We start from the raw sequence: 72,089 nt of genomic DNA, 5'->3' as shown, positions 1-72,089 counted from the left end.
TGAATGCTCTTGATGTTTTATTGTTATTGATGCTGCTATATTGATGATCAACATAGAGGAGCTTATGTATTGTGTATGTATTCCACAATAGTATATGATCAGGATAATCTCTGTTGAATATGTGTTAAATTATTCAAAATTTCTACAGAAAGGACCATACATCATCTATGCTTTCAAAGGAAACAATACATATTTTCTAAAAAAATTGGATGGTATAGAGGAAAAAGAAGGACCAGTCAATGGTCAGATGTTAAAGCATTACTTTGATCCTACATACTAATGTCACCAGGTTGTTTATGTACATATTATATCCTTTGTAATTTCAAAGATTTGATTGGACAATAACCTTTTGAAGTTGAAGCCTGGAGAGAAGGTCGTAAGATCCAAAAGCTTTACAGTCATACATACAATAAAGCAGCAAGCAAAATAAGATTGCAGAGCATAGTCAAAGTCATTCAGAGGCCACTAATCTACTGTTCTTGACTTTTCACCAGGAAAAGCCATCCCCAAGTGGAGCCACTGTTATGCCCCTATACCAATAGGTGTCATATATCATGATTGACTCGATGAGCTATGTAATATGGTCATATCTTTACTTGTTGTAAAGGTTTTCCATATTTTTGAAAAACTCAAGAAATTAAAAAATGTAAAGAGGGTATACCCTAAAAGAAAAATCAAAGGGTAAAAAGAATAAAAGATGGTCAAAAAAATGAAAGAAAATGAACCCCATCAAAAAGAAAAGACCAGGAAAGTGTGCAAGTCTAAATGCCACTATTTTTTTACCTTTTGTATAATAAAAAATTGTGTGCAGCTTGTCACCTATGCCACAATTCATGAATAGTCAAATAGTTTAAGCTTGACTAGTTCATATTTTCAATTTCATGTTTTCGAAGTAGAGAATAAAGATATGACCAAACAGTTTAATCTTGGCAGATAAGTAGATAGGTAGAGTGAAAAAAGGAGCTCAACAGTGTAATCTGAGCTCTTGGATGTAATAAGTGTAGACTTAGATAGGCATTACCATGCAAAAGAAAAGAAATTTTGATAAGGGTTTGCCAGTCTAAGTGCACCCTAATAAAGAAGTAAAAATTCTAGGTTAAGTAGGCAGGGTAGGTAGATGATGGTTGCAGAATAACATATGGTGAATGATAAGTTTAAATGTGTAAATCTTTTACTTTCATCATAAGGCAAATGGCATGTAGCACATGAAAGACATATCAAGCAAGCAAAGTCAAAATAATTAACTCCCCTACTCATTTCCCCTAAATTTTCACTAATTTCCCCTAAGTACCAAGGTATCTATCAAATTAGAGGGGCTCAGAGCATTTCATTTACTTCTGGAGGGACCGGACCCTTGGCCCAATAATGTATAATGCCTAAAGTACTTAAGACCATTCATTAATAATCACACCCCTTCATAAATCATTCATTCCCTTAACAAGTTTTTCCTAAGGGAAATTAAAATACTTTTCATAAAAACCCTCATTTTTCCTTTAGCCTAAGTTTAAATATACACATCAAAATGTTTAGACTTAGCGCTTACTTCACTTGGTCATATTAACTGTTAACTTATATTATTATATAGTTCCACTATATAAATATTTCTTGCTCATGTATTACTTTAACTATGTAAAAACCCCAAATTCTTAATTTATTGCCCCTTCGGTTAAAATATAACCATAATACATTTGTAAATGGGATTAATTAGTTAATCCATAACTAATTAAGAACCCGACCCCCGCCACATTAAAAAAAGGATTAATTAACCCTCATGGTTAACTAATAACTTTCTCGACCAATCCTGTTGCCCCCGATATGATTAAAAAACCTTTAGTTATATCGGGCCTGCTTTCATTAAAACCTCGTCACATTACCTCCCTAATAGTCGTCCGATCAAGCCTCTGAGATCTGACAATTATCGTGCATATCGCACGGCCCTCTACAACCGAAAATTAGCATGCGGTCGTGAAGCGGTTTTGTGAACAGTGCCTCTGCCACGCGTCACTCATTCTATGGAATCGCGCGGATGAGCCCAAATACCACTTACCCTCCATAAGCAGTGCGATAAAAATCGCTTACCACCTCCCACTAAACGAAAAAACATCATATCATCCATCCGTCGACGTCACCCGTCCAAATCCTGAAACCCGCCAAATTCTTGACTTTGTATAAAAAAACAAAACAAATCGTTTCGTCGTTCTATTCTGCGAACTTGTACATCCATGCAAACTTAACAATGAGGTCAACCAGCTTGTGCTCCCAGCCACCAACCAACTTCAAACTTTGCAGTCTGTTAGTGTCAGTCTTCCCAGCCTTCCTCCAGTGATCAAATATGCTCTTACAAAGTGGTCTCAGAGTTTCCAAGTCAAATTTTGTCATTTCAAAGAATTTTCAAGCAAAATTTGGTCACTAGGCATTAGGTCTAGGGTTTGCCTTAACTCCTTCTAAAGTTGTCAAAATGTTGGTCCATGTCACCATTCAGCTGATTCTATCATCATTCATAGGGTTTTCATTGTCATGTCAGTGTCTAATGAGTCATTTTACATCTTGTTCATGCTTCAGTTGTGCCTTGGCAAGGTCATTTCCCTCTCCTAGGGTTTTGAAAGTCAATTTCTCTTGGATGGTCAAATCATCAGCAAAACTTGTTTCCTGATGTTCATACACCTTTCCCTATCCTTAAAGTACCTTATCAAACACTTCCCATCCCTTAGATCCGCCAAATTCCTCATTTTTGCACAAACCCTAGTTTCTAGCTACAACTTGGCAATTTTCTAGGTTGGGCCTGTGTTTTGCCCTTTTGGACCCCTTCCCCTCACTCAATCTCTGAGATTCCACTTTCCCCTGCTTCCTAACATCCCTCCCTACTTCCAAAAATTTCCCCAAGAATTTAGAAGCCCCCTATCCCCTTCATTTCGCTCCATTTCGACAAAATTCCTTGTTTCACACATCGGGACAAGTCGCACTCAAATGATGTTCCAGAGCAATAAAAGATGAATTTTGGAAAACTGAGAGAGATTTTTGTCCACAACATGCCAAAGAAGAAAAACCTCCTTCACTTTTTGCACAGGTGTCATGGTTTTAGAGAAATGTCAAAATTACAATCGCCGGATCCAAGGCGGTTGGCCAAGGCACAAAAAAGGAGAAAGAGGCCAAATCCCCTCCGTATCTTGGCTGAGGCTTCCCTCAAGGATCATGGCACTCATTAGCATCAGCTACAGCACAAAGCCCAAAATTTTTTGAGAATTTTGGGTAATTTTGGTATTTTTGGGAAATTTACAGGTTTTGGCTTCTCAACGGGTCTCACCCCCGGTGAGACCCTTTGTCATGGCAACTCCTTTTCACAAAAACTCAGCATTTCCTGATTTTTTATGCAAATTTACATATTCCCATGGATGGACTTGAGTTTTTATGGAGTTTTGGGCCTCCAAAAGGTCAAAATACAGCCAAATTTTGACTTTCTGCCCCTTTTTTTAGCTGCAGAAGTAGTCTTGGGAGAATTGACTTTTGACTGGGCAAATTACCTCCAAATCTAAACATTCTGGTTGGGTTGGAAAGTAGACTCAGAGACCTTTCCAACGAGCTATCCTGCACCTCCTTCTGACACCGGGAAGGCCTCCAAACAGGGCTCCAAAGTGCGCGACCCGTTGAGGAAGATGTGCGCGACCCGTTGAGGGAACTTTGCCTGATTTGACCAGTTCAGCCCAGAAAACGCAGTTTAGCTCCAGTTTGACTTTCTGAGGTGGATGGTGATCCTCTTGACTATACTTGTGGCAATTTTTGGATATTTTTACTCTTGTTTAACTCTTCTAGAAGATTCTTGCATGTAAAGGGTAAAAATTGAATGTATTAACTGGTTTCCAAGTTTATAGAGGCAAGTTGTTTTGACTGCCTATTTTGTAGTGCTTAGTTTAGAAGTGGTTCAAACAGCTCCTAGGATAGTGAGCTCGACCCATGGAGGCAGGGAAAGAGGTTAGATCATCTATATTATGTACTTTCTTGCTCATTTTCAGGGTTGGACTCTTGAGGGAGAAGCTCCTATTGTATATTTTACTTGTCTCTCTGCAATTTGAGGAAAAGGAAGACCAGGGTTTTGCAGACATCATTGGGATTCTTGTGGACTCTTGTGTTGATGGTGTGTTCTTTTATTGTAATTGTAAGTGTGTTTATGTGTTCCATCTCTTTCTTTACTGCACCTTATTAAACAAATGAAGTGATAAAGTTTGAATTCATGCTTGCCATGCTCAGCTTTCAAATTTGTTTAATGTTTATGTTTTCCACTGTCTAGAGAGGATTCAAAGTCATTGTTTGCCCTCTTTAGCTTTCTCTTTTTTCTTCCTTGATCATCCATCTCAGCTAAAGGCATCAGCACAAACTCCTACCTTGCCCCAAAGACCCACCTGCAAAACCTGAGCTCAATCCCCGCACCCGAAATTGCAGCTCCTCAATTTGCCACCAAAAACCCCAAAAAACCCCAAATCAACCTTTTTAATCAGTTTACTAGCCTAATATCAGTGTTATCTTGTTGGTCATCTCATCCCATTGAAGATTTGCCGAGATTGACCGGAGAGAGCCTTCTCCTGCCCCGTAGGGCTAGCTACGAGGCTAAATGGTTTGATGTAGCCTTGAGGTTTACCTTTCTCAGCCTGAGGTGAAATTTCAAGCGCTAACATACTGGCGACCATATTGGGGAGAAAATCTAATCCTTTGCTCATTGACGTGTTATTTCATAAGTCTTAGACGGAGCCTGAAGTTACGCCAGGTAGCCTTCGAAAACGCTCTTGTTTTACATCAGCGTTAGTAGATAAACGCTGCTTTAGTCAATCTCCGTGAGCTTGTGAATACAACACTTCATTTGCATTTTACCCCAGTACATGTATCAAGTCCAGATCTGATTGTTGATGGTGGACCACGATCAGACACTTGAAAGGCCGAAATCATTCACCTGGCGACTCCTTTCACTGAAGAATCCAGCAACTTGTACTTCATGGTGACTTCACTGCAGAAAGATCAGTAGCTGTGAGATTTTCAAGATGGATTAGATTGCAAGAAGATATGCTCCCTTGAGCCGAGATCACATTCTAGGTTTTCCGAATAAGATGCCCAAGGTAGATTGGTCAAGGAATCTGCCCAAATTTAACGCTGATGGTAAGAAAGATGCTGCTTTACATCTAGTTAGATTTCATATGCATATTCGCAAGTTAAAGATCAATTTTCCTGAGGACTGTTTGATGAAAATGTTTATGGCTACTCTGGAAGATGAAGCCCGATCCTGGTATGAAAGTTTGCCATCTGCTTCAATTTATTGTTTAAGGGATTTTCATACCGTGTTCTTTGAAAAATATAAAGAATCATATCCATCTTTGATTTTAGTTCAGAACTGTTGTAGCCATGTACATAATTTTATTGAAAGTCTTGAGAAATATTATGAAGATGATAATTTTATGGATGTTGAGATCATGGAGGCTTTGTATGAGAATCCATTTCAGCAGCACACCGAAATCTTAGAGGATACTTGCCAAGATCAGCAGGCTGAAGATTTCAATATGGTTGAAAATGAGGAAAGAGCAAATGTTGTTTCAGATCTGCCCACAGAAGACAGCGGTATGCAAGTAAGTCCAGTGTTGATTGCAGAATGTGATAATGTTAGGACAACTACTTCAGAACAACATTTAGATTATGATGACCAGGAATATCTTGTGCTGAAGCCCATCAAAGAGAGCTATGCTGTTGAGATCATAGACAGAGTTTTGGATTCAGATGTTCATGAACAGCAAGGTGAGATCTTTGTGCAAGTAAGTGATGAATCTCCTTTCAATAACTCAATAATAAATGATAGTTTGAATGCCTTGTCATATGAAGATAATTATTGTTTAAGCAAAAGAAACCAAAAGGCATTGTCTCCTTTGTCTGAAGAAGAGATAGATCAGCTCTTGAAAGGTCTTGTTACATCCCAAGCTACAGCAGATTTGCAATGCATACATAGTCAGGAAAGTGTTGGGGAAACTTCTTCCTCTGTTGAAGAAGATGATTGTCTTGTAGATCAGCAAATAGATAATGTTTTCCTTCACAAAGATGATAATCCGGCTGTCATATCATTTGAAGATGACCTACCATATTGTCAAACTACCGAAGCTCATAGCATTCAGGATTCCATTTCAGATTCCTCCTCATATGTCTCATGTGTTGAAATGTTTGTACAAGAAGAGATCTGCCCATCCATTTGTTCAGAGTTTTTTGAAGCCCATGAGCATACTTTCACCGAAGCACATGATGAAGGCATATCAGAATTTGAAGCAAAGGATACCTTGTTCTTTCAGCAGGAGGTGGCAATGTCAAGTCTTCATGTTTTCCAGGATCTAATGGCAGATTTGTTGCAGCCAGCAGTGATAGTGTTTATTGCAGTATTCAGTGATGAAGGAGAATATGGTCAACTATGTTTTTGGATGCCCAGTGATAGGTTTGTATTGTTGACTAGAAGATCTAATCAGGAGAATCAATCAAGAAGGCATCTTCTTGATTGGTTGCATTGGAATTTTGATATAGTTTGATGTATATAGTCTTGTAAGAAACACCGGTGGTTGTCATCATGATTTCACATCTTGCTGGACTGCTGCCCTTCTCTTGTTTTAGTTAAGTCAGTCATGAGTCATTTGTGTTTGGTCTATTGAGTGAGTTTTTTCAAGTTATTTCAGTTTGCCATCGAGTCGGTTTGAGTCAAGCTTCAGTTAAGTTTCAGTCAGTTTTCAGTCAAGTTTTCATTCAATAAATGTGTCAAAGTTTTGTGTCAAAGGTGTAAATAATGACTCCATCGCCCAATGGTTGCAAGCACTGGTCTGCTCTCCCAGATGTCTAAGGTTCTTGGCACCTCCAAGGAGATGCCATCCCCATTGGAGCCAATGTTAGTGTCAGTCTTCCCAGCCTTCCTCCAGTGATCAAATATGCTCTTACAAAGTGGTCTCAGAGTTTCCAAGTCAAATTTTGTCATTTCAAAGAATTTTCAAGCAAAATTTGGTCACTAGGCATTAGGTCTAGGGTTTGCCTTAACTCCTTCTAAAGTTGTCAAAATGTTGGTCCATGTCACCATTCAGCTGATTCTATCATCATTCATAGGGTTTTCATTGTCATGTCAGTGTCTAATGAGTCATTTTACATCTTGTTCATGCTTCAGTTGTGCCTTGGCAAGGTCATTTCCCTCTCCTAGGGTTTTGAAAGCAAATTTCTCTTGGACGGTCAAATCATCGGAAAAACTTGTTTCCTGATGTTCATACACCTTTCCCTATCCTTAAAGTACCTTATCAAACACTTCCCATCCCTTAGATCCGCCAAATTCCTCATTTTTGCACAAACCCTAGTTTCTAGCTACAACTTGGCAATTTTCTAGGTTGGGCCTGTGTTTTGCCCTTTTGGACCCCTTCCCCTCACTCAATCTCTGAGATTCCACTTTCCCCTGCTTCCTAACATCCCTCCCTACTTCCAAAAATTTCCCCAAGAATTTAGAAGCCCCCTATCCCCTTCATTTCGCTCCATTTCGACAAAATTCCTTGTTTCACACATCGGGACAAGTCGCACTCAAATGATGTTCCAGAGCAATAAAAGATGAATTTTGGAAAACTGAGAGAGGTTTTTGTCCAAAACATGCCAAAGAAGAAAAACCTCCTTCACGTTTTGCACAGGTGTCATGGTTTTAGAGAAATGTCAAAATTACAATCGCCGGATCCAAGGCGGTTGGCCAAGGCACAAAAAAGGAGAAAGAGGCCAAATCCCCTCCGTATCTTGGCTGAGGCTTCCCTCAAGGATCATGGCACTCATTAGCATAAGCTACAGCACAAATCCCAAAAAATTTTGAGAATTTTGGGTAATTTTGGTATTTTTGGGAAATTTACAGGTTTTGGCTTCTCAACGGGTCTCACCCCGGTGAGACCCTTTGTCATGGCAACTCCTTTTCACAAAAACTCAGCATTTCCTGATTTTTTATGCAAAGTTACATATGCCCATGGATGGACTTGAGTTTTTATGGAGTTTTGGGCCTCCAAAAGGTCAAAATACAGCCAAATTTTGACTTTCTGCCCCTTTTTTGAGCTGCAGAAGTAGTCTTGGGAGAATTGACTTTTGACTGGGCAAATTACCTCCACATCTAAAAATTCTGGTTGGTTTGGAAAGTAGACTCAGAGACCTTTCCAACGAGCTATCCTGCACCTCATTATGAGACCGGGAAGGCCTCCAAACAGGGCTCCAAAGTGCGCAACCCGTTGAGGAAGATGTGCGCGACCCGTTGAGGGAACTTTGCCTGATTTGACCAGTTCAGCCCAGAAAACGCAGTTTAGCTCCAGTTTGACTTTCTGAGGTGGATGGTGATCCTCTTGACTATACTTGTGGCAATTTTTGGATATTTTTACTCTTGTTTAACTCTTCTAGAAGATTCTTGCATGTAAAGGGTAAAAATTGAATGTATTAACTGGTTTCCAAGTTTATAGAGGCAAGTTGTTTTGACTGCCTATTTTGTAGTGCTTAGTTTAGAAGTGGTTCAAACAGCTCCTAGGATAGTGAGCTCGACCCATGGAGGCAGGGAAAGAGGTTAGATCATCTATATTATGTACTTTCTTGCTCATTTTCAGGGTTGGACTCTTGAGGGAGAAGCTCCTATTGTATATTTTACTTGTCTCTCTGCAATTTGAGGAAAAGGAAGACCAGGGTTTTGCAGACATCATTGGGATTCTTGTGGACTCTTATGTTGATGGTGTGTTCTCTTATTGTAATTGTAAGTGTGTTTATGTGTTCCATCTCTTTCTTTACTGCACCTTATTAAACAAATGAAGTGATAAAGTTTGAATTCATGCTTGCCATGCTCAGCTTTCAAATTTGTTTAATGTTTATGTTTTCCACTATCTAGAGAGGATTCAAAGTCATTGTTTGCCCTCTTTAGCTTTCTCTTTTTTCTTCCTTGATCATCCATCTCAGCTAAAGGCATCAACACAAACTCCTACCTTGCCCCAAAGACCCACCTGCAAAACCTGAGCTCAATCCCCGCACCCGAAATTGCAGCTCCTCAATTTGCCACCAAAAACCCCAAAAAACCCCAAATCAACCTTTTTAATCAGTTTACTAGCCTAATATCAGTGTTACCTTGTTGGTCATCTCATCCCATTGAAGATCTGCCGAGATTGACCGGAGAGAGCCTTCTCCTGCCCCGTAGGGCTAGCTACGAGGCTAAATGGTTTGATGTAGCCTTGAGGTTTACCTTTCTCAGCCTGAGGTGAAATTTCAAGCGCTAACACAGTCGATGCTACCCAGAGCCATCCAGTCACACCTAGTGTACCTGCATTCTATTGTGCATCCCTAAAAGTAGGTATTTACCAATTTCCCATCAGGAAACCCTCTGAATACTTGCTTTCACTACAAATTTAATTGAAAAGAATCCCAATTCACCATAATTCAGTCACTATACTTGAAATTCAAGTTCCCAGACCTGCCATTTCATCATTTTCACTTAAAAAACCTCAGTTTCCTTTCTGAATCCACAAGAACCAATATGGAAACTCCAGTAGCCCTAAATATTGCACCCATTACCACCCCTCACTGTGATTTAGACTATCTGCCTCTCGTAGATAAGGATTTTCAAATAAAATACCTAATCACTGATAAATACCATTTGAAAGTTTTTTGCCAATGTCGAGATAACCACTTGAATGGATATGATGCCCTAGGACTATGGGAATCCAACCTCACAATGTACTTTCTCCCCTCTGTGCATGTTTTCCCTGACATAATCCATCAGTGCCATGAAAATTACAATATCAACCTCAGAGCAGTGATGTCTCCCAACCAAACAGTCCTCTTTACAATAACTACAAACTCAATCAATGAGATGTTGCAATTTCATTCTAGTCAAGCCCTCACCCGCATTTCCCTTGGAAATTTACTTGATAAATCAACTAAAATATCCCAATCTGAACTCAATCACCTCTGCCAGACTTTAATATTAAAAGACCATCAACCTAAAGATCCCCCTCCCTATATCTCAGTTTTCTTCACAGATACAGGAAAAATCATAGTTGATATGATATCTGCAGTCATGGGATTCAACACTAGTGAGTATGTAGGTGAATTGACCCCAGTGTTGATGTTTATCTTTACCCATGGCCAGCCCCCTGTTGTCAAGTACGATTATGCTTCATTTATTGCTGAGAAAATTCATGACTAGTTCATGAGACTGGAGAATGAAAAGGTTTTCAAGTATTCCACCTTCATATATCACCTCATCCTCTACTATCAGTCAGACAAATTCCCATTTTCTATTAAGAAACTTGATACAAAGGGTAATCCAAGGTCTGTTATCTTTTGGATTTCTATCTTCCATCAATCTTTTGCTTGCCCTTATTCATATAATGAGTTCATTGACCAGTTTGTCTGCCAAGTGACCACCTTGCTGACAGGGAATTCCCCTCCCAGGATTAGTGATGACATCAAAAGAATCCTTCAGCTCTCCAAACAGTACAGAGTAGGTGACTGGTATTTATACCAGAATCACACAGAGATTAGGGTATATGGGTGTGAGCTTTTCCCATTCAAGCTACCCAAATATGTTCCGATGAGGTTGTTTACATTGGAGTATTATAGACAAATGATAAATTCATATCTGATTCATTTTACTAAGGCTAAGAAGAAATCAAAACTGAGGATCAAGGATCACTTAGGCCCATTTGTCTGCAACAATAGGGAAGCAGGGAAAGCAGCAGAACAATTCCTAGAAGACTACATGAAATTAAACAAAAGTTTTAGTTGGACTCCATATGATCCCCACAGTTTCATTTGTGATAGAAGGATGAAAAATAGACTACTACCATATTTTCATCACAGAATTCTAGAGATTGAGCAATATGCTAACATGGATGAATGGAGGGAAGGGACCCTAGTAGAAATGGATAGTGATCAAGTCAATGTAGAAAATGTAATGAAAGATCTGGAAAAGACACTTGACCTGGATTATTTTGGACAGGTGCAATTTGAGACTTCTCATAAGCCAACATCAGGGACTAGTGCCTCAATAGCTGATACCACACAAAGGCACTCACACGAGACCAGTGCACCACTTGCAGAGACATCATAGGGAAAAGAAAAAGAGACCAGCACTCCAACAACAAAACAATCAACCATGTCAAAGCAGCTTCAAACCTCTCAGGAGCAGGCTCAAACACATGCCCACCCAACTCAAGTCAACATGGGAGACCCCCCAATTTTGTAGACTCCTTTGAATGAGGAAAAGAGCCTAAAGAAAGACAGAGAAGTGGCTACCCCTGTCAGTGGTCCATCAGATTAGCCTGGTGCTAAGAGGCATAGGCTAAATCCCCATTTAGAGGAGGAATACCTTGAAGAAACTACAGAGAGTCAAAGAAAAGAAGGTGCAGACAGTTAGCATGCTTTCCCAGCAGGTGGGACACCTTCTAGCTCACAAAGACCAAAGCTGGAGAGACAACAAAGTGCTGAAGTATCATCTTTCAGGGCTTCAAGAAATAAGAACTTAGACATTAAAGAGAAGTTTAAAGAAATAAAAGCTAGAAATGAACCACTAAGGGTCCAGGTCTACAATCAGTATTTGAAGATGGCTCCCACCAATCAGAATAGGTTGATGTCAGCCTATGACATCAAAGAAGGCAAGATGCTGATGAGCTTTTTCAAGCCCAAAGTACAACAGCCTCAGTCAATTGCAGACTACCTCAAAACTGATTTTGAGGTTATGGCCAAGGACATTCACCCCCTGGATTAGATTGAATTACATAAGCAGACAGGGGAGATGGTGTATTCAACATTAACCAGTAAAGCCATGATGGCCCAAAGATTGGAGAATTCATTAAATAACACAATTGCTCAACTACAGCTAGAAAGAGCCTCCTCACAGGCTAAAGACAATAGAATCAAATCACTGGAGGAGTTGGTTATTGGATTGGGTCATAACCCAAAGGATGTAAAAGCTGCAAAGGCCTTGATAAAGAAAAAAGATGAAGACATAACTGCCTTAAGAAAGTAGTTAAAGTTACCTCCATCAAGGCATCCACAAACTGCTGAAGTTATCCAAAAGAAATCTGAAGAAGAGCTTATGGACTTAGTCCTTAAGCTAAATGAACAGTTGAAGGAGACTGAGCAAGAATTAGAAAAGTCATTGAAAAGAAGGCAGAGTGAATCGACCTCTTAGCCTCAAAATGTGATACCAGTAGTCTCCACGGCAGTCAATTCAACACTTGCAACAACTCTGGCACCCAATGTCCCTTTGGTCATAGCAAAAGTAATTATAGGTACAAGCATAGGAACAACACCAGCAGGAACTTCAGGTTTGAGTACAGAAGAATTAATCAAGTCAATGGAGGAGATGAAACTCCAAGTCTTTGAATTACAAAAGGTAAAGGAAAAATTTGTTACCTTAGAACAGAAATAGGATGTTTCAAAAATTAATTTTGCTAAAGAGGTAAGGAAGAATAAATGCTTGGCACAGTAGGTGAAAACACTAGAGAAGGACCTCACCTTTGAAAATCCCTTAATAGACATTAGAAAAATTCTATGGACCAACATCACTTAGTCAATACATGATGCTTGGTCATCCATACAAATAATTTTTTAACAAGTTGACCTGGTGAAAGTGGCTCTTCAAGAAATTCAGAAAACTAAGGAAGAGTTGGGAGGGAAGCCTGAGGAAGCCATCAGGCTAATAAAGTTTTTGAACAACAGAAATAAGTACCAACTAGAAGAGCTGAATATTGAAGATAGAACTGGGACTATCTTAGAAATCAAGAAGGTACTGACCAAAAGAGCTCTGATGCAGAACCTGGAAAGAAAATGCTAGAACATGCAAGAGGACATTAATGATTTTATGGAGAAGTTTGATATTTTATAGAGCAAATGACTTCCCAGTCCTTTAGTGATTAATGATAAATTAATGAGGCATGAAGACTATGTTGACAAATTGGTTCAATATGCAAATAATCAAGCCAGTTCATCAACTAGTGCATCTGCACCCAAGGCACTAGCTACAGGCAAAGTTCTCTATGACAGTCTAGAGAACCTTTTCTATGTTGAACATGAAATAAAACATTTGTTTCCAATTCATCGTAATTTTTTAAAATACACAGAGGTTGATGAAATCTTCAGGAAGCTACAAAGGACCAAGATACCGAAGGAAGATTGGTGGACGGATATGATAGAGATTTTGTGATTTACCTTGGTAAAAAGTAAATTTTTAGTATTTACCATGGTCAATTTTGGTAAAAAGGTAAATAAGGATAAAGCAGGTAAAGAGTATCAGAACAGGTCAAAGAGTATCAGTAAGAAGTTGAAAAGAATACAGCCAGCACAGAATTACGAGCAAGACAGCAAGATGCTAAAGCATAGGGCCTGCCTCCATCTCATTCACAAAAATAGGGACAGCAAGTCGTCAGTTTACTTTTAGCTTCTATCCTCGAGACCATCTATCGCTACTTTTATGTAACATATAGTTAGGCTTCCTAGAATATATCTCTCTTTGTTAAGAGATATTTTATTGTAAATTTTTGTATAAGTACTTCCTCATTCGAAGTACTGAGCGTGGATTCTTAAACATTTCTATAGACTTATTATTTTGGAGAAGAAAATCTATTGAACAACTCTTGTATGGCTGGCTGGATGAAGAAATAAAGCAAAGGTCTTTTTACAGGATTCATGTGTCAAACTTTGGACAAATAAGTATTCTATATCTCATGTGTTATTGTTTTCTGGTTTAATATTTCACTTATGTTTCATATTTGAATATTAAAACGAAAAAGTATATTTCAGAAAGTGCTTAAGTGAAACCTGTCTTTAAAATCATTTTTATTCTAAATGTTTTCTTCTAAGCTATCATAGGCAAGAAATTCTTAACTGCTCCTGCTTCTTAGTTTATCATTGTGGTCATTTAATAAGAAATTCTTAATTGCTTTTTATTGGTGATCACCGAATTTCCCTCCTCTTAAAACATGTTGAAGGATTTTTAATTGCCCTTCTTCCCTTTTAAGTCCATTCCATCATTTTAGCTTACCATTTGTTCCTTGTTTAGCTATCTTGCCCTGTGAATCCATCCTTTGTTGAAAAACCTGATCTAGTTAAGGCATCTTCAGTTGATTCCATAGTCCAATGGCCTAAAATACCCTATTCTATCCATCTGTACTTGAATTCCACCACCAAATACAATCAAAACCCCCAAGCTTTCATAACTAGCCTAATATCCTATAAAACAAAGATAAATCTTAAAGAGAGAGCCCTCTCTGAGTACAGATTGGCTAGATTTTGTACTTAAAAGTTGGTTTGTGGTTACCTCGGACTCCTTTCTTTCTTCTAACAACTTCAAGGAAAATCTAAGTGATAACAATCCTTAAAATTTCTTCTTTAGTATTCTTTGACCTACAGTAGTTCCAATATTTGTTGTTAAAATCCTGCTGCATCTAAGCCCAAGTTGTGATACTATCTCCAGGTAAACCCATGAACCAGCGCGATGCTGCATCCTTGAGGGTAGATAGAAACAATTTTAATTTTTTCTCATCATCTGTATAGTCATAGGTTCAGCATATAACAACAAACTCAAATAGGAAAGTGTCGGGGTCCTCTGTGGTTAGACCATGGAAATGAGGTAGGGCAGAGGGGCTTATATTCGTCATCTTAGTGTCCCCATTGGTTTCCCTAATGGGGAAGGCACCCTCAACTCTCTCTCTATTCCCTTTGTCATTCGGTTTTTAGCCATTGGTTTAGTAGGAATGGGTTCTTATTCTTCTTCTTCCCCTGTAGGTTCTTCAAATATGTTAGGTTGCTCACCTAAGGGTTCCTCTAGTTCACAGCCACCGAAGAAGAGAGAAGGTTGGCTGTTGGATGTAGTGGGGGTATTTGGCAAGAATTTCCCTAAATTGTCCCTATTCCTACGAGGCATGAAAGGAAATGTTTTTGGGTTGGTTTTTGTAAGATTTTTTAAGCTAGAAAGTACTTTGCAAAAATGAAATTGCTAATTAAATGAAAAATCACTAACATAATGAAGAAGCTACATGTTGAATTGAATTTCTACTTGCAGAATGGAAAGGAAAGAAAATAATGAAAGATGAAAGAAAGGAATCTACTAGATTACTTTTGTAGAAATAAACTAATGGCAGAAAATTTAAGACAAGAAGTAGAAGAAAAGAAAGTAGTAATCACATTATACTCAGACACCTCCCCGGCAACGGCGCCAAAAAGTGATGAGCACCAGTATTGCAACAAGGATGCTGCAACTCCTGGGCTACTAGCTTTACTTATCAACCCGGGGTCCGTACAAACTTGGAAGTGGTAGTGCTATATGCACAAGTAAAAGTGAAGGTCCTGCCTATTGTTGTTGTTCATCCGGCAAGAGACCCCATGGGTTCCAAGCCAGAATTCTATAGAGTCAGAAGAATCTTGATTCTTTGATGAAAGAAGAGTAAATCTATTCTAAGAGAGCTACTCTACTGCAGTAATGAGGAAAACAACATGTAATGCTAAATCACACCCTATCCTAATTAACCATTTAAACAATTATGTTAAGTGGAATTGCTAAATCAACACTAACCTAATGTTGCTATCTAAGTTACAAAAGTAAAGAGCATCAAACCATGCTAATGTGTGAGCAAGAAAACTAAACTAAATCTGTTTTCACTTTTTTTTGCGTTTTTTGGTAAAATCAAGCATGCAATCTAATTGTTTTTGTGGATGTGACATGTGGACGAAAGGTGGTTGAGGATGGCTAAAAGGCTTATGGAGTGATTGGATGGAGTGGAAGGGTCCTAGGAGGATTTTTGTGACTTCCTAGAGGTTCCCCATCAATTTGGCCTCAAAACAGGTCGTTTAAGGAAAACCTACAGGATGATCCTGTAGGAATTACAGGAAACCTACAGGATATAGCCGAGAGCTAATTGTGAGGTGTTGGAGGTGTTGGGAAGCTAGGAAAAGAGGTGTGATAAGTGGGATAGGGTTTTAGAAGGTCTAGTAACACTTAGGAGTCAATATCCAAGAGAAGAGATGGCTAGATTCACTCAATGTGTCTAGGGGAATTTCAATGAAAAAGGACAAAAAAACTAGTGAGGGTGATGGTGGAACAAGAGATGGTTAAGGTTGATGAGGTGGAAGATGGATGTTGGTGATGAAGTCTAGACCTTCTACTAAATTATCTACAGTGCTTAAAACATATGTGTCTTTTAAGAACTAGGCAACAAGATACATATTCATAAACTAGAAAAGCATGAATCAATTACCCATATTATGCATGAAGAAAGTGTTGAAGGAAATGAGAACATGAGTGAGATCTTATTGCAAAAATAGAGTAATGGAAAAAGATGACAATGAAATGAACCAAATGTTGAATCAAGACAACAAACTCCAAAGCTCATGCAAGAACTAGAAATCTGTGTTTTTTAGGCTGTTGAATGGTCTCTTCCTCAAGTCATGGTCCCAGAGGGAGGAAGTGAGACCGAGGCACCTGCTGACAACCTTGTGGTGATTCTTTTTCTCCTTTCTAACCTACTAACTGAAAGAAGGCACAAATGGAAGCAAAATAACATACAACCAATCTAATCTACACTGTTGTAATGGAAATGCAGCTACTTAAGAAAATTAACAATCAAACTATGAATCTATGCTAACATACATGTACAATAAAGAGGACCCTTGGCTGCTAGGGTTGGGCCCTAACCCAAGAGCTTCAGCCCTCTGAGCTAACTCAGTGCTAGCTCAAAACAAAACTCATTCTTAGTATCAAAACAATGGATTACGTCAAAAACTATCACAAGTCTTGTAGCTTGAAAAGAAAGTAGAGTTTTACAACCAAAAATCTAAATCCTACTGAGCTTCTAGGCCTCTCTACTGATACATCTAAAGTCTCCAACGACTTCCTTAAAATTAGGGTGGCTTGACTCCCAAACTCGAGATAAACTAGTGCTTTTTCTTTCACTTGCTCGGTTGGCTTCTAGTCCTCATGATTTGGCTGTTTGCACTCTGAGCTGATGGAGAAATATTCGAATGGAGGGATAGTAAATGAGGATGATTTACCTCCTATAATTCCTCTCCCTTGTCCCATTCGAGTTTTTACCAAGGTCTTTGCCAAAATTCATTGCTTTTATCCGTTAATCCTACATTAATTGCACATTAGACCACAAAGCAAAATATCCAACTCTAACTCATCTCATAAACAAATATAATCAAAAGTATGCAATAAGTTGTGAGAATAGTTAGTTTGACTAGGCTAGGAGGTGAATTAAGGCCCATATAATTACCTAATGATGGGGCTCATCACAATATGAATGAAATAATTCTACGTGAAAATACAGATCTAACACAGTTCAGGAATCTCATCGGGATTGTGAGAAATTGACATAACCATCAACAAAAGATGAAATTCCTTGACTCCTTGACAAGTTCTGAAACTTTGCAAACATGGGTAACTACATTTTTAAGAACTTAGTCAAATCACAAATTACATGTGGAAGTTGCTATCAGTTAATTTAACAGGATTACTATTATCTGGATGGTGACCATCTACATCACTGTTTTGATCATATTTTTCAACCTCAACAAACAGATTACTCAAGTCATAATATTCTTCTGATCACAAATCTAGAGATGTGTGAATCAGAGAAATCTCATGAGAAAAATGATTTGAAGAGTTTTCCTCACGCAAAACAGGAGATGATCAGGGATGGAATGGATGCTATATGATTTCATTACTTTCTTCTTCATCATGGCTCACCTCAATATCCTGTGTCATTTCAAGATCCAACTCATCAAATGACAAACTTGAAGAGCAGGGAGAATCTCCATCACAAGTTGATGCATTACAAACAGTAGAGCACAAGAGATATGGAGGTGAATAGGAAGAAGTGTTCATAATAGCATATTCTTTTACCAAATCAAATTTAAGATCTAAAAAATTTGTAACAAAACCTTTTTGAGAAACCAAAAAATCAATTGGTGCAATTGGGATTCCATCATCAAATACATGAACGGAGTCATCCTCATCAGAATTATGGTTTCCTAAGACTTCAAAATTATTAGGAAAATTATTTTCATTTGATTGACTACCAGATTCAATATCAGCTAAGAAAGAGGAAACACCATTTTCACATGAAGGATTTTGAAAAAGAGAAGAAAGATTGATAGAATAATCACCTTCCTGCTCATCTACCTGTGAAATATAACTACCTTGCACTAGTTCACTACTTGGATTTAGAAGAGATTGATTAGGAAGATCGAGGAACAAGGGATCATGAGAAAGAGATGATAGAGGATGGTAAGTATCCAAATTATATTTAGGACTAAATTTATGATTGTTAATATCTCCTTGTAGAATGTAGGTTCTTCACCTTGGGCTCCATAAACCATTCCAAGGTTTTTTCCATCGAACCTAGATTATGAGAAATGGATGAAGGTTGAAAAGACAAATCAACCATTTGATTTTTATATTTCCTAATTTTTACATCATCACAAGGAGGCACCCACATTGGAATTGAAAAAGGAGGAGGAAAAGGAATAAAATGAATAATTGATCCCTCCTCTAAAATTAGGGGTGTCTCATGATTTACAAAGTCAAGGAAGCAAAAACATCAGGGGGTTTGGACTCACTATGTAAAGAGATATGAACCAAATGCTCAATTTTTTGTTTAAATAAATCCTAATCCATATCTTCCTCAGGATATTCATAACATAGGTGAAGTAAATGATTAGAAAAATCCTCAATTGATTCACCAGGGTTCATTCTTACTTTATTAAGCCTTTTAAGGACATCTTGGTAATCATACTTATCAAATACTAAATGAAGCTCCCTAATGAAGTGCTCAAAATAATGGATAGAATAATATGGCTAGGTATGACACCATCAGTTAACTCGACCTTCAAGGGTGATGAAGAAAAATATAAGAGAAAAATCTTCAAAATTGGTTTTATCAAATTAAGAAAATTAGAGATGTGCTTGGCTATGGATATTTCACCCTCACCATCAAATTTTAATTGAGACAAGTTATAAAAAGACTCATCTGGGATTGAAATTTTACCATCAAACTTATTAGTGAAACACCCCATGAGTATGATTTGGGAATGAGCCATTTAACATAAGATATTCAATATAGCCCCAATAGGAACATCTTGTCATCTCGCCCTCCTTCTAGCACCAATTGTTGACGGTGTTGGAAATACCTCAACCAAGGGGTTCTCCCTGATGTGAAGTCCCAACTAGACCTCACACCATTTGGAGTAGGAGCCCCATCTGGAATATTTGCCCGGCCAACATAACTCTAAGATTTGCCTTGGTTGCAATGAATCACATAAGAGAGTATCCACATAACCTTTGAAATCAGCAAGTAAGTTGACATTGTGAAACACCAAGTGCAATGTATAAATGAAGATTCTTACAAGAGGGAAATAAAAGTGAGCCTCTAGAAGGAAAGTAATAGTACTATCCTAAGCGAGACATATAAGAGAAACGAAAGGTTTGTTAATTATCTAGTGAAATAGTTCACACATATAAAGAGAACATTAAATCAAATACAACATGCCTTCAACCAGATAAGCATCATCGCCTGATTTTACTGTGGCATATGGACAATATCTTTTGTATATATTTATCGTTTGATAGAATTTTCAGTTTTCTATATATTGTGGTTTTCTTACAATATATTTTGGATATTGTTACCTCCCTGCGTGGATCAAGGAAAAAAAAATAAAATAAATAAATAAATCAAAATCAAAATCAAAATAAAAATAAAAATAAAAATTGAACTTAGCTCTTTTTATGATGACAATCATATCTCTGATATGATTCGAATATGCTTACATGCATCTACAAAATGTAATTTCTTTCCACTAATGAAATAACGATTTTTCCTAGAGGAAAAAAACAAGATAAGCACCAAATCCATTGAAATAGTTCAATTTCTTTAGTACATGTGAGAACAACATATATCACAAGCATTCAAAGAATGGTCTTACAACATTTACGACATATGCATGAAAGTATGTTGGATCAATGAGATTCTTATTATTAAGTGAAAGCTCCAAGTACATAGTTACAATGGTGAGCCACTAGCTCCAATAGTGGACCATTAAGTCACTTCTTGCTTCTCCAAAGAATGATATTCTCTCCTATGCTAAGCTAGAGAATCCAAGGCTAGCTCTCCAAAGGCTAAGCCTCCAAAATCAATTTTCTTGAGTTATGAGGTTTCTTTTATAACAAAATGAGTAACCTTTCATATCCCCTATGAATCTTGGGTTACCCTCATGAATCTTGGACTTATAATGTGAACTTTGGAATTTTATATGACTTTTGGACTTCTCTTAAAGACTCTTTTGTCCATATATGACTATGTGACTTTTCGTATTCCACATATGACCCTTGGACTTCCATGCATTACATTTTGTCCTTTCCTTTTGATTATTAAATCATTAGATCCATCAATGATGTGGAAAGCCACAAGGACACACATGACATTGTGATGGCACTGGTACAAGTAACAACTTGAAAATGATGACATGGATTCCATGATAAGATGGAAATGCCAAGCTGCTCCTATTAGTGCTTTGTCTTCAATCTTTGTAACTAGTCTAAAAGACTTTCTTTGTCCTTCATCTTCACCCTCCAAGGGGCTGAAAATAGGGAGTATTCACTATGATCTTGATCTTCCAACTTCTGTTGCAATCTAATGTCCCTTCATCTTCTTGTTCAATGATCAATTTGTCTTTGTTGCTTCACAAATGTCTTCTAGCATTGTCTCCTTATACTTCTCTTTGATCATCATCCTATCATGTTAAGCTAAAATACCTACAACTGGAAATCACTCATGACACGAAAACATCAATTCAAAAAACTCCTAGCCTAACATGCTTCATGAAAATCATTGATGGAGATGGAACTGGGTATTAGACTGGAAGGAAAGATCAAGGATTTCATAGTGCATAGTTCTAAAGGCCAAGAGTGGAGGACTGAGACTTGGGATTATGTCATGCACAGTTCTGGAGGCCTAGGAAAGAAGACTATGCATTTGAGGAGCCAATTGAGGTAGGCTTGCCCACTGAGACTGTTCAAAGTGCAATTCAAGAGAGTGAGAGGCCAGGGGATTGCATAGTTGTGTAGCTCAAGAAGGTAGGGAGACAGATTGTTTCTTCCCACTGCACAATGTGCAGAAGGAGACTGACAAGGAAGCTTGATGGCGTACTTGTGGAGATCAGGAGACCCGGATTAATCACTGTGATTGTATTGTGCATTCCTTAGAGGCATGAACTATGTATTGCACGCTTCCAAGAGGAAAAGGGGCATGCTTGAGGCTTGGGACTGTACAATGCATAGTTCAAGGAGGGCAGAGTGAGTTCAAGTTGGTTGAGTAGAAAACTTCCTGGACTTTACATAATTGTGGGATCGGTGAGACAAAGACAAAACCAAGGTATGACTTGAACATGATCACACATGCAAAACAATTGATTACACAACATTAAAAACTAAGCACTTAGAAACGACATGGTCCCCTTATTGTTACGACAAAATAACATACTCCTCCATGTGCAACACTTAAGGTACACTTTGCAACAAAAATGACGACACTTGTGTGACAGTGCACGAAACTTTGGGAATGGGTATAATACATGTTTATATGATTAATATGATACATTATTACCAAAAGTTCCCCTTTACATGAACCATAACTCTTCTTTTGTGATATGAGACACTTCCCATGCCAAGACTTAAATAAAGTGAAAGTGACACATTTCAGAATGAATATAACATGAAAATGACACTTTTTAAAGTGAAATCAAGCCAAAATCAGTGACGAATGTGAAAGCGACACTAGAAAAAACAAAGGTGTGCCAGAGCAAGAGTTCAGAAAGCTCACTAAAATAAAATTACAATTGCAATCGAAGTGATGAGGGCTATCAATGGAGAGTGTGCACTAATTTTTGTCATGTGTTGCACAGTTTACTATGCTTTTTTATTGTGTAGTCACTGTCACCAGTGATTACGCAATCCTTATCTTCAAGAGTTGCATAATGCCTATCCAAGCTTGCATAGAAATATGTGTGCTTGTGAATTCATCGAAGACAAGGCATGTGTGAGCAAGTGACTTTGAAACTTAGAAGAATAATTAACACTTTTAAAAACATTAAGCACCAAGTGACCATAGAATGATAGATTGCAAGATCCTCAGTAGGCTTGAAAATTCAAGTGTAAGTAAAATTTTGGAGGGTTTTTTTCTCAGCGACAATGCAAGGGAACATCACTTATAGAATACTTCATGCTCTTCCTTTAATTGGGGTATACCAGTAGCCATTTGATTCAATGATGGTGATATCTTGTAATGGAGATGACCATACCTTTTGTGCCATAATTCACAAGGATTGATGTCTAAATGTACTAGAGCTTCAGGAGGAGGCGTTAGAAATCTATACAACCTCCCCTCATGAATCCCAATAGTCCTTGAATTTTCTATACTAGATCCCTTTTCCCAAACAATAAATTATCCATAAACAAATGCTACTCTATCCCGTTTATCTTCTAAGCAAGAGTATTCTAGCTACTCTAAAAGATGGAACCCTTAAATGGTCTATGGGTCTAGGAACACACTCTATTAGAACATGGGATGAAATGAAGAGAGTATTCCTAGAAAAATATCGAGATTATTGTATGCACTATTACCTTAAGGATGAAGTCTTTAAGATGATGGAAAAGGAGGATGAAAACCTTGAAGACCTAGTGGAAATATTTGCCTACAATATAAAAAGGGATAAGATGCACAATTTAGATGAGGAGACATTAAAAACTCTTTTTATAAAAACTATAAGAGATAAGTGGATTGATCTTCTAAAATTAATGGGAAAAGGAGAATTTTCCTAATTATCATCTGATGAAATTTATGAGTTGTGCGAGCATAAGAGGTAAGGCTAAATATGGTAAGAATCCAAGAGATACATCCATGTTAAGAGTAAGTAAATTCGCATCTGTAGTAGTAAGTAGAGCAGAATTAGGAAATTTTCTTAATAATTTCAAAACAGATATCCTTGAAAATATTAGTGAAAAACTAGATATTATAAAGATACAAAACAAGCAAAAAGTTGAGAATGTTGCATTATCTATTTTATGTCCTAGATGTAGGCAAAAGCATGCTCTAAGAGAAAATCCTATTGATAATGTGGAAATTTGTGTCATATGTGTTCAAAACCATGATACAAAAGAATGTCCTTCAATACCTGGGCTCAAGATTGTCTTTTAGGATGAAGCTGGACCAAGTCAAGCTAAATCACTTTGTTTTATTGCCAAAAGACCATGGTAGTCTCAACAAACTGGTATATCACAAAGTTCCAATACTCAATATCAGTCATACATGTTGTAATGTTTCTTGAAGGCAGTTCTTATATGAAAAACTACATCGAGAAGCCAACTCAATGAATATTTAGGCTAAATCTGGCCCTCAAACCAAAGGGGGATCCATGAAGTGTTACGAGGCTTTAATGTTGTTCATTGTCACTAAACAATAGCCTATGAAGCACAATGTCTAGATCTAGAGGCTTGTTGTATAAGTGGTTGTTGATGAGTCATAAATCCCTGCTTAACAATAAGGCCTCCTCTTACAAAGGTCTGATCAAAGTGCCAATGTTCATCTATGACAGAATAACATAGATTAAAAGGTCTTGATAGAGGAATAGAAGAGAAATTAGATAATAAAGTATCCTCTTTGAATACCTAATCATATAACAATAGAATAAACATATATATGAACATCTACGGTGAACAAAAATACATCTAAGCATAGCATAGAAGCAACGATCTAGTGATTTTTTGGTGGCCAATCAAACAGATTGTTCAATTTTATACTCTATGTAAAACATAACTTTTCTAGAGATGTCGGGGATGTTGATACTCATCCCTACCCTTCCAGTGTCCTATGTATACATACATGTATACAAGTTCTATCAATAAACTGAATCCAAAAACCCTTGAATCAAAACTTTGTAATATTAGGATTTAAAAAAATGTAGGCTCTTTGGGATCAAAACAATATATAGGAAAACATAACCTTGAACTGTTACAATTTTCTTGGAATAAAATCCTAAATAAGAAGCTAAAAATAAATAATATTTCTAATTTGTTGTGGGAAACTTGGAAGTGCTAGAAAATCCTTCGCCTTCAATTCAGGGATTTGGTTTATTGAGGATGATTTTCCTTCCTAAAATATGTAGGTTGATCATTTCACTGTTGATCTTCCTCCTTAAAAGCCTTAATATGGTTGAAGTTGTTCCTTAAGAATATGCTAACTGCCCATAAATTTGGTTGCAATCTGTAATAATCTAGTTGAATGATCATTTGTGTAGAATTGATTAATCCCTTGTCTTTTCATAAAATCATTTGATGATTCAATTTGCCTTAATTATCCTTCAGGTGCTTAACCATTGTCATAAAATTTGAAAACAATGATTTTCTACCACTTCAATTTTTAGAAATATCAATTTTAAATATTTGGGAATAAAATATTTTAATAAAAATATTTTCCAAATATTTTTTAACCTATAAATTCATATTTCTATTCTTCCATGGAAATAATTATTGCCTATGATTTTTTGAAAAACCATGTCTCCCGTAAAAACCATGTCTTATCTTGCCCTGATTTTATACACTTATGAATAAATCAAATTCATAAATAAAATCCATAAAACCATCCATTGATATATTCCCCTTGGCCTTGAAATCCCAAAGTTTGGAAAATACTTTAAATTATTTCTATTTTAATCCATTAATTTATTATGATTCTATATATTAATTACAATTTTACTGTTAATTATTGATTAAGAATTAATGTTAAACTAATAAAATTAAACCTAAGATTATTCCCAATCCCAATGTAACAGTCCACCCACATGCTTGAAATAATCAAGGGGTTGTTTTCCCCGCCACCTTGGGCATTCCATGGAAAAGACGTGGTTCCATGGAACATAGATCCCCCTGATGATTGTGCTGACCAACACTTAAGGAAGGGGGGTCCTCAATTTTTACCACCCGGTTTTACTAATATTACGTGGCATCCTTTCGTGAATTGTAGAGTCCCTTCCCTATGGTTTTCAAAACAACTAGGGGGGTCGACAATCAACTTTCGTTGCATAAAGTTTAACAAAAATAATATTTTACTATCCCATAAATTTTGGTGGGCTATAAAATTGGTGGGCCAGCACTTTTAACTTTAACTTTTATTAATTGATTTTTAATCATTTTTAAGCTTAATTAATTTCTTAACTTTTAATTAATATTAATGACATATATATCTATATATATATATTGTTAATTTAACTAATCTACTTTAATTAATTATATTTTATTATATAATTATTAATTAACATTCTCATTATATACATATATTCATTGATTTTTTCTTTTTAAATTTTATTTGAAATGTGAATTGAGACTTAATGTAGAAAATGGATTAGAAAGACAAGAATATGTTACAACAATATGCACAACCATAAAGCAATTGAAATGCACCTATATCTTGGAAACCTTGGCCACCCCAACCTCACAATCCATCCTTAGCACAAGGTTAGCATAATTCTAATGGTAGAAATCCCTAGTATCTTCAATTCCAACTACCATATCCCCCATACCAACCTCAGTACTACCCTCCTCAACCGACTCAACCACAGTTTCAAACACAACCATCAAATGAACCACTCCCATTACCATCCACTCGATTTCCTCATAAATCCAATCAATTATCTGCTCAACCACTTCCAAATTCAAATAATAAAAATCAACAACCCATCTATAATGTGGAGGGTCAAAATGTTCAAGCCTGTTTGATAGCCCCATTAGGTATAAATGATGTCCAACTTAGATCTTGTAGGATTTTACAAAACAAATCACCACCAATTATCATCCAAGAATTTAAAGAGAATAAGGTTCTTGAAAAGAGACACTTTTTTTAGCATTATGGTGTGCATGGTTCTAGCTAACTGATGTTAACATTGGTTTCATGATGGAAGTTATCTCGTCTTGGAATTAATGTCAACCCTATGTAGCACATCTAACGTGTTGATGTCATTCTTGTAGCATGTTTGCAGTTGGTTGTGTTGACATTGAGATGGTTATGTTGGCATTGGTTTCGACCTTTTGATGTTGCTATAGGTATGTTGGCAGTATGGTGTTCATGGAGGTTTTTCCTTGAGTTGTCCTGTGTTGACACGTGTTGCCATGTGCATTGATTGGAGGCATTGGATATTATGGATCAGGTGTCATTCATGTTGTTGAGTTGGCATACTAGGTCTTCATCTAGGTCTTAACATATTCAAATTTAACCATGTCAGGGACTTCCACATACCACCCAACCATAGATTGGGCTGAACCAAATCTCTCTTTCAGCCAATCCCCACCATGCCATATTCCAAGCATGAATGTGGGATCTCATGGAATAACCAATCAAAACCAAACCCAAGGCTTCCAGAAGCCAAACCAGCTCAACCCTCAACAAGTGATTCCAACTCACGATCGAACATCACTAACCATCACCTCGGTCTCTATCCAAGTTTTCCATGGCTCCAGAGCATTTTTTCCAACCCGACTTCCAAGACTAGTAACTCAATCCCCAGCTGCCATCGGGCTCAAGAGCATTTGTCCAACCAAGGCTTCCAAAACTAGTAACTCAACCCACCAAGGGCTCCAAAGTGTTTGTCAAATGAAGGCTTCTAGTACTAGTATCTCAACCCACGAAGGGCTCCAGAGTGTTTTTCCAGCCAAGGCTTCCAATATTAGAAACTCAACCCAAGTTGTTATAGGGCTTTCAAAGCGTTTGTTCAATAAAGGCTTTAGGACTAATAACTCAACCCACGGCCATAAGTAACATGAGAACCAACCATAAAGCAAAAGTTAAAACCCACAAAACCAGGGTTATCCATGAAATGGCAAGGCTAGGCAAAACCACTGTCAATCTAGGCAATCTTACATGCTAATGATAGATCATAACCAAGAAACCACATGTGTTAGCACCCTATAATTGAACCTCTAGGCTGAAAAAAGGTTTACAGGGGTAACCACGAACCTCTTTTGGCTAGAGACCAACCATTTCCAACTAGAGGGGGCTCCCTCACTCAAAATAATGTCCAAATGTGAAAACAATAAGGCTTAAGGACATAAAACAGAGGCCAAATATGTAAAATAAAAATAGGACTCAATGATGGTGGTTAACAAACTTAGGAGGAAGAAGCCATTGGGCATGGAGTCATAATTCAGATCTTACACGAAATTATCATAGCTTAATGAAGCACTCATGGAAATAGAGGCAAGGAAGGCATGATTTCAAGTTATTACATTTGTCATAGTATAGTGGTGGAAAGATCCTTTCATTACATTCAGAGCACCTAATTATGAGTGAATTTTGAACATAAATTGGAAATACACAAAAATATCATTCAATCACATGAAACAGAGCATGACTAACAGATGAATTCTAAAAAATATATCTTTGATCAAATATCAAGAAGAAGAACAGTTTACCATAAAGGAGCACCTAACCGAGGGTGAATTTCAGCATAGTTTTAGAAAGGAAATAAAAGCATTTTAGATCACTAGAAAAGATGAATTTTGAAACTACTTATATCCAATTTAGAGGTGAATATTTAACATTTAAATGGAAAAGATAGGAAACAAACATACACATAAGAAGGGAAACATAGAACTTGAAAATCATACCACAAGAATCTCTAGTAAAGTGCCAAATGTTCTGCACTGATAATTTTATATTCAGAAAATAAAATCACATACACAAGCCCCTTTTCTCCAAAGTCGAACCTTTTTTTCATATATTTTTCTTCTTAAATACAATTAGGAATATTTTCTTGCATGAAAAATAAGAGACCAAATACAATGCATCTCCTATCAGCTAAGAAGATCAAGACAAACTTAATGTTGGAAATATCATATTAAAATCTTGATAAAAAACATGGCAACATCAAGCTTCATAAAATCAAACTTATCCATATATCCATCCCTATCCTGATCACTAACAACCTATCCTGATCACTATTATAACTATAGAAGGTCTAAAAATAACCAAAATATAAAAGAAGATTTGAGTGATAAGTTGTGTAGTAGACTTCCATCTCAGCATGGTCACAAGCTATACCGGATGAAACTAAGATGATGGGTACAATGAAAATGGTGTTGTGTTGGGTAAGACCCATTGGGTGCTTCCTTCCACATGTGTAGACCTCATAAATGTCTAGTCACCACTTGCACAACAGTTGCACAACAAAATTAAAATTATGAGTTTGCTTGTCATTTCCCACTCCAAAAACATTGCAATATCCAGAAATTTATCACATATACCTTATAACTACCATCAAGCATAAAAAATTTAAAGATTTTCACAAATTTCATCAAAAAAATGACCTCTTGTGATTGCAAAATGAGCCCTTAGTTACACAGATTTTGAATTTTAGAAAAATGGAACATAGTGTTTGATAAAAAATGAGTAAATTCAGTCAAGATACCAAAGCTACCTCCTCCTATTCTTGTTGGATAATGGTTTGGTCTCTTTGCTGGAGGGTTTTTTGACTTCTTTAGCTGGATGTACTATTGTGGGCAGATTGCTAGGTGACTATTTGATTTTCTTAAGTTTCCTCCTAACCCTTTCCAGCTTTTGTTTCATTAGCCTCAACCTTATCCTCATAATTTGATTTATCATGTAATAGTTCTTTATTTGTCTCTGTAGGGGAAGATTCCATTTTAGGACTACTTTGGCCTTAATGTGTATTGTTGATGGCCCTCTTGTAAATTTCAGTATTATCTATTATTTGATCAACTTGCGATTTGAAAACCTCAATCTTCTCAAATAGCGTCTAATACTCCTTCCATTTATCAAACTTTGGCTTCTTTGTTGATTGAAAGGTTTCTTTCATCTTCCCTTTCAATTTGGTTGTTGACCTTGTCATATGCTTCCTTAGTTGCACTCTGGGTTCTCTTACCTCGTCTACATCAATCATGTTTTCCTTTATCTTGGATTGTAGGCCTAGGAGGCCTCCTGGACAAATCACTTTATTTATGCTGGGCTACTTCTTCTGTTGTGTGTCTGAGCTCTTAGTGCTCCTTCTACAAATAGGAAATCATAAGGTGAGATTTATCAAGGTTTTCTCACAACTGTGTAATTTTAAGGTCTTTGTCTTACAACTGAACATCTTTGTCATCCCCTGCACCCTGTTTTGGCATATACTCGGGTATATCAATGGTATTTTGATAATTTGGCTCCTCAGTGAACTGCTTGGTAGACAATCTAGCCCTCGATCAATGTCAAAATTGTTCTTCTTCATGTGCCACTTGGACCTTGCCTTTCCCTTTACTAGCTTCTCTCTTATCCCTCATTGATTCCTTCACTGGCTCTTCAGCTTTAGGCTCTTCAGTTGCTTCCATAGGAGAAGTTTTTGTATGAGCCAGCAAACCTGAGGTTGAAAAGAAACCATCCCAATGCATTTTCCTTTTCTCTAACTCATGCAAAACCAACACTTTGATTAGTGCAAAGTGGAATAAGTTAGGCAAGTGTTTCTCTCCCTTGGAATGAACTATTTCTACCATATTGCCCAAGATTTTGACCATGTAATAATGTAATTTTAGGTTCCTCTTACCAATGAAGTGCATAAGCATCCTAACGTGATACCGGTACACCTTACTGAAGTGGCCTTCACACTAAAATACCTTTGTATTACCTTCAATAGTTGACTATAGTGGCTCAATAGGTAACTTCTTTGGAATGTAGTGTCATACTTGTTTTTGTATTGAGGTTTTACAAACACTTTGAAATGTGAGGCATCTAACTCCTTGCCTTTGAACCAGATTTCACCTTGTAATGGAATCTCTGTAGCTTGAGAAATAGTTTCTTCAGACACTGTAAATTCTAAATCTCCAATTTTAACCTTGTCACCTTTAAAGTTTAGGGAAAACATACTAGCAAGTTGAAAATGGTGGCCATGTGTTTGGACTTTCTCGCAGAAGGCTATGCACCCTGTCCTTTCAAATGCCACTCAGATTACAGGGTTAGAGGTCACCATCTCTAAGCTTCTAGGCTCAACACGAACTACCTCTCCTCCCTTTGCTTTGCCTTTTCTCCCTGGGCTTTCCATCTGGTTATAAAAACTACAACACGAACTCTCAACTCTTTTTTCATGGCATATACCAAGTTTGTGGAGAAAGGTTAACTGACAGTGCGATGGAGGGATAATAACAAATAGTGAATTTACAAAGTTTAAATGAATTTAGCTTTTGGTGCCCTAAAAACTGTTTTTACATGCCATATATTATCGTATGCAAAGGAATTATGCCAATTAACAGGAGCTTTGACATATGAGCTATGCATAGACACACATTCGACTCATACAAACTGACACATAAACCCTTAGCACTTCAAAACATCTCAAACACAGACTAATTAACACACAATGTTTTGCGCAATAATTATGCAGCAAATGCACACAAACTTTACCAATCAATGTCTAACATATTTTTTAAGGGAAACCTGTGGCTTCAAAGGTAGTTTTCCTACCTCAGACAATAAGAAAACTCGAATGGAAGCAATGGGAGACCTCTGCTAGAAGCTTGGAGAAGTTGTGCAGTGACTGTGTAGCTCAAAATTTTGTGCAGTTTTTACGTAGCAACCTTCTCACACTTGAAATAACTTTCCTTCGAACCTCTGCCAAACTTCTTTCAACCTTATGTTGTGCAACTTGTCAAGCCTTATCATAGTGAGAACTATGTGTTATAGCACCATTTTCCACTCCTAGTAGATCTGATGCTCTGATTATGGTCTAGGGCAACCCTTCCTTCCAGACTTGGTCCAAAATCTAAAAAACAATGTTTTATTCCCTATATGCTACTTTTCCCTATGATAAAAGTGTGTACACGTGGGTCAGCATATATCAAACCTACCTACATATGTTAAAACACTTAAAAATATTAAATTTCCTTAATTTTGAGCAAAGTTTATGGGTTTTACCTGTTACTCACCTCCTATTGCATGTGCCCCAACTGTTTCCCAACTGAAAAAACTAATTTGGAGAAGTATAAATAAACCTCCATGGGAAGACCTTAAGGGAGAAGATATGAGATATTGATACTATAGTGAGATTATCCCTGATCAAGTCTGATGAAATCCCTGTGCCTCTTGCACTCCCAAAAGCTTCAGGAAACCCTTGTTTCCTTGTTGGAGATATCCTTCATCTTTCTTGAAGATATCCTTGTATTGGTGATGGAGGAAGATTACTGAGGCCAGGAAAGGATGAATCTGGAGGACGATTCCGCTTGGAGCCAGAGAACGACTCAAGTCATATTTCTCCACTTTACTTGTAACTAATTTCAATAAAGGAATGTTGTTCTATTTCCGATACTAAATGTGTTTATGCATATATTTATATTGTAATTCGATTATGAATCTTAAATTGATGTATAATTGTTCATTCATTTATATGATTTAAAGTTAATATCATGAAAATGCTTATTTGAATAATTTTTAGGTTTCAAAGATATCAAGAGAAGCTGAGGGTTTGCACCCTGCGGGATGTACTCAACATTGGACTCCCAGGTAAGGGTGCTCTTACACAGTTCAATAGAATAAGCATTTAGGTTGATTGCTTGAGCATTTCTTGTTGTGGTTTGCCCTCCACTCTGGGTGGTCTCACCCACAACAGAATTGGCGACTCCGCTATGGATAAAATTCTTATTATTCCTAGTTTAGGTTGTTTGTTCTCAATCGGGGTTCAATTTCTTGATTGCTTGCTTTTACAGTGTTTTTTGAACCATTAGTGTCCCAGGCATCAAGTCTGATCTTCTTGATCAGACTTTGATTTTTGTTCTTCCTAATTAAGCTTTGTATACACTATTTTCTTAAGTTACAGTCGCGTATACATGCAGGTTTCTTTAAGCAGACTAACATATATGCGAGTTTCTTGTATTAGAAACATGTGTGCACGCTTCTGTGTCTTTACACAGTCGCGTATGCAATTTTTTGAATTGTTTTTTCAAATCTTTTTGCCCAGTTAGGTCTTCTTCCTGGTGTTTTATGTTGTTGTATGGTCATCTGCTATCTAGAGAACTCAGTTTTCTTGCAAGCTTTCTTTTTCAAAATCTCCTTCTCACTGAAAAGTCTTGTTTGGCCTAGGATTGCTTCTTAAGAAAGTTTGTAGTTTGTGTCTTGGGTTCAAGGCTTCGTTTTGAAGTTCTTGGATGTTCTGGTTTTCCAAAACAAGAAATTGATTTTGATTTCATTTTCAGCCCAGATTTCAAGTTCTCTTGCTTTGCTTTTCCTTGTTTTATGGCCTTGTTTCTTTTCGTTCCTTTTTAGAGTCTTTTTGGCAAGTTTGAAAGTATTTATTTCTTGAAATTTTGTTGGTTTGCCAAAATCATTTGCTGTTGTTTGGATCATTTTGTGCAAGTTTTTAGTCTTTCTTCATTTATTCATGAGTTTTATAACTTGTGAGATTGGAAGACTCCTTGTACTTATTCTTGATCTTTCAAATTTTAGTAGTACTTTTGTGACCTCAAAAAGTTGCTTTTGTTTCCTCAAAAGAAAAAACACAAAAACATTGCTTTTTGTTTTTCTTTTTCCAAGCTTTTGGTTTATGGTTTTTGTTGTTTTGTTGTTGTTTCTTTGGAGAGAGATTTGTCTTTAATCTTTTTCCCTCTTCATTTTCAAGTTGCCTTATTGTCTCTATAAATAACTGCATTTGCTTGTGAGTGTTATTTGGGATCTTGCATCATCATTTTGACTTGCTTTAGGTTAGTTTGCATTTTTAAGCATTCTTAGTACTTTTAGATTTTGGGTGTGTGGATTGTTTTAGAAAAGAAAAGAAAAATATTGTGCTTATATATAGGTTTTCGTAGAATCCAAGTAGAAATCACTCTTCATCGAAGAAAATGACTGCATACATATAGTTAGTTTTCTATTGATTTCTTTTGCGTCATAAAACATCATCAGTTCCACTCTCGTAATTCCCCCTGACTTAAAGAACAGCTATATAAAATCAAGCGATCTAATAAAATGAACTAGAGCTTTTATTGTTGTCATTAATAAATGTAGAAATTCTTCAAATTCTCTACAAATCTCGCTCTGAGACCTATGTAGAAAATCTGACTTTAGGTTAACCCGATAATTCAATATACATCAAAGCAAAATACTATAACCTACTTCTACTATCAATTTGCGGAAGCTTAAAGATCAAGCTAGATTGAGCTGAACACATATAACTAGAAGAAGAAGAATCAATGCATACTACACATGAAAATACTTTGGGGAAAGCCTTAGCTAGAAACCCTACTATCTGTATTATCATACAAGGTGGAAATACATAGGAATTATACAAAGCCTTAGCTCTCACAGCTAGCCAGCTCTCAGTGCAATCCTCACAGATGTTCCACTACAACAAAACCAGCGATTAGCGTCCCTTTTTACTTCTTTTTTTGCATCTAGAGCCCATTTTTGGTGCTATTTGCATCCATTTATCAAATATGGTGCAAAACTTGACACAAAATTTGCATCAAGTTTTGCACCAAATCTTACACCAAGTTTAGCACCAGGTATTGCAATAGATTTTGCACCACGTTTTGCACCAAATTTTATGCCAAGTTTTGTGTCATCCTTTACACCAGGTTTTGTTCCAGGTTTTGCATCAAGTTTGGCACCTAATTTTGTTTGACATACTTTTGCATCCTCATTTGCATCCACTTTTTGCACCTACACTTGCATCAACTTTTGCATCGACTTTTGAATCCTTTTTTGCATCCTTTTTTAAATCCTTTTTTAAATCCATTTTTTCATCCATTTGTGCATCCCTTTTGCGCCAAGTTTTACATCAAGTTTTGTGTCTAGTTTTGCATATAATTTCGCATCTACTTTTGTTGCATCCACTTTTCCATCTTGTTTGGCATCCATATTTACATCCTCTTTTGCATCTATTATTGTACCCACTATTGCATCTAATATTTTTGTGCCACAATTAGCGCCTAGTTTGGCACCTCCTTTTGCACCCACTTTTGATTATAATTTTGCATCCATGTTTGCATCCTCATTTGCGTCTAGGTTTTCATCAACTACTATATCTATTTTTGCATCCCTTTTTGTATCCAATTTTGGACCAAGATTTGCATCGGGTTTTGTGTCTCGTTTTGCATCTACTTTTGCATCGACTTCCATTGCATCCACTTTTGCACACAATTTTGCATCCACTGTTGCACCCATTTTAAATTTCACTTTTTGCATCCCTTTTTACATCTTCATTTGCATCATAGTTTGATTCTTTTTTTGCATCTATCATTACATCCACTTTTGTTATGCCACAATTTGCACCATGTTTTGCACTCACTGTTGTATCCACGTTTGCTTCCAATTTTGCATCCATGTTCACATCCTCTTTTGCATCAAATATTGCATCTATTTTTGCATCCACTTTTGTGTCAGGTTTATGCATTGGGTTTTGCATCTCGTTTTGTATCTACTTTTGCATCTACTTACATTGTATCCATTTTTTGCATCCAATTTTGTTTTGCCTGTTGCATCAATGTTTGCTTCCACTTTTACATCCATTTTTGCATCTTATTTTGCATATTTTTTGTCTATTGTTACATCCACTTTGTTGGAAATAATACTGAGAGGGGGGGTGAATCAGTATTATCTGATTAATCAAACTTTTTAAATGCTCAGAAACATATACGCTACTTCAGTTAAGTGAACCAGCGTGTACACGCTACTGTGACGAAGTAAAACAGCGTATAGGAAGAAAACTCACAATTTAGTTAGCTTATTCTTCAATTAAGTGCATCAGGACATTATTCATCACATTAACAGTAAACATGTGCAGTAAAACAGAACAGATAAAAAGCCACACACATGAACACCAAGATATAAGGTGGAAACCCAATGTGGGTGAAAACCACCTGCTGCAAGTTGTCTCTATCTTTCTTTAATATGAAACTTCAGTTTACAATCTTTTGTACTGGTGCAGCCTTATACCAGTACGCAGGCTACAACCTGCAGAAGGCTTCAACCTTCTCTCGTTCTCCAAACTTCCTTGGAAGGGAGCTCCAACCCCCTTTGCTCTTGTACTAGCCAAGATACTAGTACGTAGGTGCTGACCTACAATCTTCCTTCTTTCAGATATCACTTTTCATACATTTTCAGACTTGGATATTCCTGAAGCACAACATTACAATCTGAAGACCACAAATCATTCAATTTCCACAACAGATCATTGAAGCATAAAACAACCAAACTTTGAATCACTGAACCACTGAACCCTGTCAATCACCAGTTACCAGAACACAGAGCAGACTACAGAACTCTGCAATAACAGTCAGACCCCACTGTAAACCCAAAATCAAGCTTCAAAAGATATACGCTACTTCAATGAGCAAAACCCGCGTATACACGCTCTTTTACCGAAGCCAACCTGCGTACAGATCTAAAAATAAACTTTCTCAATTTGCAGCTGTACCAGACATTAGTTAGATCCAAAACGTAACATTGCGACAATATGCAGATCTAGAAATACGCATAATCAACCATATCATGATAGTGCATTTCAAACCATTAGATCCCGATCTATCCTTAGATCTAGTCTTCCATCAACCGATGTGATCTCTCCTTGGCTTAGATCAAGCAACCCAGAACCTGCATATCAGATCTCTTTCTCTCTTAGATATTCAAGCCTTGTCGAAAGATGATTTTGCCTAATGATCTTCTTCTCCTTATATAGTCTTAGGCCTAGCTCAATACCAAGAGCCAAAACCATAGTAACACAATACCATCAACTTCAAAACTAGGGATCGACACGCCTGTCGAGACACAATGGTCCGAAATCATAGGCACAACTTCCAAGGACTAACCACCATGGACCAAAGGAACCTTTCCACATACACGCGCTTTTTATGAATCGAACTTGCGTGTACACGCGACTTGGGCTTAACGAAACGGCGTGTATGAGCTTCCTTGGTATGCTGTACTGAGATCTGTCTTCTGATTAAGTTGCCATCACCTGTACCAACCTCTGAGCACCTGTACCATCCTCTGAGTGAGTTTCCATCAAGGACAACACTTGAATCATAATGCCAACAATCTCCCCCTTTGGACTTGATGGCAACCATCACACCAAGTCACTCTCCCCCTTTGACATCAAGGGCAAAGGGCTGTGCTCCCCCTGAGGACATGCTGATATCTCTGTTTGGCTGTGCTGACTTGTGCTCCCCCTGACCGAAGGCCAGATCTGCAAAAGATGTTCTTCAACAAGAACCAAGCCTTATACACCATAAGGGACCTTCCTATCACCAAAAGACTCAATACATACATCCATACTCCCTACCAAGAGGGGACATAACAGAAACAACCAATTATATTACAGCATTCATCCCAGGCATAGTGGGGAAACCAACAAAGGCCGTTACATGACCTTGATACCATAAAAGAGATATGACAAGAGAGATACATGACATAGAGACAACAGATCTAGACCAAGACTTAGGAAAGACACCAGCAGCATCTGATTAAACATCTTGTTAGATCAGCAACCAGAATTTCTTTCTGAGCTCCTTCTCCTGAAACCAACAACCAAAACATCTGAATGCCAACAATGCTTTATGAGACTTTTGAGCTGCTCCCCCTGAACCTGTGCCTGTTGCACTCCCTGAAACTGTGCCTGAAGAATTCTGACATTCCTATTGCTGTTCAGAACTTCAGAGTTTTCCCTTGCTGTTCAGAACTTCATATACGCGTTTTATCCTGTACAAAACAGCGTATGTACGCGGATATTCTTTCTGCAACAAGCGTCCAGCATACACGCGACTTACCCAGCATGAATCCGCGTGTATACGCACATATCTCTTCCGTAACCTGCGTATACCAACTTTTCTGTAGAACAAACAAACTTCAACAACAGGATGAAGCATCAACTACTCCCAGCTTTTGTCTGAGATATTCAAAAGTTTCCCTGGGCAGTGGTTTTGTGAGAATATCAGCAACTTGCTCTTTAGAAGGAACATACTCCAACTTGACCTTCTGCTCAAGCACTTGTTCCCGAAGAAAATGGTACTTGATTGGTATGTGCTTGGTCTTTGAGTGCATGACAGGATTCTTTGAAATGCTGATTGCACTTGTATTATCACATAAGATAGAGACAGGTGGAGTGCAAGTGATTTGAAAGTCCTGCAAGGTCTGCATCATCCAAAGAAGTTTTGTGCAACAAGATGCTGCAGCCACATATTCTGCTTCAGCTGTAGATAAGGCAATCGAACTTTGTTTCTTGCTGAACCAAGATACTAATCTGGAACCCATGAAGAAAGCACCTCCACTTGTGCTTTTCCTATCATCCACACTTCCAGCCCAATCTGCATCTGTGTAAGCATGAAGAGTGAGATCAGTATTTCTAGGATACCATAAGCCATAGTTTTGGGTCCCTTGAAGATATTTGAAGATTCTTTTGACTGCCTGAAGATGAGTTTCCTTTGGGTTGGCTTGAAATCTTCCAACCATTCCTACTGCATGTGTAATATCTGGTCGAGTACCTGTCAAATAAAGCAAACTCCCAATCATGGATCTATAAGTGGGTTGGTGGACTGCTGCTGATTCATCATTTGCACTGAGGCTGCATCCTGTAACCATGGGTGTACATACTGGCTTTGACTCTTCCATGCCATACTTCTTCAAGATCTGCTTGAGGTATTTGGTTTGAGACAAGAAGATACCTCCTTCATTTTGTTGGATTTGCAATCCAAGAAAATATGTCAATTCTCCAAGAAGTGACATTTCGAATTCTTTCTGCATAACCAAGGCAAAGTTTTGACTCATGGTCTCTTCATTGCTGCCAAAAATAATATCATCTACATAAACAACAAGAATTAGCAATTTGTTATTTTCAACTTTTATATAGAGATTGCTATCTGCTGATCCTTTTGAAAAGCCTTGTTGGTGAAGATATTTGTCCAACCGATAGTACCAAGCCCTTGGAGCTTGTTTGAGCCCATAGAGTGCCTTTTTCAATCTGCATACAAGGTTTGGATCATTTCCAAGAATGAACCCATCTGGCTGCTCAATATATACTTCTTCTTCTAAGTCTCCATTCAGGAAGGCTGATTTCACGTCCATTTGAAATACCTTGAAGTTTTGAAAGCTTGAGAGAGCAAGGAACATTCGGATGGCCTCTAGTCTTGCCACAGGAGCAAAGGTCTCTTCAAAATCTATTCCTTCTTGCTGTGCATACCCTTTACAAACAAGTCTGGCCTTGTTTCTAATTACTTCTCCATTTTCATTTAACTTATTCTTGAAGACCCATTTTGTTCCTATTACATTCTTATCTTTTGGTCTAGGAACTAATTCCCAAGTGTTGTTCCTTTCGATTTGCTCAAGTTCTTCATCCATTGCTTTGACCCAACATTCATCTTTGCATGCTTCTTTCACATTTTGTGGTTCAATGGAGGAGAGTAGAGCCAAGTAGCTTGAAGCTTCTGCAAGTGTCCTTCTTGTTTGTACTCCTGCTTCTTTCTGCCCCACAATCTGAGTTTCTGGATGATTCTTTTGGACATATCTGGATGGAGTCTTCTCTTCTATTCTTGTCTGCTCCACTGGTTCTTCTTGAGATTCTTCTTCTTCTTGAGGTTCTTCTTCTTCATCATTTCGCCTTTGAGAGTAACCTTCATCTTCTTCAATGTCTTCATGATGAACTTGCCTAGGAATATATCCCTTCTCATCAACCACTATATCAATACTGTCAACAATTCTGCCAAGTCTTTTATTGTAGCACTTGTATGCTTTGCTATGTGGAGAATAACCAAGAAGAATGCCCTCATCTGCTCTAGGTTCAAGTTTGCCAAGTTGCTCATCAGTGTTCTTAATATAACATTTGCTCCCAAAGATTTTGAAATGCTTCACGGAAGGAGTTTTACCACTCCAAAGCTCATGAGGTGTTTGAGTGCTGTTTACTCGGACATTTGTTTTGTTAAGAATGATAACAGCAGCATGTGCAGCTTCACCCCAGAAGGTTGCAGGAGTACCTGATTCATCGAGCATAGCACGAGCCATTTGTTGGATAGTTCTGTTCATTCTTTCCACAACCCCATTTTGCTGAGGAGTTCTAGCTGTAGAGAATTCTCTTCTTATCCCATGTTCATCGCAGAAATCGAAAAATTCATTTGATGTGAACTCCCCACCTCTGTCAGATCTGAGGCACTTAATTTTGTGTCCTGATTCATTTTCAGCCAATGCTTTGAAGGATTTGAATTTTTCGAATGCTTCATCTTTGTGCTTCATAAGCCCTAACCAAACAAACCTTGAGAAATCATCAATGAATAATATCAGATATTCTTCTCCTCGAGGTGTCCTTTTCCTAAATGGACCACATACATCTGTATGGACTAGCTCAAGAGGCAAGCTAGCTGATCCTTCCTTCTCTGGAAAGTTAGTTCTGGTTTGCTTTCCAAACTGACAAGATTTGCATATGGTGTTGTCTGGAATTTTGATATCTGGGAGATCGCGAACTGCCTGATATTTGCATGCTTTCCTTATTTGTGAGAAGCTTAGATGTCCCAACCTTCGATGCCATAACCAGTGCTCTTCATCCTTGCTAAGATAGCATTGTTGTTGTCCTTCTTCAAATATGTACAGATTATTTGGAGTTCTTTTGCCTTTGAGAACTGTTTTACCTGTATCAAGATCACGAACAAGACATCCATTCGATCTGAAAATAACCTCGGTTTTTTGATCACACATCTGGCTGACACTTAGAAGATTATGCTTCAATCCATCAACATACAAAACATTTCCAGCCTTAACCTTTTCTTTCAAAGGAGCAATACCTTTTCCTTTTATAGTTGCAGGAGTATCATTTCCAAAAGAAACTTTCTTTCCCTTTTCTAAAGTAGAATAAGATTCAAGTTTTTCTTTATCACCTGTCATATGTTTCGAACATCCACTGTCAATGTACCATAGATTTTCCTGTCCTTCTGCATAAAACGCTATCCCACATCTTTCTGTCTGAGGTTCTTTTATTCTCCATTTTTTGGTGCTCGTGGCTTGTTCCTTTTTCTCCTGAAACCTGCTCCTGCATTCAGACTCTTTATGACCAAAATTATTGCAAATAGAACATTCAACTTCATTTTCAAGAACTGAAAAGTTGTTATAGGTCCTCTTTGTAATCCCTGTCATACTTCTTTGTTTTTGAGCTTCCCTAGTCATGATTGTTTTATATGCAACACATTGAGCTGCTTTGTGACCAAAGTTATGGCAAGAAAAGCATTGTCCATTGAAGAAGCTTCTGCGGTTATTGAATCTACCAGCCAACTGATTGTAATTTCTATTTTCATCTATTCTTGTGCCGCTTTTGTTCACCCTTAAGAAGGATTGTCCCTGATAGTTTCTGTTTGTAATTCGTCCCTGCTTTACCTGATTATCTTCATTGTTCTTCTGCTCATTTCTTCTTGCTGCATCAAGATAACTTTTTGAGGTGGATGCTTGAGAGGTTTCTCCATTATAGCCCAAACCTGTCTTGTTTAGAGGAGACCGCTGCACATTGATAATCTCATCCAAAGTTTCAGATCCTTTGACAAACTTAAGATTAATAGTTTTTGTTTTCTCAATTTCTTTTCTGAGACCAACAATTTCACCTTCTAGTTTTTCAAGATGTTTTTCCTTTTCATCAATTTGAAATTGCAAAGTATCAATGATCACACTCTTTTCTTCTATGCATCTCTTGAGTCTAGTAATTTCATTATAGAGATTATCCACATCTACAGCATCCTCATAATCATCATCTTCAAATGCCATTAATAGCTTATATTTATTACCTTGTTCATCTTCATCACTGTTTGATAAGCCATCACTATCTTCATGGGTGTAGTAGCTTTTCTTATTTGCACTTTGTTTCTTATTCCATCTAGCAGGTTCTTTTCCTTTATCCTTATTAGGACATTTTGCAGCATAATGACCTACTCTTCCACAAGCAAAGCATTTGAAAGGTAGCTTACCTCTGAACCTTCCAGCACCCCTTTGAAGATTTCTGACAAAGTTTGATTCTTCTTCCTCTTCTTCTGGAACATGGCCTGCTTCATAGTAATCTTCTTTTCTTGATGCCTTAAAAGCAGCTTCCCTTCTGTCTGATGGACCTCCCTTTCTCATTTCATAAGCAGTTAGAATTCCATGTAGCTGAGACATAGTGAGAACTTTGAGATTTTCCTTTTCTTCTATTGCAGATACTTTAGATTCAAACTTGGGGGATAATGATCTTAGAATCTTTTGAACTACTATAGTCTCTTTTATTTCTTCACCCAAATTTTTCATACAATTAACAATCTCATCTACCCGAAGAAAATAATTAGCCACACTTTCATCATTATACATCTTGAGGGTCTCATATTGAATCCTGAGAGTTTGAAGTTTAGCTTGCTTTACCTGTTCATCTCCTTCATAGCTAGTGATCATTTTGTCCCATATCTCTTTTGCTGATTTGAAGTGCATGACCTTCATGAATTCTGTTTGAGATATACTTCCTAATAGAGTACTGACTGCTTTTGCATTTGTTTCATATGCCTTTTTCTCAGCTGGATCTGTAGGAGTAGCTGAAGGAAAAACATAGCCTGTTTCTACAATGTCCCAAACTTCTGTACCAAGAGATTGAAGATATGCAGTAACTCTTACCTTCCAATAATTGAAATTTGTTCCATCAAAAACCGGTGGCCTGATTGATGCTTCTTTCTCGTAGTTGCTCATGATGAATGATCTTCCTTCAAGCGATCAAGCTTCTCTGAAGGACCTGCTCTGATACCAATTGTTGGAAATAATACTGAGAGGGGGGGTGAATCAGTATTATCTGATTAATCAAACTTTTTAAATGCTCAGAAACATATACGCTACTTCAGTTAAGTGAACCAGCGTGTACACGCTACTGTGACGAAGTAAAACAGCGTATAGGAAGAAAACTCACAATTTAGTTAGCTTATTCTTCAATTAAGTGCATCAGGACATTATTCATCACATTAACAGTAAACATGTGCAGTAAAACAGAACAGATAAAAAGCCACACACATGAACACCAAGATATAAGGTGGAAACCCAATGTGGGTGAAAACCACCTGCTGCAAGTTGTCTCTATCTTTCTTTAATATGAAACTTCAGTTTACAATCTTTTGTACTGGTGCAGCCTTATACCAGTACGCAGGCTACAACCTGCAGAAGGCTTCAACCTTCTCTCGTTCTCCAAACTTCCTTGGAAGGGAGCTCCAACCCCCTTTGCTCTTGTACTAGCCAAGATACTAGTACGTAGGTGCTGACCTACAATCTTCCTTCTTTCAGATATCACTTTTCATACATTTTCAGACTTGGATATTCCTGAAGCACAACATTACAATCTGAAGACCACAAATCATTCAATTTCCACAACAGATCATTGAAGCATAAAACAACCAAACTTTGAATCACTGAACCACTGAACCCTGTCAATCACCAGTTACCAGAACACAGAGTAGACTACAGAACTCTGCAATAACAGTCAGACCCCACTGTAAACCCAAAATCAAGCTTCAAAAGATATACGCTACTTCAATGAGCAAAACCCACGTATACACGCTCTTTTACCGAAGCCAACCTGCGTACAGATCTAAAAATAAACTTTCTCAATTTGCAGCTGTACCAGACATTAGTTAGATCCAAAACGTAACATTGCGACAATATGCAGATCTAGAAATACGCATAATCAACCATATCATGATAGTGCATTTCAAACCATTAGATCCCGATCTATCCTTAGATCTAGTCTTCCATCAACCGATGTGATCTCTCCTTGGCTTAGATCAAGCAACCCAGAACCTGCATATCAGATCTCTTTCTCTCTTAGATATTCAAGCCTTGTCGAAAGATGATTTTGCCTAATGATCTTCTTCTCCTTATATAGTCTTAGGCCTAGCTCAATACCAAGAGCCAAAACCATAGTAACACAATACCATCAACTTCAAAACTAGGGATCGACACGCCCGTCGAGACACAATGGTCCGAAATCATAGGCACAACTTCCAAGGACTAACCACCATGGACCAAAGGAACCTTTCCACATACACGCGCTTTTTATGAATCGAACTTGCGTGTACACGCGACTTGGGCTTAACGAAACGGCGTGTATGAGCTTCCTTGGTATGCTGTACTGAGATCTGTCTTCTGATTAAGTTGCCATCACCTGTACCAACCTCTGAGCACCTGTACCATCCTCTGAGTGAGTTGCCATCAAGGACAACACTTGAATCATAATGCCAACACACTTTTGTTGCACCATATCTTGCGCCTACCATTGCAGCCACATTTGCTTCCACGTTTGCATCCCCTATTGCATCCACTTTTGTTTCATCCATTTTTGCATCTGCTTTTGTGTCCGTTGTTGTATCCACATTTGTTTCACCACAATTTGTGCCAAGTTTTACACCTACCATTGGACCCATGTTTGCTTCCACTTTTGCCTTCATGTTTGCATCCAAGTTTGCATTGACAACTGCATCTACTTTTGCATCGACTTTTGTGTCAGGTTTTTCATGTTGTTGTGCATCTACTTATGTTGTATCCACTTTTCATCCAATTTTACTTCTATTGTTGCCCCCATTTCTATGTTCGCTTTTGCATCCCTTTTCCAACACTCATCATATTTTCTGCATTGATGATATTCCTTATGGCATTGACAATTATGAACAATTGATGACAATGTCAATAATATTGACAATGATGAAAATGAAGATGATGGAGATGACATGAATTGTGATTATGATGATAAAGACGATAGTGGTTACAATGACAATGATGATGATGGCAATGATTATGATGATGACGATGCTAATGACGTTGGCGAATCTTCCCAATTTTAGATGTTGTCATTGTCATAATCATAAGCATTATCTTTGGTGTCATCATCATCATTTTCATCTAGGTCATGATCAAAAACTATAATGGCATGAATGATGATGATGATTACAACAATGTCGATAGAAATTACATTAATGATGATGATGGGGATGATAAAAATGACAATGACGATGATAATGGTGGTGATGATGATGATCATCGATCATCTCTCAAAAATAGAGTTGTTATTTCTCTTACGTATATCAATGTGTCATAAACAACCCTTTTCTAGCACTGATCACATTTTTTGGGTTGATGATATTTCTTACAACATCTACAATTATGAACAATTGCAAACAATGTCCATAATGATGATGATGATGGCATGAATGGTGATTATGATGATAATGTAATGATGACAATAACAATGACAAGGATGTGATGATGATGACAATGATTATGATAATGAGAATGACCTTACAATCTTATGGATTCGTGAACAATTACTAGTTTCAATACCATCTTCTGGATACGTATTACTATCATACTTTTTAGATTTTCTGTCTCTCTTGAGGTATCTTACTATAATGGTGTTGTCAACACTAGAAAGATATCTTGTTGTAATGGTGGTTCTAATGTTAGCACTAGCAAAGTTTTTGTTAAATTTTGGTTAAAAAAAACCGATTTATGCAATTATTTTGACAATCTATGTAAAAAAGTAAATAACATCCAATTATTTTGACTGTAGTCCCATTGATTATCATGAATTCACCAGTCTGAAGACCATCTTCTACATACATATTATTATTAAACTTTTTGCATTATATCCCTCTTATATCTTGTTGTAATGGCAGTATTAGCACTAGAAAAATATCTTGTTGTAATGGTGATGTTAGTATTAGCACCAAAAAAATCACTAAATTTTGGTAAAAAAAAGTTTATCATTTATTTATTTTTAATTTGGGAAATTTTTGTTTTTATATTTTTTGTTTTTAATTCTATTTTTATGCAGTAATATTTTTTTTGGTTGAATTTTGGTAGTAACTAGTTTTTGGTCTAATCATATGTATTAACCATGTTCTTTATGCTACAAGTCTAATTGTTGGGACAAAATTGCTCTTTCAAATAAGTTGCAAAAAGCATATAAATGGAAGAATAGCGATGACAACTATTTTCATTGTCCAACTGTTCAGTATATCATGTATGAAAATATTCAACATTTTTATAAACAATGGATTAGAGGTGAGTCTGTAATTGTACATAATGTTTGGATGATACATAAAAACAAAGTTTGTTTCATTGATGTGGTTAGGATCTACTTTGGATACGAAACCCTAGGTTTGGAAGTATGCAAATAATGAATTTGGTTTACCTTTGATAACAAATGAAATTTTATTTCTTTTTCCTCGTAAAACCAAGGAAGATATGGCAATAATTCTCGTTAGAAAACTACTTCTTGTTGAAGGTTTATAATTGGTTGCAAAAGTTCAACAACTTGGTATAGAAGTTTTTAGTTGCTATTAGGGAAACAATGTGATTATAGGTTTTAGCAGACATAGATCATTCTTGGTATTTGATTCACTTTGAGAATATAAGTACACCAAAGTGGATTAGGTTATGAGTGGATTGGAAAAGCAACCCTTATTTGTTCCTTTTAGTTTTTGAGATATCTCAAGTTCAACTAGTGCTATTAAATGGTTTCAAAGATGTTTGCTAAGGTTTTTCAACAAGGTCACTAGGTCCCAATGTAACATAGATACTTCATATTTGTTGAAAAGTAAAACCCCCACATAGCACTGAATAGATCATTAATGACTACCTACAGAACTTAGACTAAATTAATCGTGGAAGTAAAAATTACAACCAAATTAATCATGAAAGTAAGAACTACAATTGAAAAAAACACACTTGGTAATATACTAGAATTCATCCTCGCCAAATCCAAAGTTGATGAATAATATATTAAATCTTTAATGAAACTCATGAAAAATAATAAGCATGTTATCGATATAAGAGTGCATGAACTTGCTTAATGTATATTTGTTAATTGGAGATGATGAATATCTAAATAAAGTTGATGAATAATATGTTAAATATTTGATGAAACTCATGAAAGATAATAAGCATGTTTATCCATATAGGAGTGCACAAACTTTCTTAATGTGTAGTTTACGAGAAATTTTTCCAGCGTAAATCACAAGATATATCATTTGTTTAGGCGTTTCGAACCAACCAGTGTGGTTCATCATCAGGACAAGTTGAAGAATCAGATCCAACTTTGCATGTTAAATAGTTTGAGCAGAGGGGATATTTGCACCTTAGCCTTAACAACCCTTGCCCAAGATGAATCTATTTAATGGATTAGCTTGGATATGTTAGGTCTTGGATTTCCAGAGTACCCAATCAATGCTTAACTCCCTAGTCCTAGCCAAAATTCACTCCTATTGAAGAGACAACCTGAACAATCTTGCTAATAAGATTAACAAGTTCGTTCCTTTTGATTGATTTACAACAAACCTTAATGCCTCTCTTTTCTTATCCTCCTCTTCCATTCTCCAACAAAAACTTATTAATCTTATATCATAAACACTTTATATAGGTAAGCATTGTAATCATTTTCCTCAACTCACACGGTACCTTTACACCTCAACCCATACAAGTGGACCTAAGTCCATGGCACAACCCATCACACTCTAAGATGGTTCTAATTGTCTCCTCAAAACTAGGACATAACACACCTTAAATGCCAAATGGTTAAGTCATCCCAAATTTGTGGGATTTTTTCCTTCATGGAACACATTCTAGCTAGTGTTGATCAAACACAATGCACTAACACCACTAACACACACTAAAAGTCCTAGATACCCTTACGTTGTGGCACGCACCCAAGCACTTCGACTGCACCTCCATAAAATGCACCTTCAACTTTGGATGTCCCAAAATAGTAATATCCTAACCCAATATGGCCTACTTGTTAGATTTGTGTAGTTCCCTCCTTATCAGATCCTTGCACCTCCTTGCACTCCATGGTAAATCTACTCTAATGGTCACCTTCCAAGTTCCAACACTTCCTTTCACATCATGACATAACCACCGATATACATTACAACAACCTCCAACTTCTTTAGTGGGTTGCACATCTATTTCACATTTCTTCTCCATCTTACAAAGTGGTAGTGCCAAGGAGAGAGTATCAAGTTGAATCAAGGATTGCTCACTTAGTACCACTACTAAGTTGCCTTCGTGCAACTTGTCAAATCCCTTAATTTTGTTTCACAACTTCTCATAGGGCTTAACTTGCTTGTATACACTTCTAAGTGAGACTACGATCCCCCAACCTCTCCTCTGCAACCCTTGTTAGAGTCTTCTTAGACGTGCAATCATGCCTCACGCTGAATATAACACTAGCATCCCAAATGTGCATGCTCATTCCATCTTTTAATGCTTCGCTGAAACCACATTATGACACTGCTTAAAATGAAATGTTTACATCTTAAGACAATGTACCTACTTTGCTTATGACAATCTAAACTATGCAAGTGGCTAAGAGAGGACTATATTTTCCCAGGATGAAAATATAGGGTCTTACAACCCCATTCACACAATAATTTTAATATATTTCACCCGAAAAAAGATACATACCCTACTCCTTTCAAATTTATCATATAATTTTAAGAAATTAACACTTGTTATTAACTATTAAATAGACTTACTATATATTCTCCTTTGTTTGCACCCACCTTATATGTAAAAACATATAAATATTTTCAATACAACCAAATTAAAATCATATTTTTCCATTTAAAAATTATTAAATTGAAATTAAAAAAAAATACACCTAATAAACTTTAACAACAACCATAAAATTATATTATTATTATTATAAATATTTTATAACCTAACCAATAACCAAAAACATTATATAATTACTTCTTTAGTGATGTGAAAATAAAAAAAATGTATTTATTGTTTTAATAGCACCTAATAAACTTAAACAACAACCATAAAATTATATTATTATAAATATTTTCCAACCTAACCAAGAACCAAAAACATTATATAGCTACTTAACTAGTGATGTGAAAATAAAAAAATGTATTTACTGTTTTTCACTATGAAATTAGCATTTTTGAAAAAGGTAAAGCTTTACTTTTCTTTACAAAACCCCTCCCAACCCAAACTTCGTTTACGTTCTAGAACAAGAAGGAGGATCTGTTCGCTTTTCGCAGGGCGGGAGCGAAAATGAGATTGCAGAGATTTGCGAATTAGGTTTCACCAGTAGCAGACACTCGAACCCCACGATCGGTTCTTCAGTCCATTGACGGCGCCAAGGTATGTTCCATTTTTAACTTCAATGGATTTCCACCCGCACATTCAGTCTTCCACACAGAGAGGAGTACACGCATTTCAAGTTTCTGGTTCAAAATCCAGTGTGTTTTTAGCAGCCACTCTTGTATGTTTAGGTTTTAATCTCTGTGCTGCAATCTGTTACTGTTTGCAGGGATGGCGCTGGAATTTGATGAGTACGGGAGGCCATTTATCATAATAAAGGAGCAGGAGCAGAAGACCCGAATCAGAGGCTTAGATGCTCAGAAGGCCAACATTGCGGCCGCCAGGTCCGTTGCGAGAATCCTCCGCACCTCACTCGGCCCCCAGGGAATGGACAAGATGCTCCAGAGCCCCGACAGCGATGTCACCATCAGTAAGCTTCTCTTCCATTTATTGAATCTCTATTTCTGGATCGGTAAAACCCCTTAAAAATCTAAAATTCTGAAACTAAGTAGAATTTATTTTAAAAAACTTATGATTCGTAAGTAGCAGTTACTTTAAAAAATTTATAGGTTTTCCGAAAGGAGTGAAATAAGCAAATACTCGGCGATCTGCTTACTTTTCCTCACAAACTATGAGGCTCGCCGAGCTAGATGCTCTACATACGACGCTGACTGCCTACGAAATCTCCCGAATGGGTGAATGCGTTGAGATGTCACTAACATTGAGAGATAGACACTTTCCAGGGATCTACTTGGCGTAGAGGTACTTTTGGCGGGCTTTTCACTAACCAAGAAACTTCGTTTACAAATTATTTTGCTCAAAATAACACCAATTGCTCGACAGCAGAAGGTTCATAAAGAAATGGAAATAATAATTTTAAGAAGAATTTCGGAATAAAGAAATAAATTATATAAATGTCCACAAATGATGAAAGGAATTAGGTTAATGGGACTAAAACTATATATTGATGCTGGAGTGCTTAAAGGTATTCGCTGAAAAGGAGAGACTACAAATAAGATTTCAGATTTAACAGAATGACGAATGATAAAATAACAAAGGGGTGATTATCTCAATTGTTTGTAGCCAATGTTGTTGAGCATCTGGCTGGTTCTGGTTACGTGTTAGTAGGTAACCAGTTTAAATCCCCCAGATTTAGGTGCACTAGTCTATGTCAACAGTTTTACGAAGAATGCCATTCACAAATATGGAGAAGCATCTCTTGGATTTCCTTATCAGATTTTCAAGGGTTATAATAACAGATAAACCTAATACAATGAAGATGAGCATCTGGCTGGTTCTAGTTACGTGTTAGTAGGTAACCAATTTAAATCCCCCAGATTTAGGTGCACTAGTCTATGTCAACAGTTTTACGAAGAATGCCATTCACAAATATGGAGAAGCATCACTTGGATTTCCTTATCAGATTTTCAAGGGTTATAATAACAGATAAACCTGATACAATGAAGACGAGACTAATAGCAGAAGCCTAGAAAATAAATAAGTCCTAATTTATCTAAGCGTCAAAGGAGAGGTATGCAGGGCCATAAACCAGGCTGGATTCTATCCTGGCAAACTTTATTGAAGCTCATCGGACTGCAAAGTTTGACGGGTTACGTGTGGAAGGGAGAACCCTGGTGATGGGTGTCTGTCTAGTGTCTACAAGATATAAGCTGAGAATTATAGCTTTTGTAAGATAGCATACCTAGATGGCCTGGTGTATTATCTGGATGATCTCAACTGTGCTTGGTAAGGGTGCTTCTGAATCACTGATCGTCTGTTATTTTTGCTCATGACTGGTGCATCTACCGGGTCATCGATGCTTCATCCAGCTGAAAAAATGATGCAATCAATCTAGTGGATCTGGGTCTTGAGGACTCATGCATGTCCTGCTCTTAGATTATTTGGTTCGCTTTACTTTGTTCTTGAATAATGAACTCTGCTTTCACTGTTGTGGGGAGATTCCGGTCTTAATGGATTTTTTGTTGTCATTTCAAAATTTGTAGTGGAGATAGTGGATAAAAGCCATGCACTGCAACAATGCTCCCAGCCAGATAATTTCATTAAATTTTGGAATCTAATAAGAAAAATCGAAATCGAGTAATAGTTTGTGTGGGAAGCAAAGAAAGTGAGAAAAAAAATCTCTTAGCTTTGAGCTTCATTTATGTGTACTTTGTATAACGGCTACTTGGTTAACTTAGTAGGTCAGTCTTTATTATCTAAAATATGCATATTGAAGATTGGATATCACGGCAGTTTCTCTCCTGTCATCGCCATTGTCAACATGGTCGTCAGTGAGCATCTCTACATGAACAGAGGATCTATTTGTCCTTTTAATGTTAACAAATTTATAGTTAATTATATAATAAATATTTTTATGTACATGTACATGAGGACTGATTGGCGCCGTGAGCAAATCCAGGCAAGGGTAGGGGGTTCAAGAATTTTAAGGAAGGTTGCCTCTTGTTCATAATTGTTGTGACAATTTTTCTAATTATTGGAGGTTCAAGAATTTCAAGGAAGGTTGCCTCTTGTTCATAATTGTTGTGACAATTTATCCGATTACCTTGACCTCCTTGATTTCAGCATACGTGTAACTAGGAATGGCTATAAACCATAGTAGCAAAATTTGAATCCGAATATGTATTCAAATACAACTCAGTATGGAAAATACCTAATAAAGAAATGCAGCATGGTTCCAATATGGAAATCTATATTTCTCAGTATGAAAATAAGCGTTTTGTTCCATATTTTAGAAGAATTTCATCCTCAGAACACACTAAAACCAGAAAAAGCAATTTATTCTTTGAAAATTTTGCAATGTAGTTTATTTTTAAGTGTTTTCTTACTGTTATTTTTATTTTTTTGAGGTTTTTGCTCTGTTTTTTTGGGGCTTATATGTTGATGGGTATCAAAGACATTATAAGGTAAGTGAACTGTTCTGTATCTGCATTGCAGTGAAAACATACTGAATTTTGTATCGTTGCCGAATTTCCATATAATAAAGAGCAATATGACCAAATCTTGCTACTATGCTATAAACTAGATTTACAGCATTGAAATCCCCTTGTGTATTCAGCTATGGGTCCTGTGGGTCATCTCGACTCCCTCCATGATAGTCCTTAGAACATATTCAGGTTTGTATTTGTTCAATAGAAATGTAGGGAAACAAATATTCCTTTCAAAGGTGTAAGACTCTGTCACCAAGCAATATCTAATGTGCCTAAACATGGTTCTATCAACCCTATGGTTGTCTTGTGGTATTTTTTCTTGCTTCTCTGTTCTACACTACTTGGACACTCCATAACATTTTTCTACATTTTAATCATGCTAATTATAGAATGATTGTTAATTTTAGATAACAATGGTATGTTCTTATGCTTTAGAGCAATTTACGTCAATTTTCCTTATTAGCCCAATATAAATTTCCAGATTAGCAATCACATAAATATTGAGAGTATTTGCAGATAGAACATAAACAATAAGAATAAGACAAGTCAAGACAAGAGGGCACAATATTTGGCGGATGCTAGAGAAAAACCCCAATGTGGGGAAAACCCTTTGATCAAATTTTCTTATTATTCTTCAAAAGTTCAGCACAGAGAGAGAGAGAGAGAGTACATCATACAAAATTACTTGCACAATCACTGTCAAAACAGTCCAGCCAAACAACAGTTAACAAGATGTTGTAACCAGAAAGTTAATGCTAGTCAAACCAACAAAAATCTCCTCCAAATGAGCTCAGCCAAACCCAGTCAATTCGGCCTCATAATAAGATCTTCATCTTCCAAATTTAGTTGAGATTTAATTTCTACACAGCTCATCTTCGTAGCTTCATTGAACAGCAATAGCAGAGCTGCTTGGCATGTTGTTACTGCCAAATCTTTACCGATGGCTCTTGGCTCTACACAGTTCATATGGCTCACGATGTATAAGACTTTGTTCCTCTGCATTATGTATAACATTAACACACAGGTCGACTGACACGTTCCTCTACAACAAAGTCAGTTTGACTGAATGGCATCAATCTGCATTGCTTCTCTGCGACATATTTTGGCATTGATGCATAGTTAATATGGAATCGATACTCCATATATATGTAATCTAACCAATAGCGTCAAAATGGCATCATCTTATATGACCATGGAAATAACTCCTAATGAAGACTGTAATCTTACAGAGACCAGCATAAATAAACATGTTGAGTTTAAGATACATAAGGCACCGTTGAGTATTTTTTAAGTGACAAGACACCATTGTTGAGAATTCGATGTTTATATGTAATCTAACCAATAGCATCAAATGGCATCATCTTATATGACTATGGAAAGAACCCCTAATGAAGACTGTAATCTTACAGAGACCAGCATAAATAAACTTGTTGAATTTAAGATCCACAAGGCACTGTTGAGTTTTTTTTTTAAGTTACAAGACACCATTGTTGACAATTCGCTGTTTAGATTCAAGTCTAGGGCATATAGTTGGCATAGTAAGAAAAGATATGTTGCTCCCTCAGAACTCACTGATACTTCTCATTGGCACTAGCTAGTAAGGTGACTATCAAGAAGTGAAAGGAACAAATCTCTATGATACCAAAGATCATCTGACTTCACTTCTAAGGAATGTCAGACTTTTGTTGTGTCTTCAATCTCCATAATAAGTCCAGGAGTATCCACCGATCTTCATTCTCTGAAGCATTGATCTATCTCATTGGTATAATTTCCTTTGCCTATCTTCAATATCATAATCAAGGAAGAGCATATGCATGGGCAGATTGTTCTGGCAGTCAGTGATATTGTTGACATCCACTGTCAATACTATTAGCATTTCAAAATCAAAACTATCTTCTACACTTGGGGTTTCAGACGAAGCAGGATTTCAAATCATAACCAGTCTGAAAAACCATTGGAGTTGGGGGCTCTTTGACTAGGTTCTGAAAGTGCATGCTATTTGTAAGATTGGTGTAATGAAAGGAAGGGTAAAGAGGGTATAGCCAAAGTAATTGATAGGTTTCTGGTGGACACCAAAATTAGGCTATACCTACCTTCAGTGACAATGGAATTCACAACCACCAAACCCAAATTTTATATTTTTTAGGCACTAGCTGGAGTAGTGGATAAAACCACCACTCCTTTAGATCCAAATAATTTTAACTTCTATATCGATCCATCGCCACTTTATGTTATTTCCTTGTAGACGAAGGGATGGAACTCCCTGTCTGAAACATAAAACAAAATTTAAGGAACAGTAGCATGAGTCGAGCAGTGTTCTCTCCTCTGATGAGTTGTGGCACAAAAACCGTGCATTATCTAAGTCCCTCCTCTTTAAGGTAGAACTGGGTGACTGATTAGCTGACCTGGAAAACTTCTTCATCCTCTATTGCAAAACACAGTATTTCTATGTTAGTCAGTCGAACTCACATGGAAAATCCAATCTGTGATATGTTTTATTTCTCTAAAATAAAACAAAATTAACCATATGTTGCATTACAGATTTGTTTTCGACTTGCATCTCAATCAGCGATATTAGGCTATATATCTCAATAAATTACTGTTTTCATTGTCACGTTCCAAGTACTCCTTTGAGATCAAGTCCTGAATTCTGGATTTTATTGCTTTAAGTTCGGGCTTGAATGTGCTTTGGAACTGTTCAACACACTCACTCAATAGTTGTTGCTGAGGTAAGATTTTTCTAGCCTTCATGATGAGAACTATTGTTGAATCTATTCAGAAATGTCTGTCTTCTTTTACATTTTCAATCACTCTATTCCTCTCATTTGCATTCATATCTGTAAGTGGAATCTTAATATTTTTCAACTTGTGCGAAAAGGGAGGATTGAATTCAAAATTATCACTTGTAGATATTGTTGCAGTGCTAGGTTCCTTTAGAAGAATCTCGATCTTGCCACATGAAACTAAATATAGAAGTTGAATAAGATCTTCATCTTCCAAATTTAGTTGAGATTTAATTTCTACACAGCTCATCTTCGTAGCTTCATTGAACAGCAGTAGCAGAGCTGCTTGGTATGTTGTTACTGCCAATTCTATTACCGATGGCTCTTGGCTCTACACAGTTCATATGGCTCACGATGTATAAGACTTTGTTCCTCTGCATTATGTATAACATTAACACATAGGTCGACTGGCACATTCTTATACAACAAAGTCAGTTTGAATGAATGGCATCAATCTACATTGCTTCTCTGCGACATATTTTGGCACTGATGCATAGTTAATATGGAATCGATACTCCATATATATGTAATCTAACCAATAACATCAAATGGCGTCATCCTATATGACCATGGAAATAACTCCTAATGAAGACTGTAATCTTACAGAGACCAGCATAAATAAACATGCTGAGTTTAAGATCCATAAGGCACCGTTGAGTATTTTTTAAGTGATAAGACACCATTGTTGAGAATTCGATGTTTATATGTAATCTAACCAATAGCATCAAATGGCATCATCTTATATGACCATGGAAAGAACTCTTGATGAAGACTGTAATCTTACAGAGATCAACATAAATAAACTTGTTGAATTTAAGATACACAAGGCACTGTTGAGTTTTTTTTTTAAGTGACAAGACACCATTGTTGACAATTCGCTGTTTAGATTCAAGTCTAGGGCATATAGTTGGAATAGTAAGAAAATATATGTTGCTCCCTCAGAACTCACTGATACTTCTCACTGGCACTAGCTAGTAAGGTGCCTATGAAGAAGTGAAAGGAACAAATATCGATGATACCAAAGATCATCTGACTTCACTTCTAAGGAATGTCAGACTTTTACTGTGTCTTCAATCTCCATAACAAGTCCAGGAGTATCCACCGATCTTCAGTCTCTGAAGCATTGATCTATCTCATTGGTATTACCTCCTTTGCCTATCTTCAATATCATAATCAAGGAAGAGTGTATGCATGGGCAGATTGTTTTGGCAGTCAGTGATATTGTTGACATCCACTGTCTGTACTATTAGCATTTCAAAATCAAAACTATCTTCTACACTTGGGGTTTCAGTCGAAGCAGGGTTTCAAATCATAACCCTGCAAAAAGTTTTGAATAACAGTAAGAAGATCTTCATCAAGTTTGAGCTTTATCTAGCAGCGGGGCTGCTCCATTTCAGTAGTATGAATGACTTGTTTCAAGTATGGTAGTAAGGATGACCAGGAAGAACAATCTGTACAGAATGGAGTTGAAGAGACACAAGAATTCAAAGTTGGAGAAAATATACAACTTGTGAAAGTAGACACAGTGGCTAGCAACCAGGAACCTTCTAACATGGGTGCTCCATTGAAGATGCCTATGCTTACAGAAGGCCTTGATATGTCTTCTTGCTTGAATTCTTTGTTTGGTACTGGACTTTAGTGATCCATTAGATAAGCCAAATCTTATGGAGAGTAATGATGCATTATTTTGTTTAGGTATTGATGATTCTCTTCCAGAAAATATCTCAGAGATTTAATTTAATTTCTACACAGCTCATCTTCGTAGCTTCATTGAACAGCAGTAGCAGAGCTGCTTGGTATGTTGTTACTTCCAATTCTATTACCGATGGCTCTTGGCTCTACACAGTTCATATGGCTCATGATGTATAAGACTTTGTTCCTCTGCAATATGTATAACATTAACACACAGGTTGACTGACATGTTCCTCTACAACAAAGTCGGTTTGAATGAATGGCATCAACCTACATTGCTTCTCTGCGACATATTTTGGCATTGATGCGAGGAGAGATACATTATAGAGCTACTTAGAGGGCTAGAGGTGGATTATTGTATAACACATATGCTAGGGAGTCACACCAAAATCCAAGCTTTCTCTTTTAGTAGGCTTTAGTGTGTTACTGCTGTGGCATGCATTATGGCGATACCATCCCTATAGGAGCTATGGTCATTATTAGAAAGATTTCTGGTGAGCTTAGTATGCATTGATACAGTGGTTTTAGGAGATGGTTTATAAGGAGTGCAATGCAGATGTTGAGTGTAGAAACATACAGATCACATATGGAAATTTCATTATGGCTTTCTAGTGGGAGTGATTAGCTTGTTGGAGACCAGAACTTCAGATGCTACCGAATACAGAAAACACTCTAATTTGATTTTTTGCCTGCCTTTCTCGAAACCTCGTTCTGGATAATCCACTCATCGGAGGTATGAAAGTGAAGGACTTGAAATACCAACCTTCATCTCCTAGATGCTGGGAACTTGGGAGAGAATGCTGGATGGTTTCAAGATCTCACTTCTGTGGAATATGGTTTCAATATTTTCATGCTGATCCTGAGACCCCGGGTGAGCAATCTGTCATTAGCAGATCCCAGTCTTTAAGCAGTTAGTCCTGTTTGGACACTAGGAGATCCCTCTTTAGCACCTTTTACTGCTTTCATGAACCCCACCCATCTTAGTGACTGGTTCCTTAGCTCCTTTCGGTCACAAGAGAGAGGATACGTTACGTAACGAGTCTTTATGTGCAAGATTGGTCAAGCGAGATTCTTATTCCCGGTCAAAAGATTTGAATTCTGGGATGAATGGGGAACTGGTATTAACGTCCTCCTTTTATATCTAATTTGGCCAGTAGGTGGAGCACCGGTGTGCTGGCTGATTGCTCCTGGAGCGGTAGGGCCCCTCACTTTCTTTTGTTCAGCTTTCCCAGGTGATTGGAAGATCTGGCCATAGCTATAGGAATAAGCTGGGGGCGCTCTTGCCAGCCATTGTGGATTCAGTAATTGCTTGCCATTGTGAAAAGGTTGGAAGAGCTCAAATAAGAATAGGGGTCGCCTAATAATAGTAAGTAGGGCGACGCACTAATCTGAACCTATGGATGGAATCAGCCCAATCTATCTATCCTGTTGGCCCCGATTGGAATCCTGTGGGAAAAAACTGGCTTATTCAATCAATGCTTGAGCAGAAACATCCCTCATCTCGCCGCCCATCCGATATAGCTGGGCATCCGATCTAGGTCAGACCTCATCAAGGTGTCGAGCATCCATAAGGTAATCCGATCAATAAGCGAGAACGAGCGCATGAATGAACCCTTTATAAGTCAGGGGCCTGCCTGTCACTTCAAACATAAAATTGAGATTGATGTGCCTGGATGGATGATTTGGACTAGCTAGATGCCGGCCCACCTCCCCGCTGGCACTACTCCCGATATAGGGATTCGATCCAGCCAAAGCAGGTGCAGGGAAGAATCCAACCGGGCGATTAGTCTTTGTGTTATGAGCTTTCTTGGTGGAAACATGTACACTGGTCTATGTGCCTCACTGATTAGTAATGTTATACCATCATGTAATAAAGAGACTATAGATATGAAACCTACTCACTATCCATGGTACTTGTTGGCTCTCTCCCTCTTTCACACTGATCTAGCCTCTAAGATCTTTATAGAAATTTCTAAGATCTTTATAGATCTTTATATGAAACCAATTCTCAGACAGAGAAGAATGGATATCATGAAGAAAACCTAAATTTTATGGCTATAGAGGATGCAATTCCCAGAGGCCAGGCCAACAAGCCCTTCTGGGCTCATGGGGTTGACTTATTGGGATATTCTTTGGGGTCCAGGAGGCATGCCAATTTGCCATTTGAAGATCCTAATTCTCCTCGCCATTCGCAAATCGTTCGTCTGTGCTTATGCTCAGAGAGGACAACTCAGCTTGAGAATGTAAGTTGATAATCTGTACTGATAGATTTATAGATAGTTTTGTAGCATTGCTGCAAGTCAATATCCAATACTGTGTACTGTTTGATTTAGTAGTGTCAGAGAAGTCATATGGGGAGGATAGGAATTATGTTATGCGGATATGAAGTCCATAAGGTTTATTTCCTAGTATCTAGGTCAATGAAGAGGATAGGAATTGTTCTGTAACTGTGGATAGGAATTCCATAAGGTCTATAGCCTAGTGATAGCTAGGCCATAAAGTCTATTATCTTCCATGTTAATAGAGTTTATTGTCCACAAAGAGTTTATAGTCCATGAGGTCTTACATTTGTGCATTGTTAATGCCAGTAAATGCACACTAGGTTTTGTTCTCTACATTATATCATTATAAATTAATGAACTATAAGTTCTATGATTTCATGAGTATCAATTTTGATGTTGATGGATTGCCATCACAGGTTTGCAAGACAGAAAGAACAACAATGTGTGGAGCTTTAACAGCAGCTGGGCTTAAAGCCACTTCCGTTCTCAAGGAGCTTGGCAATCGCTGGGAGCATTACTCTGTCATAACTCTGGTTGACTGTAGAAGCCTCGCTGGCAGCAGCCTATCTGATCATAGTGTTGGTAAGGTTTTGCCAATTCCATATTTTGCACATTGCTTTATTTTATTTTGAATTACCACTGCTGCTTCAAAGTTTTGTCTAGTTTTCACAGTATGTTTTTGTATTTATTTACAGTTATCGGTTTCTGTAGGTTTAATTTATTTATGGCATGATTTCTTGCACTCTATGAACTGGGTTTTTCTAGTGTGAGCAGTCATGTTGTTCATGGTATATATGTTGTACAGATACACTTGTATTCAGTAAGAAAGCAATTGTGTGTGGTTCTATCAGCTACAAACAGTATTAGTATATCTCAATTTGTATACCCTTTATTTTTTTATTAATTTTCTTCTGATCAGTTGTGTGAATATTTGTATTGCTTCCCTTGACCCTTATTTTGGTTTCTTGTGGGCACGAAGGTTTCTACCATTCTGCTATTATGAATACCCATCATATCAATGAAACAGGGGACTTTTGGGAGTTGGCCAGACAATGCTCAAATGCACTTGATACATCTATGAGGAATCGAAAACATTTCACAGACATGAGTGATGTCAACTTCCTTATGTGCCAAGCAATTCAACATCCTTATTTAACTCCATCATCTTCACTTCGCACTTCACTTATTGTTGTATTTGAAGGTCCCATGGTGGACGAAATGGATGAATTGAAAAGGGCAATAGGTTTAGAGGATTATATGGGATGCTCTTCTGTTCATGGAGTAGGACCTTCTCTTGCAGTTTTTGATACAGTCAGAAATGGAGCTTTGGATTGTGCATGTGTATATCCTGCATCTTTGCATTCCAGAAAACAAATGCAAACTTTAATTAACTGTATGAAGAGTATCCTCATTGGTGCTGCTAAGCTCTGAGAGAAAGTGTCAGGTGCAGACCTTGACAGAAACCTGACTGTGCAAATGGGATAAAGGATATCATCTAGGAAAATCTTATGTAGCCATTGTTTTCGTTCATGCAAAGCAATGTTTTTTTGTAGCACAGACTTTTATCATTAAATACTACCATATGATAAACAACGATCTTATCTATCAATTTTCAAGTATTGTTTATATTTTTCCCTCGTATCTTTTCAGAGTGAGAATCCCAATTTCAATTTATTGAAAATAAAAATACACAAGTGTGGCCAAGCTCGGAATCCTATTGAGACAATAAGATGCAAGAGAATACACTGAGTCCTTATGTCCTTGGAGCACCTACTACATGAGAAAATAAAAAAAAAATCACCTAGTTAATTCAAGGAAAATGATATAGCCTAAATCCAAAGAAATGCAGAGGTTCCATCTTTCCATAGGCGCATAATAATATTGTATGCATAAGAGATAACATATACATAACACAAATTTTCTCTGCTTTCTTTTATCTGTTGTCACCCAGATGGCCCTAGTTAGTTTTGTAGTCAAAAGTGGTCAAATCTTGTAGTCAATGGCTACAGAATTATTTGATGTTGTTGTCTGACATAAGGTTGTTTGCCTGTGCTGCAGTTGATATATAAACTGAAGTATAACTAGAGGTGTTCTAGTTTTCAGCGGATATTTTATAGTATCTGAGAATTCATATGTATAGCACAAAGAAGTTCAATGCAATTCTTCACTATTAAGAAATATGTTAATAGATAGTAACCTTGTTTTCCTATTAGTGAACAAACATTTACATTCAGTCGGTATACATATTACAGGATTTCAAAACAAAAGGCTCAGAGTCTTTATAGAAATTTCACATATGGAAATTTCATTATGGCTTTCTAGTGGGAGTGATTAGCTTGTTGGAGACCAGAACTTCAGATGCTACCGAATACAAAAAACACTCTGATTTTCTTTTTTGCCTGCCTTTCTCAAAACCTCGTTCTGGATAATCCACTCATCGAAGGTATGAAAGTGAAGGACTTGAAATACCAACCTTCATCTCCCAGATGCTGGGAACTTGGGAGAGAATGCTGGATGGTTTCAAGATCTCACTTCTGTGGAATATGGTTTCAATATTTTCATGCTGATCCTGAAACCCCGGGTGAGCAATCTGTCATTAGCAGATCCCAGTCTTTAAGCAGGTAGTCCTGTTTGGACACTAGGAGATCCCTCTTTAGCTCCTTTTACTGCTTTCATGAACCCCACCCATCTACTCCTGAACCTGGACCACCTGTAACTCCTGCTACTGATCTTTAGTCAAATCCATGAAGGGAGCATGCCAGGAAAGCATTTTTATTGTTGATGGCATAACTGCTGCAGGTCCAATTAGAGAAAAATTGTTTGATATGGACAGCAACAGAAAACATGAGGGATTCATTGACCCTGCCAAAATTGAGGGAAACAATGGCCAGGAAGCTGGAGAGAACCAAAATTTCGAAGTTGGAGAAAATATACAGATTGTGGTGAGCAAGTAGGAACCTTCCCAACTGGATACTCCATTGAGGATCCATGAGGTTACGTCGGGATATAATATATCAACCTGTTTAAGCACCTTATTTGGCCTGGACTCTAGTATTCGATCCAAAAATTCAGAACTTAGAAAAAGTTACAATATATCCCCTTGTTTAAGTATGAATGAATCTCTTCTAGAAGACACAAAGAAAAGTCGGCAATGAGAGCATTCAGGTATTGAATTTTTCATTAAACATTATTTAGAATGTATTAATACTTATAAGTATCTTAAACATGTATTTGTGTGAAAATAAATTGAATTGGTTTATGTTTAAGGACAAGGCATCCAAGGCGAGGTTAACCAAGACAAAAGTCACTCATCGTAGTGGCCAGAAAGGTTTAAAAGCACTGATAACAACCTTTGTAAGTATATTAAACATTTGATATTTTTTTAATAAATTTTGTACTAGAAGAAAGTCATTGTTATCTAATTTCTCCCTATTTACTGATTGATAGGAACTAAAATATGGAAGACCTCCAAATAATTTGGAAAAGGAGGTGCTGCAGGAAAAGAGATGGGTTGAATTTGTTGTTTGGATGGACTCCATGGTATGTAATCTTAGTTGGATTTCCAATATAATTTTAAACCATATTTTCATTTTATTTTTTAGTACTATTAGATATTATATCTTACTTCATTTTATGGTTAACATTGTATAACAAAAACATGCGTTGTGTTATGTAATTAATACTAACATGTAATATTGATTTTTTTTGTCAGAATGCTATAGGTAATGATTGCCAAGACGATAATCCAAATTATGTTCAACATATATCAGGAGATGATGAGGATGAGGATGAGGATGATGGTGGTGAAGGAGGAGATGATGATAATAGTTGCGGTGTTGGTGATGATGTGGATCAGAGTAATGAGGATGGTCAAGATGATCATGAGGATGATCTTGGTGGTGGTCGCTAGGCATGCACATGCATTGTTTTTTATGAAGAAATTATTGTGTAGAATGACATTGTTATGTTTATATGGGTGTTGTGAATTTACCCTATATCAATGAGACATTTTGATTTTGTAATCATACGATGAGTTTGATTTATGTATGTTGTTAATTTATCGTAGAATAACGATATTCATGAAATATTTTGATTTTTTAATCATATTTGAATTTTACTTGTTTTGATTAAAAATAATACTGATTTTATTAGTATTATGTTGCTATTTTATACATGTTTTGAAAGTTGTTAATGACACATTGTTATTTTTTTGGATGGATGTTGTCAATTTCTCTTAAATTTCTTTACAAATGATTTTGAATTGTGATATCTGCTTTAATGATATTTAGAAACTATCATATATTTCACTATGAATCTATAAAGGGGGTCATATATGTAAAGAAAAATATACTCTATATAAGAAGTCAAATGCGGATGTAACCATGGATGCAAAATTGAAAGTAAAATTGGATGTTAAACTAGGAATTAATACAAAATGCAGACAATTGACATACAAAGTGTTTTAAATTAGAAGTGAAAAATTGTGCAATAGTTGACACAAAGAAGGGAACAAAACATGGCATACAAAAGGATATCAAATTGGGCAAAAACAAGGACACATAAATGGGCACCAAATTAGATGCAAAAAAAAGACAACAACTAGATGTAAAATAAGATGCAAAGTTGAGCGTTAAAAAGAAGCAAAAAACGTTACAAATTAATATGCCAAATGATGATGCAAATAATGGTGTAAATTTGGGATGCAAACTTGGGTGCAAAAAAAGAAAAAGAAAAAAGATGTAAGAAAAGACATAAAACAAGATGCAAAATGGGGCTGAAAAAAGGTGAAACCAAAGATGCCATATTGGATGTAAAAAATGATTCCTAATCACATACAAATTTAGGCTCGAACTCAGACACAAAATTATATGCAAATGTGGACACAAAATGAGGCAAAAAAAGATGCAAATTTGGCTGGTGAAAACGATGTAAAACTAGACACCAAAAAAATGCAAAATTGGATGAAAAAGTCGGTGTAAATAATGGTGCAACATTGGACACAAGTAGACACAAAAAAATGGTGCAAAAAGGGGCATAAAATAGCTTAAAATTGGATGCAAAACTTGGTGCAAAAACAAATACAAAATCAGACGTAAAAAATGGCTCTAAATTGAATGTACCATTAGACACAAAATAAGATGCAAAGGTGGACACAACACATGACTCAACATAAGATGCAAATATAAATGCAAATTTGGATGCTCAAAATGATGTAACATTAGATGCAAGAGATGGTGTTAAAAATGATGCAAAATTGGATGAAACAAATGACGCAAAATATGGTGCAAAATGAGATGGGAAAAATGGAGACAAATCAAACATAAATGTGGATGTAAAAAATGGTCCAAAAAAAGATGCAAAAATGGGCACAAAAATGGATGCAAAATTTGGTGCTAAATCAAATTCAACACATGGTGCAAAGATAGGCACCAACGCTGGTGGAAAAATAGAAGCAAAAACTAGTGTAAGACTAGATACAAAACCTGGCGTAAGACTAGATGCAAAAACTGACACAAAATGGATGCATAAAAAGACGTTAAATTGGATTCAAAATACAGTGTAAACTTGATGCAAATGATGGTGCAAAAATGGAAGCAAAGAATGACACAAAATAGGAAGCAAAAGAGAATGAAAAATAGATGCAAAAAATGACACAAAACTAGAAGCAAAACCTGTCATAAAATAAGATGCAAATTTTGGTTCAAAATTTGACGCAAAAAATGATGCATAGTTTGGTGTAAAAAATGATGCAAAATATAGCATGAAAAAGGATGCAAAATCAGGTGCAAAAAAGGACGCTTTAAAAATTGTACAATAGAGCCAGATTTAGCGCCAGGTTGCTCATCACAATTACAAAAAAAATGCACTAAAATCTGGCGCTAAATCTGGCGTAAATCGCTGGTTTTGTTGTAGTGTTCATAGGCAATCTTGGCTTCTCACAAGCCTTCCTCTCTACCCTCCAAGCTCCTATTTCCTTGTGCACTTCCTCTGGGATGATCTCCCGATCTCACACACTGTCAAAACTGCACAATCCTCAAAGAATTATTCCTTCTGCATGCATGAGTTTTCCTTATAGGAAAACACATGCAACTGATAGTACATTTTCCCTAACATTTAGCTTAACTGGGTTTTTCACAGAATAGATATGCATGAGTTTCTGATGAGGGAATCTTCAGTTAACTGGAGTACACTAGTTGAGTGCATGCATGCATCAACTGACTGTTAACTCTCTATTAGTTCCTCAAACAGTTTGGAAATAATTTAACCGGACTTAACTTAATAAACTAAGTTAACTACTTACAACTCAAATATAACTCAATCTTATCTCCTTAATTTAAGGGATAACTCTTACATGACTTCAGAAAGACTTCTAACTTGAATTTCTCCAACTAATTAAGACAAAATAACTTAATTAATTATTTCCAAGTAGCTGTTAAGACTAAATTCGATTTTAATTCACAATTTAATTCAAGGACAAATTAAATTGGAATATTCTTATTGCCACATTTCAACACTCCCTCTCAACAAGAAAGGGATTATCTGCCACCCTGATCCTGTCTCTATGGAACTCGAATTTACACTTTGACAATGCCTTTGTCAAAATGTCATCGTCTTTCTCCTCTGTTGAAATATATTGCAACAACATGATCCTCCCATCATCAACATCTTGCTTTACCTTGTAAAGCCAACGGAAATTCACAATTCTTTGGTCTCAGAACCACGTCCCAAACACTGTTACGAACCATAGAGTCATACTTCTCCACCATAGCATCAACCCAAATCAGTTGTTGCACTGCTTCCTCAAAGGAAGATGGCTCGGTCTCAACACATTCCCCAACAAGGGCCATGTATCCAGTGTACTTCTCAGGTGACCTCCTCTATCTGTGCTAAGAAAATGGTGCTCCCACATTCTCTCTCGCATCCTCCAACAATCTATCAGCCTCTCTTGTGCGCTTCCATCCATCTCTGGAAGACTCTTCTTGAGTGGATATCTCCACTCCTGGAACCTTTGCATGCGGCTGCTCCACATCAGTTTGAGGCTCCTCCTCCTTAGGAACCAACAGTTCCTCCACAGCCTGTAGTTGGAGCTCCCTCTCAAGGCAAACTCGCATGGCCTTCTGCTCATCAAACTTTAGATCTTTACGAACCACTGTCCTCCGACTGGTAGGTAAGAACACTCGATAGTTCTAAGGTGTATTAGTGTACCTCACAACTATCCCCAACTCTGTTGTCAGATCAAGCTTCTTTTGTGCATCCTTTGTCACATGGAAATATACCAATGAGCCAAATATCCTGAAGTGACTCACATCTAGTCTCTTACCGGAGAAAGCTTCCTCTGGTGTCTTCATCCCAAGTATGCGATGTGGGATTCTATTATGCAAATAGACCGATGTGTTGCATGCCTCATCCCACAATTGTAGTGGTAGGCCTTGGTCATGCAGCATCTCCCATGCTGCCCCTACAATAGTTTTTTTCTTCCTCTCGGTCACCTGATTATGCTGTGGGTTATGAGGTGTCGTTAACTCTCTTTTAATTCCTTCCGTTGCATATAAGTCCTGACTCTTTCTCGACCAAAGCTTTGAACTCACAAAAATTTGAGAAGGTTGGTCCTTCTTCTGCATGAAATAAATCTAGCATTTACGAGAATAACCATCAATGAAAATCACATAATACATTTTCTTCGGTGTGGATGCCATCGAGAATGGTCCACACAAATCAGTATGAACTCTCTCTAAGGTAGCCTTTACTTGATTGTCTCGATCATGAAAGGAAGACTTGGTGCACTTTCCCAAGGTACAACCTTTGCATGTGTCAACTTGCTCAAGTTTACCTTTCGGAAGTCATGTAGATATCTGTTGCATTATCTTCAAAGCCCCATGATGCAAAGCTTATCCTTGAGCGCCAATTTCCTCTAGTCGCTACTGTTCTAGTATAGGTCCTTCAATGTCTTCCACATTGAATATGGAGTATCCTTACCATGGAGACTTGAGACAATATGGTCTCGAACTCCCTCAAGGATGACCCGTCTCACCTTCGCCACACACTTCTTCCATTCAGCCAACTCTTGTGCATTAGTTGAAGCTAGCTTTTGGATTTCTTGATCAATGAATTCCTTCAAGCCATTGTCTTCTAATACAAACTCCATTCTATCTTTTCATGCTATGTAATTCGAGCTACCTTCCAAGGCATACTCGAGTCTCAAGCCATAGAACGCCATTGGCCAACCTTGAAGTATGATAAGAATTCCATTTTCACCTGCAACCCCAAACTTCAAACTTCGAATTCTCTTCTCAGTATATTGTTCATTGCTCTGATATCCTTGGCTCTAATACCATGTAGAAATTCTTCAAATTCTGTACAAATCTCGCTCTGAAACCTATGTATAAAATCTAACTGTAGGTTAACCCGATAATGCAATACACATCAAAGAAAAATACTATAACCTACTTCTACTATCAATTTGTGATAGCTTAAAGATCAAATTGAACACATATAAGAAGAAGAAGAAGAATCAATGCACAATATACATGAAAATACTTTGGGGAATGCCTCAGCTAAAAACCCCACTATCTGTATTATCATACAATGTGGAAATACATAGGAATTATACAAAGCCTTAGCTCTCACAGCTAGCCAGCTCTCAATACAATCCTCAAATATGCTCACAGGAAATCCTGGCTTCTCACAAGCCTTCCTCTCTGCTCTCCAAGCTCCTATTTCCTTGCTTAGTTCCTCTGGGATGATCTCCTGCAACCAAGTGGAAAACCAATTTACCAAGTGGATGATCTCCTGATCTCACACACTATCAGAACCGTGTAATCCTCAAGGAATTATTCCTTTTGCATGCATGATTTTTCTTTATAAGAAGACAAATGCAACTAATAGTACAATGTCCTTGACATTTAGCTCAACTAGGTCTTTCTCAGAATAGACATGCATGAGTTTCTAATGAGGGAATCTTCAGTTAACTGAAGTACACTAGTTGAGTGCATGCATGCATCAACTGACTGTTAACTCTCTATTAATTCCTCAAATAGTTTGGAACTAATTTAACTAGACTTAACTGAGTAAACTGAGTTAACTAATTACAACTCAAATATAACTCAATCTTATCCCCTTAATTTAATGGATAACTCTTGCATGACTTTAGAAAGACTTCTAACTTGAATTTCTTCAATTAATTAAGTCAAAATAACTTAATTAATTATTTCCAAGTAGCTATTAAGACTAAATTAAATTCAAGGACAAATTAAATTGGAATATTCTTGTTCCCACATTTCAACAATAAACAACAACAAGTTTAGGTTTATTAGGGCCTTGTAATAGGTGAGTGGACAGTTAACTCTCCAAGTCCGCTCAAATTACAAAACTTAGAAGTTGAATAAAGAGAGAAACTCAATATTGTTAGAAAGACCGGGAAAGCTCCATGACTGGGAGTTAAGCAAGAGGGAGAGTGAAGACAAGGAAGAGAGAAACCCCCTCTCCTACTTGTTGGATCACACCTCACAACCATTCCGCCCAACTTTTGATACGAATTGGTATCCATAATTTCCTTTCCTAGGGATCGCATAGGTGGATGCAGAGGGGAATCCCGTGGCACCTGAGGCTGATGTTGCATCACGTTCAACAATACTTCTGGAGGGTACCCTTGTGAAGCTTAGGTGCTTGCACTGGCAAAGGCTATTGTCTGGAGGTCGATGTAACTGCTTCTGATACCTTCACTAGTAGGCCTGGGGTGTAATTACCCCAGAATATTTTCGGAAGGCCCTTGATTTTGACTTCCTTTTTGGTGTCCCGTCCTAATCACCTGGAGTGGAAATACTTGAAAGCTGTTTGATTACTTGTTTCTTTAGGTACTTTTTAGAGAGTGTTCTTTTCTCCTAGTTGGCCTAGCTTTACCATTTTTTGAGTCTTTAAGTAAATCTCTTTAAAATAAGTCAAAGTGGTTGATTAACTGGCTCAGCGGTCTAGGAGACTTCATGAGCTATCACCTACGAGTCCTGAGCCTTCTCCTTGAAGGTGTAGGAGAAATCCTTCCATTGGCTTTCAACCGATGGCAACAGGCGCATTGGAGATTTATCCTCCGGTTGGAGTTATTGGTTCGCAAGATATACCTAGTACAAGTAGAGAGTTAGAGAGGGACACTCTAGTTATTTCTTGAGTCCTCTTCTAGTCGGAAGACAATATTGAGGTTGAAGAGCTTTCTAAGTTTATTGCGGCTCCTAATTCTCCTCTTCCTCTTGATTATCCGGACATTTTATTATACGTCGAGACTCTGACCAACAGGCCTTCAAGCCCAGGTCTATATCGATCTTTTCCTTTGATGACCACTGCTCGAAGCATGGCATCCACAACAAATGCTACGATTATGCAAACTCTTGTATCCGTACAAGGAGGAGGAACTATTTCTATACTTTTTGTTACTCCTAGCACTTCTATATTTGGTTCTAGTTTCATTCCATCTTCGAGTGGAAGTTCTCAAGCTGTTGCCTCTGGTATTGGATTTTTCCCTTTTGGAATGCCGACTAGCACAATTCCTTCGGTTCCTTTAAGTATTCCATCAGCTGCCTCCACATCCATGGAAAGTGGATCAGCTTCTTTTCAGGATTTCCCGTTTAGGGGTGGTCATATACCAGATTCCAATCCAACTTTGGGATCGTTGTCTTTTTCCTCTACGGGTCAAAGTTATAATCCATTTCAAAGTTGGATGAACCCTATGATTAGTGGGTTAGGAGTTGGGAATCAATTTTATTTCGGTCATCAAGGGAACATTCCGTATTCTTCTGTCAGTTCTTTCCAGAACTTTTCTCCCTATGCTAACGCATGGAACCCTTATTAAGGGCTCTCTACTCCTTTTAACAATTCTCTAGGGGGAAACTTTACTAGTTACGGAGGTTTTTTCGGTAGGAGTTGGTCAAATTATGATTTTTTCTGGACTGCAAGGGGATCCTTATGGTTCAGTTGGGTCTACGAGTTACTTCAGGAAACCTAGTGCATTCACAAATCTAGGCCATTCTTTTTAGAATGTTAGGAGTTCTATCCACACCAGGTGGAATCCTCAGGGTCAGCCACGACTCCCTTTTTTGGTAAAATTAAACTTGTTATATCTCTCTAAATTAACTAATGATCTGATTAGGTATAACCCTATTTGGCCTCCAATCCCAATCAAACTGTCCTCAGATATACCAAAATTCGAGGGGAAGACTAGTGAAGATCCGAGTGACCACGTAAACACTTTCCACTTATGGTGTTCGTCCAGCTCCCTGATAGACAATTCAATCAGGTTGAGATTATTTCACTGTACCTTAACTAGAAATGCAACTAAGTGATACATAGAATTTCTATGGGGAACCTTCACTTCTTTCGGTGATTTGGCTACTATCTTTTTGAACCATTTTCAATTGTATGTCTGATATGATGCTGGAACTAAGCTTCTGGCTAATTTCCAACAAGATCAGGCAACTCACATTTTGGACCATATCCAGGAATGGAGGAGAAGGAAGAGGCTCATTAAAGTCGATATTCCACAATAATTCCTTCTTGAATGGTTTCTTAAACCATTACATCCTAAGACCTCTAAGGACGTGTCACTCTCCAATGTTTTCACTAAAGAGCAGGCTATTTTCAAAGCCCAGCAGTTGGAACTTATTATTCTCAGTCTGGGGTTCTTCAAAAAATTCTACATGATGCTCCTAGATCCAATGTGGATATAGCCAAACCAAAGCCAAGTCCCCATGCCGATGGCTAGTCGAATCAATTGAGGCCAACACGGCTAACCTGCTGAATCAATTGCAGAAGTTGTTTTTACAAACTGCTTCTTCTATGCAGGCATCACCATCTGTATCTACACCTTCCCAACCGACATCTATAAACATCGTCCAAACTTCTAACCCCAAAGGAAACCAATAATCTGCTAGGAAGAAGAAAGGACGAGGTAGGAAAAAGGGCAAAGATGGGAAGGGAAATGCAAACAAACCCAACAATGATGCTGGAAGGGGTAGAAAAGAGTCCAAGAAAAAAGTAAAATTTCCATGCAAGTTATGCAATGGGGATCATTTGACTCATCTCTACCCTAAGATCCAAGACGCTCAGCACTTGTTAGTGCAGCAGGGGTCCTCTAGCTCCCAGGTTGTCCTCACTAACCCTTTTCCCCAAGGGCAGCAATTACTTGCTGGCGCAAACTCTAATGTTGGTACCCCCACAAGGGGCAACCAGGAAGGGGATAATTCATCAAATGTCTTCATGATGAGCATTCATATTGATGTTGCTACGCAATCGCGTGGTTACAGTGAATCGTAATCATCTAAGGTTAAGTCTGCTTTCGATGCGTCAGAGCCACTCCATATTAATAGGCCCTTTGTTGAGTCTATACCTCAGATGTCGAAAGGCTCTACAAAGCGCTTGACCATTAATCCTAATGCTAGGGCAGCCCAGAACTACTCAATTGTAGAAGATCTAGCTCAATGTCCTTGTGCTATGTCAGCATTAGAGGTACCCATGTTGTGCCCCGCTCAAAGGACTGCATTACTCTCGGCAATCAGAGAAGTAGATCTAACAAATTCTCTTGTGCTCACTTTTGATATGTCAAACGTCAAAAAGGGACTTCCCCATCATATGGCTTTTTAGATATAGTCTACATATTGAAAGACCAACATCTTTCGAACTGTTATCGATCAGGGAGCTTCCACATGTGTGATGTCCATGTCATGTTGGAAGGCCATTGGATCGACTCAAGTTGTTCCTTCACCGACTCTATTGACGGAATTTGATGGACATTCTCATAGGCCACATGGATTATTCCTGCCTTTCCCATATTTGTTGGGGGGAAGGTGGTAAATATTGAGGTAGAAATAATCGATGTGAATCTAGATTACAACCTCCTCTTAGGCAGGAATTGGATTTACGAGATGGATGCCATAGTTTCATTATTATTTCGCATCCATAGTTGATCACATGGACTATTCCTCAGGTGATTGCATCTTCTGATTCTACTATTCCATTAGTGAACAATCCCGGGCAACCTATGGAGAATTTAGGAGTTGGGGTGTACTCTTCTTTAATGGGTATTTTTATCTTCCTTCTCCTATAGCTAGAATCAATGCTATTTCATCCTCCAAGGGACCTTCTCGAAGAGATTTCTTTCGAACTCATTATTTTTCAGACCCTTGGCCTTTACCTTTGTCTGACACCACATTAGATGGAGGGCAAGTAGGTGGAATGGCATGTCCTATATCTAGAGTAGAAATTTCTTATCAATCTATTGTTAACTCTGCAGACCCCCATCCTACTCCTTTCTCACTAGAGGATCTAGATGGAGATGTGGCTCTAGCCTAGAACAGTCTTACCATCTGAGGAAGAAATCCTAGAAGCAATGATGGGAATTGATAGACCATGGGATGGTCTACATCATCATTCATATTTCCTCCCTCATTTGCAAGAAATTGAGTCAAGTTTGTCTAGTCCTTCTACTAGTGATGTTCATACAATTTTAAACCCTTTGGCCCCAGCATAGTTTTTTTCCAAAGGTAACATGTTTGTTATCTCACAAACTATATTGGTGAACATCTCTAGGAATCCTAACATAATCAAAAATGTCTTCATCGGAGCTGACTGTTCCCCCGAAGAAATCCATATTTATATTGGTCTCTTCAAAGAGTTTTGTGATGTGTTCACTTGGTCTTATGAGGAAATGCCTGGAATAGATTCATCTATTGTCCAGCATGAGATCAAGACATATGAAAATGCTAAACCTATTCGTCGAAAACTTTGACCGGTTAATCCTAGAAAAGCAGTAGCTATCAAAGCTGAAGTCGAAGAGCTGCTAAAGGCGTGTTTCATATACCTCGTTCCTCTAACTAAGTGGGTCTCTAATCCAGTCCCCGTAGACAAAAAGCAAGGAACGATTCAAGTATGTATTGACTTTAGGGACCTAAATAAGGCTTGTCTGAAAGACAATTATCCCACACCTTTTATTGATCAAATTATTGATGAATGTGAGGGTAATGAAATTTTTTCATTCCTGGATGGATTCTTTGGGTACAATCAAATTACTATCCATCCAGAATATCAACATAAGACGGCCTTTATTTGTCCTTGGGGTATGTTTGCGTACAAAAATATGCCTTTTGGCCTCAAAAATGTTGGAGCCACTTTTCAGCAAGCCATGTCTTATGATTTTCACGACATCAAGCACATTATTAAAGCATATCTAGATGATCTAGTTGCTCGTTATTGAAAGAGAATTGATCATCCTAA

At 37.3% G+C, this 72,089-nt stretch overlaps 1 protein-coding gene across 2 annotated transcripts; it reads left to right on the top strand.

Annotated features, from left to right (window-relative positions):
* Positions 1 to 48,051: 48,051 nt before the first annotated feature.
* Positions 48,052 to 61,893, top strand: LOC149257310 (uncharacterized). Of its 2 annotated transcripts, XM_089413952.1 has the most exons (5): positions 48,052 to 48,188; positions 48,358 to 48,558; positions 61,101 to 61,187; positions 61,281 to 61,373; positions 61,546 to 61,893. In XM_089413952.1, exons 2-5 carry the CDS (start codon positions 48,442 to 48,444, stop codon positions 61,741 to 61,743), a joined length of 495 nt encoding a protein of 164 aa, XP_089270078.1. In that variant the 5' UTR covers positions 48,052 to 48,188; positions 48,358 to 48,441; the 3' UTR covers positions 61,744 to 61,893. The 2 variants fall into 2 exon arrangements, with proteins under 2 accessions (XP_089270078.1, XP_089270074.1); XM_089413948.1 differs by lacking the exons at positions 61,101 to 61,187; positions 61,281 to 61,373; positions 61,546 to 61,893 and adding exons at positions 58,250 to 58,415; positions 58,813 to 60,985.
* The last annotated feature ends 10,196 nt before the right edge of the window (positions 61,894 to 72,089 follow it).

The sequence above is a fragment of the Pinus tabuliformis genome, chromosome 6 (assembly GCF_031772625.1).
Source record: "Pinus tabuliformis cultivar Carrire ecotype Pingquan chromosome 6, CPIR1, whole genome shotgun sequence".
In the NCBI taxonomy this organism is placed as follows: Eukaryota; Viridiplantae; Streptophyta; class Pinopsida; order Pinales; family Pinaceae; genus Pinus; species Pinus tabuliformis.
Note: the sequence above shows the minus strand (reverse complement) of the source record. Positions and strands in the feature narration are given on the sequence as shown.

Bases quoted from the DNA above. Each gene is read 5' to 3' on its own strand.
- LOC149257310 (XM_089413948.1), top strand. From the start codon at position 48,442: ATGCTCAGAAGGCCAACATTGCGGCCGCCAGGTCCGTTGCGAGAATCC. The intron at 48,559-58,249 runs GTAAGCTTCTCT...TTGCCATCACAG, and splicing joins CGACAGCGATGTCACCATCA to GTTTGCAAGACAGAAAGAAC. The intron at 58,416-58,812 runs GTAAGGTTTTGC...GTGGGCACGAAG, and splicing joins CCTATCTGATCATAGTGTTG to GTTTCTACCATTCTGCTATT.